Source organism: Chionomys nivalis, chromosome 1, assembly GCF_950005125.1.
Source record: "Chionomys nivalis chromosome 1, mChiNiv1.1, whole genome shotgun sequence".
Taxonomy (NCBI): Eukaryota; Metazoa; Chordata; class Mammalia; order Rodentia; family Cricetidae; genus Chionomys; species Chionomys nivalis.
In genome coordinates, this window is record NC_080086.1 from 49,861,622 (window position 1) to 49,922,569 (window position 60,948).

The 60,948-nt window shown below is 42.4% G+C and overlaps 1 protein-coding gene across 1 annotated transcript; it reads right to left on the reverse strand.

Annotated features, from left to right (window-relative positions):
• Window positions 1-18,971: 18,971 nt before the first annotated feature.
• Ppp4r2 (protein phosphatase 4 regulatory subunit 2) lies at window positions 18,972-57,272 on the reverse strand. The gene is made up of 9 exons (XM_057777114.1): window positions 57,011-57,272; window positions 56,166-56,247; window positions 36,082-36,252; window positions 26,662-26,755; window positions 24,337-24,374; window positions 22,804-22,878; window positions 22,371-22,514; window positions 21,433-21,716; window positions 18,972-21,255 (listed from the first exon to the last, which is right to left on the reverse strand). Exons 1-9 carry the CDS (start codon window positions 57,042-57,044, stop codon window positions 20,930-20,932), a joined length of 1,248 nt encoding a protein of 415 aa, XP_057633097.1. The 5' UTR covers window positions 57,045-57,272; the 3' UTR covers window positions 18,972-20,929.
• Window positions 57,273-60,948: the final 3,676 nt, after the last annotated feature.

The following is a 60,948-nucleotide window of genomic DNA, read 5'->3' on the forward strand; positions in this document are numbered from 1 at the left end:
GGCCACTTCCTCCTCCTGAGGCTGACTACCAAAGTCCAATAGCCAAAATTCCCCTTTGGCTCACCTAATTAACACACCCAATTAAAATTAAACACCTCACCCTAACACAGGGTTTCTCCCTTTACCTTTATAAACCGCCATTTTCCTATGGGCCATATCTGTCCCCGTTTATCCAGAGCTGTCCTTTGTCCCTCTGAGACAAATATCCCTGCCACCTTTCCTTTGTCCCCCTCTTCCTGGTCCCCTATCTCCTTTACTAGCGCATTCTCGCACAGACCTCCCCTTTTTCTCTTAAGAATGACACCCGAAGGTCGTTTGCTGCTGATTTTCTGCCTAAGTCAGGAAGCAGCCGCTATAACTTTTCTTCCCCTCTTCATAAAGGGTCTCTCTATGCAAACAGGGTGTGGTTTGTGCCATCTGGGATCTGGAAGGGAGCCCCAAGCTATGTCGGAGTCCACTTTGTCGGCTGCTCTTCCTGATACCTGGGTTCGGTCCCCAGCACCCACGTAACAGCTAGCTCGCAGCAGTCTATTAACTCACTCACAGAGGATACAGCACACGCTTCTGGTGTCCTTGGGCGCTGCATGTTATCATTCGCAATTCGGTGACTGGAAGCCTCCGCTGTAAGAGACAGACAGATACACTATGCCGAGACAGCTTGAGTATAAAGTTTATTTAGTGGGTAATGGAGGGAGGGGGGGAGAAGTCGGGGGAAGGGAGGAAAAGAGAGGCACCAGAGAAGGGTGGTGGTGGTGGGGAGCACAAGGGAGATCTTCTTGCCTGGGGTGAGGGGCTTGGGGGAGGCTTGGCTTGTCTCTTAAAAGGGACAGGGTACCCAGGTGACAAGCCAAGCCAGCAGATTGCAGCACTGCATTCATATGCTGTCACAGAATCCTGTAGGCAAAAACACTTGTGTGTTTTTGGTTTTGATTTTTTTGGTTTCCTAAGACAGGGTTTCTCTATGTAGCCCTGGTTTTCCTAGAACTCGCTTTGTAGACCATACTAATCTAAAACTCACAGAGATCTGCCTGTCTCTGCCTCCTGAGTGCTGGGATAAAAGGCAACACTCTTAAAACATAAAATTAAATAAATATTTAGAGGCTGGGGAAATGGCTCAGCGCTGGCAGCTCATTCTAAGGTCCTGAGTTCAATTCCCAGCACCCTCATGGTGGCTCACAACCATCTGTAATGAGATCTGGTGCCCTCTTCTGGTGTGCAGGGATACATGCAGGCAGAACACTGTATACATAATAAATAAATCTTTTAAATAAATAAAAAAAATTTAAAGAGCTGCTCAAATGTTTTTTCTTTTCTTTTTTTATTTATTTTTAATTAAAAATTTCCACCTCCTCCAATTTCCCTTCCCCTCCTCCCATCCCCCTCCCCCTCCCTCTCCAACCCAAAGAGCAGTCAGGGTTCCCTGCCCTGTGGGAAGTCCAAGGTCCTCCCACCTCCATCCAGGTCTAGGAAGGTGAGCATCCAAACAGACTAGGCTCCCACAAAGCCAGTACATGCAGTAGGATCAAAACCCAGTGCCATTGTCCTTGACTTCTCAGTCATCCCTCCTTGTCTGCCACATTCAGAGTCTGGTTTGATCCCATGCTCCATCAGTCCCAGTCCAGCTGGCCTTGGTGAGCTCCCATTAGATCAGTCCCACTGTCTCAGTGGGTGGGTGCCCCCCACGTGGTCTTGACTTCCTTGCTCATGTTCTCCCTCCTTCTGCTCCTCATTTGGACCTTGGGAGCTCAGTCCGGTGCTCCAATGTGGGTCTCTGTCTCTATCTCCATCCATCGCCAGATGAAGGTGATATGCAAGATATTCATCAGTATGGCTATAGGATCGGGCCATTTCAGGCTGCCTCTCCTCAGGTGCCCAAGGATCTAGCTGGGGACATCTCCATGGACACCTGGGGACACCTCTAGAGTCCAGTCTCTTGCCAACCCTAAATTGGGTCCCTTAATTAAGATATATACTTCCCTGCTCCCATACCCACCCATCCTCCATTCCAACCGTCCCATTCCCCCAAGCTCTCCCCATCCCCCCTTCTCAGTTTTTTCTCCCCAACTCCCCTTTCCCCCACCCCACCCCCACCCCCAAGTTTCCAATTTTTGCCTAGCAATCCTGTCTCCTTCCAATATCCAGGAGGATACCTATATGTTTTTCTTTGGGTTCGCCTTCTTATTTAGCTTCTCTAGGATCACGGGTTATAGGCTCAATGTTCTTTGTTGATGGCTAGAATCCACTTATGTGTGAGTGCATACCATATTCATCTTATGGGGTCTGGGTTACCTCACTCAGGATAGTGTTTTCTATTTCCATCCATTTGCATGCAAAATTCAAGATGTTATTGTTTTTTTACTGCTGAGTAGTACTCTAATGCGTATATATTCCACACTTTCTTTATCTATTCTTCCATTGAGGGGCATCGAGGTTGTTTCCAGGTTCTGGCTATTACAAATAATGCTGCTATGAACATAGTTGAACAAATGCTATTATAGTATGATAGAGCATCTCTTGGGTATATTCCCAGGAATGGTATTGCTGGATCCTGGGGTAGGTAGATCCTGAATTTCCTGAGAAACCACCACACTGATTTCCACAGTGGTTGCACAAGTTTGCATTCCCACCAGCAATGGATGAGGGTACTCCTTCCTCCAAATCCTCTCCAGAAAAGGCTATCATTGGTGTTTTTTATTTTAGCCATTCTGATAGGTGTAAGATGGTATCTCAAAGTTGTTTTGATTTGCATTTCCCTGATCGCTAAGGAGGTTGAGTGTCTTAACTGTCTTTTGGCCATTTGAACTTCTTCTGTTGAGAATTCTCTGTTCAGTTCAGTACCCCATTTTTAATTGGGTTGATTAGCATTTTAAGGTCTAGTTTCTTGAGTTCTTTATATATTTTGGAAATCAGACCTTTGTCTGTTGCAGGGTTGGTGAAGATCTTCTCCCAATCAGTAGGTTGCCTTTTTGTCTTAATGATAGTGTCCTTTGCTTTACAAAAGCTTCTCAGTTTTAGGAGGTCCCATTTATTCAATGTTGCCTTTATTGTCTCTGCTTCTGGGGTACATAGGAAGTGGTCTCCTGTGCCCATGTGTTGTAGCTTACTTCCCATTTTCTCTTCTATCAGGTTCAGTGTGTTCAGATTGATATTGAGGTCTTTAATCCATTTGGACTTGAGTTTTGTGCATGGTGATAGATATGGATCTGTTTTCATTCTTTTACAGGTTGACATCCAGTTATGCCAACACCATTTGTTGAAGATGCTTTCTTTCTTCCATTGTATACTTTTAGCTCCTTTGTCGAAAATCAGGTATTCATAGGTTTCTGGGTTAAAATCCGGGTCTTCTATTCGATTCCATTGGTCAACGTCTCTGTTTTTGTGAAAAAAAAAAAAAACCTGAATTTCCCCCAGAGTGAGATAGAAAACGATTTCCAAAATCAATTGCTCTATTGTGGCCCAATACAGGTTACTCACGAGCACCTCTGGGACGCTCACAGGGGAATGTCCTAATCCAGTAGTTCCTAGAGGGCCTCTCCCTTACCCACACGTGGTCCTCGCACCGTTTCTGGACCTGTCTCTGCCTGCCCACAGCGTGCACACTGCCCACCACTCCCTATCGCCTTCCATTCCCCTCTGCCACCCCCACCAGCTTCCTCAATACTCCTGTGCTGACGGCACTAACAACCCACCTGGTGTGTCATTCCACCACCGTGAGAAAGCGTTCTTCCCTGGGGAAAAAGAAGGTTGGGACAGCTTACAAGGTAACAGCAAGTGGCAGAGCCACAAGGGAACTCCCTGCCGCGAGGCACAAGTTCCCCCTCACCCCAACGACACCGGGTCTCAGAGCCCAGGACGGCCTGGAGCTCACAGTCTAATCCTCCTCAAACTCTCCATGCTCCTGCTCCAGACGGCCGCTGTATAAGAACTCCTCTGTACTGAAAGCAGCACCTGTGGGAGTAGGGCGTCAGACCCAGCTTGGGGCCCCCCCTCCCTGAGAACAGGAGCTCTTCTGCCATATCCAGTCCCTGATGGCGCAAATGCAAATGCGGGCTGTGGATGGACCCCCACACAGCACTGTGGGTTCACAATCCCCGCATGCTTCAAACTCTCGAGGGACTCATCACCCCCGCTTGGCAACGTGCAAGCGATCAGGAGCTACTGGCCCTGCCCGGGTCATGCCGAATGGAGATGTCAGTGAAGATGTTTTCCTGCTGAGGTCTCCAGGCCTTCTGAAACAAAAGCCGGGATTTCACCCCTGATGTAACTCCAGATCTGGAGTTACCCTGCTCCACATGCTAAGGGTGAAATCCCTGAAGGTTCCACTTTATTAACAAAGTCTGTTCTGCCGCTGTGGGGACAGCCATGAGCTGTATATGTGGAGCCCGTGGTCAAAGGAACCTGGGCAGGAGCTGTGTTTTCCCACCAGGCAGCCGCTCAGACTCCTGGGAAGCCGCCTCTGTGCCCAGGTGTGTTGGCTGAAGGTGTGAGAAAGCAGAAGGCAGACTGGCACAGCAGGCGGGGAAACTCATCCACAGACCTTCAGAAAGCTCCAGGCAGGCCCAGCACACGTCCGTGCTGGGATCCTTTCCCCTCACACAGAGCAGCCTGACTGAAACACACTTTCTCGTACCTGTGCACAGGATACTGAGGAAAATTCAAAGTTCATACAGATAAGGTGTTCGGTTCGGTTTTGTGTTTTGTTTGCTTGATTTTATCTTTTTTAAACAGAGTTTCTCTGTGTAACCCCCTGACCATCCTGGAACTAGCTGTGTAGACCAGGCTGGTCTCGAACTCACAGAGATCCACCTGCTTCTGCCTTCTGAGTGCTGGGATTAAAGGGGTACGCCACCACTGCCTGGTGATAAGGAGTTTTAAATACTATTTTAATTAATTCTTTGATAATTTCATACAATATATTTTTTAAATTTTTGTTTTTATTTATGCGTATGTGTTTGCATGCTTGTCTGCATGCTTGTCTGTGCACCATATGCATGCAGTGCCTGAGGAAGCCACAAGGGGGCATCAGATCCTTTGGCTCCAGACGATTGTGAGCCTCGCTGTGGGTGCTGGTAACTGAACCCAGTTTCCTTGCTCTGAGCCATCTCTCCAGCTCCTATAACAATATATTTTGATCAAATTCAGCACTCTTCTCCCAATTTCTCCAAGATCCACACTCTATCTTCACCTCCCTATAGTCAATATCTAATTTTCTTTCCTTTTTTTTTTTTTGTTTGTTTGTTTTGTTTTGTTTTTCAAGACAGGGTTTCTCTGTAGCTTTGGAGCCAGTGCTAGCCTCAACACACAGAGGTCCACCTGCCGCCTCTGCCTCCCGAGTGCTGGGATTAAAGGTGTGTGCCACCATCATCTTTAAATAGTCTGCCTTCCTTTTTTTGACTGTTGAGTCCAGTTTTCCCTGCCCAAGCACTCCTAGGAGTGAAAACTGTCCTGGTGTGTAACAACCTTCAAAGAGACTGACTCTCCCTCTCTCAGTAGCTATCAACTGACTCAGTTAATACCTCAGCTAGTGGGGGATTTCCTGTCTAGTGGATGGATTTCCTGTCTAGTGGGGGGTAATTTCCTGTCTAGTGGATGGATTTCCTGTCTAGTGGGGGGGATTTCCTGTCTAGTGGGGGGATTTCCTGTCTAGTGGGGGGGATTTCCTGTCTAGTGGATGGATTTCCTGTCTAGTGGGGGGGATTTCCTGTCTAGTGGATGGATTTCCTGTCTAGTGGGGGGGATTTCCTGTCTAGTGGGGGGATTTCCTGTCCACCTCCCTCCTCCATTGCATGCTGACTTGAGCTGGTGAAGAGCTTGTGCATGCTTTCAGCATTGCTGCAAGTTTGTGTGTTCAGCTGCCCTGCTGTGTCTGGCAAGCGCTGATTTATTGAGGCTGCCTGCCACCTCTGCTTCTTACAGTCTTTCCTTGAAGATCACTGAGCTGTGGATTTAGGGGGTGGTAGGTACATCTCATTTAGGACTAAGCACTCCGTGGTCACTTGTTCTCTGTACATGGACCAGAGTCTTAGTAGTCGCCATCTACTGCGAGAAGAAGCCTCTCTGATGAGAGCTGAGAGATGCACGGAGTCATTAGGAGATCTTCTCACACTGTGTCCGTTTAGCAGAACGCTAGTATTGGGTTCTCTCCTGGGGCCTATGACATATCCAGCCACAAATCCTTGACCCTGCTAACGGTGGTCAGCATGGTTCCCATCTCATGAAGCAGTCCCTAGATCGAAACAGAGAGTGGTTGGCCACTTCCATAACACTTATGCCACTATGGTGTATCAGTGGGTGTACCTTGTCGGGCAGTTGTAGCTTGCAGGGTTCACTGGTGGGTGATTTCCTTTTTCCTCCAGAGACATGCAGAGCACCTTCCAAGACTGTGAAGTCTACAGTCGGGATGAAGCTTCCAGGGGAGTGCCACTTTGACTTCTCCATGTTTCATAACATGGGCGATTTGTGACAGTAATTTTACATTTAAGACTTCCTGCATAACTCACTCTGCAGTGACAAGTGGCAGGTGGCTATTAATAAGGGAAGGCCTTCTCAGTTTTTCTTAAATGTGTGTGTGTGTGTGTGTTCGTTCAAGTGTGAGTGCCATCACACATATGTGGAGGTCAGAGGACAAGTTTTGGGAGTCAGTTCTTTCCTTTTACCCTGTTCCTAAAACAGAACTCAGACCCTCAGAATTCCAGGTCTTTTAGACAAGATTCTTAACAAAGCCCACAGGTGGAGGTGTTGAAACTACCTTCCCAATGCGTTTTTCTCCAGGTCCATGTCTCAGTCTCCCACTGCGATGGTGGACGTGAGGGTTAAACACATTGTATACATTGTCTCACTTAAGTCTCTTAGCAATCATCCCAGTTATCCCACTGTTCCTGTGCCACAGAAGCAACCTGAGCTCAGGGGCAAAATCTTCTCTAAACCCAAGTTCATGGTGTGTGTGTGTGTGTGTGTGTGTGTGTGTGTGTGTGTTGCCCTGGAGGCCCAAAGCAGGATTTAGCTTTGTAAAACTTTGTTTCCTCCTCAGGGACCACATCTTGGTGCCCCTAGTAGTCAAGGGTGGCATTGCAGAGTTGTGAAATAGAGGCCCAGTTGGACACATGCCTGCACTCATGGCTGGGTCCCATCTTTTCTCTGATCCTCCTTTTCCCTGTTTTCATACTGTCCAGAATCCAACACACAACAAAGCCACAAGGAGTGGGATCTTCACATCCCATCATTCTGGGACCATAGATGCAGTTACCATGGTAACAACATCCCCCACCAATGGCTCAGAGCATGAGGTCCTAGCATGTTCCTGTTATCCTCTGGTCAACGGGTTCCTTCAGTCCCCTCATTCCCCTCCTTTCTGCAAAAAGCTCCCGGCCTTCCAGGAACTTGACACACACCTTCCTTCTAGAAGGGCCCAGCCTGGTAGCAAGGGAATATAAGCTGCAGTCATTCCTGTCTTTGCCTTAGGATGTCCCTGCCCCCTACCCGAGGCAGCTGCTGTGGAGAATACACCCTAAGGATGTCAACAGGTAAGCCATGTGTCAGGGAAAGTGCTGGCTCACCCATCCTGTCAGCCACGCATTTGCAGGCTTCCCTTTCCACACCTAACCCGGCAAGGTGGCCTCACCTAACGTCCTTCACATCCCAATACTCGGTCACTCACGTCAAACAACTTAGATTCGGGGATGGCTCAGTGGTTAAGAGCACTTGCTACTCTTGCAGAGGACCTGGGCCTGGTTCCCAGCACCCACGAGACTGCACACAATTGTCTGTAGCTCTAGTTCCAGGGCATCAAATACCCCTTTCCTGACACCCCTGCATTGCTGGTGGGAGTGCGAGCTGGTACAGCCCCTTTGGATGTCAGTGTGGCGATTTCTCAGAAAGTTAGGGAACAACCTTCCTCAAGACCCAGCATTACCACTTCTCGGTATATCTCCAAAGAATGCTCAATTGTGCCACAAGGACATGTGCTCAACTATGTTCATAGCAGCTTTGTCATAGCCAGAACCTGGAAACAACCTAAATGCCCCTCGACCAAAAAATGGATAAGGAAAATGTGGTACATTTACACAATGGAGTACTACACAGCAGAAAAAATAACGACAGCTTGCAGGCAAATGGATGGAGCTAGAAAACATTATTTTGAGTGAAGTAACCCAGACCCAGAAAAACAGTTATCAAATGTACTCACTCATAAGTGGTTCTTAAACATAAAGCAAAAAAAAAGCCAGCCCACAAATCACAATCCCAGAGAACCTAGACAACAATGAGGACCCTAAGAGAGACATATATAGATCTAATCTACATGGGAAGTAGACAAGATCTCCTGAGTAAATTGGGAGCATGGGGACTTTGGGAGAGGGTTGAAGGGGAGGGGAGAGGCAGGGAGAGGAGCAGAGAAAAATGTAGAGCTCAATAAAAATCAATATAAATAAATAAATAAATAAACAAATAAATAAATGAAATAATACCCTTTTCTGACCTCCTCAGGCACCACGCACACATATATTCAGGTACACATAATTTTTTTTTCTTAATTTAATATGTCTTCATTGTGGTCACGGCTGGGAGTACGACTCTGTTGGTAGAGAGCTTGCTTGCCCAGCATGTAGGAAGCCCTGGAAGTCTTCACTGTATAAACCTTAGACATGCTGGTACATGCTTGTCACCTCAGCACTAAGAGAGAGAGGTTCAGGAGTTTGGATCCATCCTAGACTACATAGTGAATTTGAAGCCAACCAGGGCTACATGAGACCCAACATGAGACCCAAAACAACAACACCAAAATATGGGGCCACCTTGATTCATTGTTCCCTCGTGGTCCATCACCATGGGGGCTTGAACAGAGTCACCTCTTCTGTAGAGACCTCTCCTCTCCCGCTCTACCCATCAATAATTCCACCCATTGTCACAGCTTCGGTGTGCCCGATCCTCTCCACGGCATGTGTCCTCCTGAAACTGTCATTATTCTGTGTGTTTTGCCTACCCGTGTCCCTCTCCCTTTGACATCGGCTCCCTGTGGCAGCAGAGGCCCTGTGCGCTGTCTCCACCTCCCCTCTGGTGCCCTGGGTCCGGGCTCTCTCATTCTCACACCGGAGCACGGGATTTACCCAGCTTCCCTTCCCTGGCTCATTGTTGCCTTTCAAAATGTTTTGGCATCTCTCACTGTCAGGCTGGTGGAGAACGCTGAGGAATGGGTCCACATTTTATGCAGTGGTTACTTTAAATTTTGATGGATTGTGTTGTTTTGACGGCACTGACACATCTTTAAACGTGCTAACTGAAAACGTGTGCCGGTCCTCGGTTCCCTTCCTTCCTTCCCTCCTTCCTTCCCTCTCATCTCTCTCCTCTCTGTATCTCTCGCTGTCTCCCTCTCTCCCTTTCAGAAAAACCCGCCACCACCCACTTGCAAATAAACTTAGAACCACAAGGGGGCACCCCCAGGCCGTGCGTCTGCTCCATCTGAGAAATGTGGTCTGGCCAACAGGCGATTTTTAAAGTCATTTAAGTCTGAGACTCAAAGTGGGAACATCTATTTGGAGAGGCAAGCCAGGAAGTTACATTCGGGACAGTGATAATAATAACAAAGATGTATGATTTTTTTCTGGTTCTGTGACAACCATTCTTTGTCCTAAGTTTTTTAAGTCACAGTTGGATGAGCAACAGCAGTGCACAGCAATTGAAGAAACTGAACATCTTGTTACCTATGGCCTTCAGAAGGTCTTTCTTCATAACAGGGTCTTCAGGAGTCTGAAGGCGGGCTGTACTCATGTGTGCTTGAGAGTTGGTAAACACTCACGGGGAAAGCACGCACCTGAGATCAGATCCCCACCACCTCAGTAAACACAGGCCAGCACCTGTCATCCCAACTCTGGGACCAGGCAGAGAGAGGAAGATCCCTGGGTTTGCCTTCAAAGCATCGCAGCAAGCGCCAGGTACTGAGAAAGACCCTGTACATAGAAAGAGAAAGAGAGAGATGGAGACAGACAGAGGAGTGGAGAGACATCTAAACTCCACCCACTTTTACATACTGATTACTTCCAAGGCGATTTCGCTTAATGCCATTCCTAAATCAGTTGAATGAGTTTAGAAGGAAAAAAGACTGGAAAGGAATTGTAATGACCATGTCATTGTTACAAATATCCCTGTACAGGCAAGGGAAATTAGGCAAAAGGGAAAATTGAGCCTTTGACACAAAAATCCTATTAAAAATCCTATTCGGTTTCGGCCCCAAGACCTCTAATCATTCGCTTTACCGGATAAAACTGTGTTCTGCGAGAGCGCCAGCTATCCTGAGGGAAACTTCGGAGGGAACCAGCTACTAGATGGTTCGATTAGTCTTTTGCCCCTATACCCAGGTCGGACGACCGATTTGCACGTCAGGACCGCTACAGACCTCCACCAGAGTTTCCTCTGGCTTCTCCCTGCCCAGGCATAGTTCACCATCTTTCGGGTCCTGGAGAGATGGCTCAGTGGTTAAGAGCACTGTCTGCTCTTCCAGAGGTCCTGAGTTCAATTCCCAGCAACCACATGATGGCTCCAAACCATCTGTAAAGAGATCTGGCACCCTCCTTTGGCATGTGGGTATAAATGGAGGCAGAAAGTTGTATACATAATAAATAAATCTTTAAAAAAAAAATCCTATTCGGTGTTCACATAGCTATGTCATTAGGGAACAGAATCAACCTCTCTGGTTGTTTTTTTGGGGTTTTTTTTGTTTTGGTTTGGTTTTTGGTTTTGTTGTTGTTGTTTCGTTTTGTTTTGTTTTTCGAGACAGGGTTTCTCTGTAGCTTTAGAGCCTGTCCTGGAACTCACTCTGTAGACCAGGCTGGCCTCAAACTCTCAGAGATAGGTCTGCCTCAGCCTCCCAAGTCCTGGGATTAAAGGCGTTCCCCACCCCCACCTCCATCTGCTGTTGTTTTTCTTATCTCTGCAAAAGCACAGTAGAGACATCTACTTCCTGAAGCTGAGGAGGTGAGGTGTAGGAAATGGCTGCCTCACCCTGCTCGTGCAAAATAGCTGCTGTATGACCTTTCTTTCAGGCCCCGTGACTTGGTGAGTGACACCTCTTGCTGTCAGTTATAAAAGTGAGATGATTCCCTGTCCGTGGACTACAAAAGGTCCTTTCATATTCCTCAAAAGATGCCAGGAAAACTTGCAGAATTTTGTTCTGTTTGTGATGGGGGTCTCCCTACAGAGCCCAGGCTGACCTGGAACCATCAACCTTCCTGCCTCAGCCTCCCAAGATCCAGATTTCCACACCTAGCTTTAACAGAACATTTATCATTCATTATTGCTGCCATTCAGTCCAGGCCTTGTTCCCCCGGGAGGTGGATTTAAGAAACAAATCTGGCCTGGTGGTGATGGTAGACACTTTTATTCCCAGGATTTGGACGGCAGAGGCAGCTGGATCTCTTAAGTTCAAGGCCAGCCTGGTTTACAGAGCGAGTTCCTGGACAGCCAGGGCTGCTGCCACACAAAGAAACCCGAGGAGGCGGGGGGAGGGGGGATCCAGGCATACCCAGAGAAACCCTGGCTCAAAACAAACTAAACAAAACAAAAACGGGGATGAAGGAAAAGAAAAGAAGAAAATAAAAAGGAAAAGTCTTCACCTGGAAGAAAACAGACTTCACGTCCTGATTGGTGAAATGGCAGGTTATTACTTCCCACCAGAGAAAGCCCAGCTGTGCCCTGGTTGATAAGTTTTGAATCCCTCGTTATTGAATATCTACCGCAGCTGATAAAATAAGCCAATCAAACTGAATTAATAAATCCAGGGTTAATGAACAGAGCAAAGTGACCCAGGGGACCCTCAGGTGGGGCAGGAGAGGAATCACAGGGCAAATATGGCAGTCAGATCTCAAGTAGTAGTCTTGAGCAGCCCCTGGGAGAGGAGCTAACCCTTGGTGGGCTTTCTGAGGGGGTGGGGTTTGGAAAGGGAGACGTGAGACCTGATCATAGAATGGGGCCTCAAGCTGGAGATACCCAATATCCCAACTTCTTTGGGTACGTATGGACTCAGGTCGGGCTTCCACATAAACACTGGTGGTGGGAGCCCTCTCAGATCCCCACCTTCTCCTCTCGTCTTTGTCAGGTTCTGTATTTGGGGGTTCAGGGTAGACATGAGCGGCTTCACATTTCATGTGACAGAACATTTTACATTTTCTTTTCTTAAAATATCTATTATGCATACAATATTCTGTCTGTGTATATGTCTGCAGGCCAGAAGGGCATCAGACCTCATTACAGATGGTTGTGAGCCACCATGTGGTTGCTGGGAATTGAACTCAGGACCTCTGGAAGAGCAGGCAACGCTCTTAACCACTGAGCCATCTCTCCAGCCTTCTTTTTTTTTTTTTTAACTTATGTATGTAAGTACTCTAGACGGATGTACAACTTTAAGCCAGAAGAGGGCATCAGATCCCACTATAGATGGTTGTGAGCCACCATGTGGTTGCTGGGAATTGAACTCAGGACCTCTGGAAGAGCAGCCAGTGCTCTTAACCACTGAGTCATCTCTCCAGCCCCAGAACACTTCATGAACAGAAGTGTTTGTGCACTGAGACAACCACTGTTTAATGAGTATGGCTGTGTTCGAAAATTAAAAACCACTTAATGGGGCTGGTGAGATGGCTCAGCAGTTAAGAACACTGGCTGCCTTTACAGAGGACCCAGGTCCAAGTCCCACCCCCTACAACTATCTGTGACTCCAGTTTCAGGGGATCCAGTGGCCTCTTCTGGCTTCCACAAGCCAGGTAAAACACTGATACACATAAAAATAAATATCAAAAAAAAAGTTTTTAAACTTACTTTAATATAGATGCTGACTTTTGAGCATCAAATAATTTCCCACCTGTTGCAAAGTCTTTTTCTTTGGATCTTTTTTCCAATCATTAAAATGTAAAACCTTCCTTTTCCCTCGTGAATATCTGAAGAAATGATGGGTCTGTCACCTAGATGCTCTGCTGGCATCACCATGATCATCTTGATGTAGCCATGGTCCTGACTGCTTCTAGCATCCTCTGGTCCTGGTGCGAATTTGTGAGTGAGAAGGACTGGAGGAGAGCTGTGTCTGCAGAAACGGTCAGCTGGTTTGAATGCCGTTCTGTAGAGAGGTTGGGATGCTGTGGGTGCAGAACCTGATTGCCTTAGTTCAGGCTAGTTCCCCTGGAACAGCCATTTCTTACCGATCTCTGCATCAGAGCTAACGTTTCTCTGTAGCTTTGGAGCCTGTCCTGGAACTAGCTCTTGTAGACCAGGCTGGCCTCGAACTCACAGAGATCCTCCTGCCTCTGCCTCCCAAGTACTGCGATTAAAGATGTGTGCCATCACCTTCCGGTGAGGATTAACATCTTGTGACTAATGGATAAAACCTTTTTGTGGTGCACACCTTTAATTTCAACACTTGGGAGGCAGAGGATCTGAGTTCAAGGCCAGGCTGATTGCTCTACAGAGTAGACCAAGACAGCCAAGACTACATACATAGTGAAACCCTGTATTGAAAAATTAGAATTAAAAACACACACACACACAAAAAAAAAAAAACAAAACTTTTGGAATCTATTAATTGACCAAACCAGAAGCTTCCACCAACTCAAAAACTAAGAATGTCATCAGATAATATTAAGACCTGTAGAACTCCCCAATCTCATAGTGCTATGTCCGCCTCTCTGTATAACTCCCCCATCTCCTAATGCTGGGTCTGACTGATATACCCACCAACTTGCCTTGATTTATGTCTTTCTATGATCTATACGACTATAAGACCACACAAAATTGCTTCCATTTTGGAACATAGAATTTGGGGTAACCTAAAATCTCTGTTCACAGGTTATGGGCACTCAAAATGGCTCAGAATAAACTCTCTTTTGTTCCCTGTGGTTTTCACAGTTTAATCAGCCAGACCCCATCAATTACTCTGTAGCCCTGGACCTGCCTCCGTCTGCAGCTCAGTGCTCCTCGCAGCTGGCTCTCAACTGCCAGGATAGGGTCTCTCAGAAGCAGAATGTTAATAAGTAAGTATATTGGTTTATAAATAAGTGTGTTTCGCTGTGTTTTTTATTTTGTTGTTTAGAAAGCTGAGCCCCTCGGTGGAGGACGATCACACACTGTACTCTGGCACCAATTCAGAAGCAGCACATGAAAGGACACCCTCCCTACGGCTCTACCCCGCCAGTGAGGTCCAAGAACTTGTAGCCATTTCACATAGATCTGATCTCCTTCGGCTTCCAATAACTGCTGCATGTTCAGCTGGGGCATATCCTAAGTCCCTCAGGATGGAGTTAGCAACAAATGAGTGTGTTTCACATTGATCGACGGCTCTTCCAGAGAAATCTGAGTCCCACGCCTCAATTCAGAAATCCAGACACCTCTCTTGATCTTGTGGCTGCTACCATCCAGAGGAAGCCCAGTGCTCACAATGGAGCCGCTCTAGCCAAGGTGTGGTCACTCTCGCTAGTGGAGCATGTCCTGACCGCCTCTGAGACTCACCAGACCATGTCTTCAAGAAGATTCCCCACAGAAACAAGAATTAGAACAGTTTCCAAGAGCCACGAACGGCAGCAGAGAGGCACGGAGCCACAGGAAAAGCAGGTCTTGTCTTTGTGCAAATGAAGTTTTTTGTTTTTTTTTTTTGTTTTTTTTTGGTTTTTCGAGACAGGGTTTCTCTGTAGCTTTGGTGCCGTAGCTCTTGTAGACCAGGCTGGCCTCGAACTCCCAGAGATCCGCCTGCCTCTGCCTCCTGAGTGCTCGGATTAAAGGCGTGCGCCACCACCGCCCGGCAAATGAAGTTGTTTTTGTAACAAGCAGCAGGCATGGGTTTGCAGAACCCTAAGAAAACCACTCACAAACAAGCACAGCTGGTTTCCTTCACTATAGCGTCACACACACACATCCCGCCCCCCAAGAAGCCAAACCACCGCAGGAGGTGGAGAAAGGACCGGAGTCCTCAGGAGAGACTGGACTGTCAAGCTAGCGAAGACCAACGTGGTGAGCTGGGGATTGTGATGAACTGGAGGTGTTTGCAAGAGTGTCATGAAAGCAAGTGGCCATCTTCAGCAGGCAGCGACTATTCTTATTGTGATGGCTAGTCTTATCAACTTGACATCCTGGGGAAGTGATCCCTAACTGAAGAATTATCTCCATTGCACCGGCCTGCAAACAAATCTGGAGCATTTTTAGAAATTGCTAATTGATGAGGAGTGTCTGGCCCACTGTGGGCAATGCCATCCCTATGCAGTTGGGCCTAAGCTGTGTAACAAATTGGCTGAACAGGCTGGGGTAGCAGGAGCCAGTCAGCAGTGTTCCTTCCTGTTCTCTGCTTCAGTTCCTCCTTGGCTTCCCTTGATGAAGGACTGTTACCTGTAAACAGAATAAATCCTCCCCTCCCACATGCTACTTCTAGCTAGTTGGGTTTTTGTGTGTGTGTGAGCCTGTCCAGGAGCTAGTTCTTGTAGACCAGGCTGGCCTCGAACTCACAGAGATCCGCCTGCCTCTGCCTCCCAAGTGCTGGGATTAGCTAGTGTTTCATCATAGCAATAGAGAAGCAAACTAGGACAAGCTGTAGGAAATCCTACAGCCAGTAGCCTTTAAGTACCCGCCCACTTGGGCGTGGCCTCATTCTATAAATGCTGATGTAAAGGCGCATCTGGCCTCTCTGGGTTGCGGGATTCCTTTACAGTTCCCAGGTTGGGCAGAGGACTGAAATCTGTGAGTCTACCCCTAAATAAATTATATATCTATTATACTCAATTCTGAGCTAGCGTGGCATCTTTTTTTTTTTTTTTTTTTTTTTTTTTTTTTTTTTTTTTGGTTTTTTGAGACAGGGTTTCTCTGTGGTTTTGGAGCCTGTCCTGGAACTAGCTCTGTAGACCAGGCTGGTCTCGAACTCACAGAGATCCGCCTGCCTCTGCCTCCCGAGTGCTGGGATTAAAGGCGTGCGCCACCACCGCCCGGCGTGGCATTTCTTTTAAGCGTCCGTCTTCAAGGACATATACTTTACACTTAAATACAGGTGTTTATGACTTGAAATAGAACATGGGTTTACCATCCAGTCCTTCCCTCCTCCACCACAGACCCAGCGATAACTACCATGCCCTGCCTAACCATTTTTTAAGTAATTTAAGTTTACTAGCTTGTTCGGTTTTCCAGGAAATGAGAGGACTGGTTTGAACTATTAAGCTGCTTCAACTGGCAAGTTGAAATACCACAAAGCCACTTATGGACACCGTGAATATGAGGAAGCTAAAGGGCAGCTAATAAGACCGGGGAGGCAGCTTTTAAGGTATCAATTCAGAAACTTCACAAAGATCTGCTTGGTAAATAATAAGGGGGGAGGGGTCTCAATGTGTGAGCCACATTCACTATGCTGAGTGCCTTGTGTTTGCAAAGATGCAACTTTATCTGTGGACACAGGACAAAGCTGCACAGTACTGGGGCCTGACCCCGTGTGCATGTAAGCAACTAACACCTAGCAGAGCCTGTTGTGGTTCCTTGTCCTCTTGTTTTGCAACAAGTGGCAGTTAGGATTCAAACCCAAGGAATCAGATTTTCCTTTCCAATGGTGCTGCACTCCATGGGAAAGGGCACTAGCTGAAGGGGAAGGGTGTGACTGAGGGATGTGGAGACAAGAGCAGTGGGCAGAAACAGTGCTCTAATTTGTGCTTTTGCTGGGTGTAAGTGGTCTTTCCCACTTTGGGGTACTTGCTATTCAGAACTGGAGGATGAGAGAGGCACAAAGTCCACACCACACATCTGGAAACCTGGGCAGGACATGTTTGCCTGACCTCATCACCAGAAATCCAATTATTTAAATTCTGCCTTTCTTTTTATGTGCCTAGATGTTTTTGTCTGTGTGAATCTCTCTCCACCACATGCTTGCAGTACCCAAGGAGGCCAGAAGAGGAAGTCAGATACCTTGGGAATACAGTTACAGACAACTACCACATGAGTGTTGAGAATCAAACCCTGGATTAAATTGAATAATAAACACTCAAAAATATACTTTACTAATTTCTAAGTAGTGATGAACCCAAAGACCATAAACTCTAAACTTAAGCCTGTTTCACTATCTACACCTTAGCCAGAAAAATAGCCAGAGAAGCCTGGTCCTGGTAGTACACTCAACTCTATCTGTACTGGCTGCATTTAGCAGCTAAATTTTAGTGACTAGTAATCCTGAATCACTCATCCTACCTGCACGTATAAAGCCACAAAACAAAGGAACTGTAACCCCCCTCTCCAGACAATCACACTTACCATGCAGGTGCCTCAAGGTAGGGTTTCTCAAATGATATCAACATGCAGATCAATGCATGCAGACTAATGGCAAATCATGCCAACAGAATTTACAGACCTGACAAGACCCCGCTGTCCATGCAACTCTATTCTCCTGCTGGCACCCTCAAGCTCGGGTACTTAAGACATGCATTAAGCTTCTATCCTGTGGATCCTCTCAAGTGAGGAGAAATGCGGAAGAGGCAGGATTGCTAGGATAGTAAATAAAGTAATTCCACACATGAAGACATTCTTCTACTTTACATTTTATTGCATTATGAAAATAATACATTTATTTGGCAAAGTGATCTAGGCTTCAAGTTGAAATAAAGGAGAATTCTGGTGTCCGGATTTTTAAATGTGAAATATATGTATTCTAGCCAATACATACTAGCATCCTTGTTAGGCCAATAACCCAGCCAAGCTAATTTTCATAATTCCATATGAAATTACAAGGTGTTTTTGCATCCATTCATCTTATGGTTAGCATAAAACTCAAGAACTGACCTTCATTTTTGTCAAGATCAATAGATCTCCGAAACTCCTGCTCAGAAGACAATCTGAAACACTACTCAAAACAATTTGCTTTGGCTCTGCAGGTACATTTCCGTCCTCTGGTACAGTTTTCACATTCAAACACTGCAGCAGCTTCAGGCTCTGCCCAAGTACCATTAAGTAAACTAGTACATTACATACATTATTTGAAAGTTGATTTTACAAATGCATAAATACATGCCTATCTACACTGCAAAATAAAACACTGGAACCTCAATGCTCTAACAGGCAAGCCAGACTTTCTGATCCAGACTTCTGGGATAGCTTTCCCAAGCCAGGGTACAGCTCCCTGACTAATTCCACTGCCCTGGCCACATGTGGGAAAGGCTGTAGTGTGACAAGCAGTAAGTGGATTGAGTTTAATCAAAACTCAAAATGTATTTTAACTACTCACTTCTGTTTTGCCACATTCTCAGAACTGGAAAGACATTTTTCAAAAATGTTCACTTTTTAAAAGGGGAAAAAGGCAAAAACAAGTCACATGTATACTGTTTCCTCATTGGCATCACCCAATTACTGTCAAGGTTGGGAATGGAGAAATGGATTAAGAAGTCCTTCAATTATCAAAGGGCCAGCTACTTCAGTCATCAAAGCCTTGATGCTCCTGGATCTTCCCATAGGACTCTGCTGGGTACATCAAGGAAATATGCCTAAAACTTGCCTTTTGAACATACAAATGACTCAGTTCATGTTAGAACTGATGCTTTCTTTGCACCTAACACTTGTGAAAATGGGCTTCCAAGGGGCAATGCATCTGCAGCCTGCTGAATGGCTTCCCAATGTACTGAGTACTGCAGCTGCCCGAGACCCTCCACCAGTATCCTACATGAATCTGTATAAACAGCAACAACTTTCATCTATGATCAACATAGGCATCGTTAATAAATATTAAAACTACTAAACTATAGGTTAAAATGCAGACCTCTCATAGAATTGAGTGATGTGATTTTGGTACATTCACCATTATTATACTTTATTTAATAAAGAAATACATTTTCCCTTGCAAAGATAGCAATTGCAAGTTTACAAATAAAACCACAGACCTCCACTCATGATGCTAAATCTTCAACTTTTAACCAGCAGCAAACTGATTTGTTTACAAATGGTCCGTGGCACCACAAAGAAAGACTATCAAAGGTCACAGGAGCTTAGAGAACAGGTTTATTGACAACAATCTCATAAATACCCTAAGGAAAAAATCTCAAAGTTTCTAAACCTAAAATGTTTAAAATATGCTCTCACTGGCAATCCCTCAACAAAATAGAGTAACAGGTCACTACACATAAATGTCACATTCAAAATTTGCTTCATTTTAACATTTTTGCCAATTTTTTAAAAATTACACTTGACTTTTTACCCCTTTTGGGTGCAATTAAATCAACATTCAATTTTATTACAGATCCATAAATATATCGTCTAGCTGTTGTGAACCTGTAGGCTGCAGTCAGTAGTATATTACTCTATGAACAAACTGAGCCAAATATCTTTATTTTTAGGCATAGTAATGTCTAAGTAGTCAAAATGCAAACATTGTGGTTTCCCTCCAAATCCCCCAAAGCTTATGATACAGTGTGAGAAATTGTTTGCATCTACTACAAGTCCATCTGTGTACCTCAGGTGTCTGAAACTAAAAAAGGGTTCTTTAGTATTTTGATAAAAATGTACTCGAATATTTCATAACATTAATATTTATTGCTTTATATGAATACTGTATTGAAAGCCCAAGCATTCAGTTTACAACACACGAAATTATACAATTATACCGCTTCACAAAGGCAGTGAACACATTACAGTCTACAAAATCTACTTTACAGAAATTTAAAAATTCTAAATATCAAAAGGTACAGCTGAAGAAACAGGTATAAATTTGGCAGCCAGTAATTTTGACAGGGAGTTGCAGCTTGCATGACTTTAAATACGTGACTTTGAAAATAGTGAGTTTAGAGTAGTAACCATTGTGCTTTGTGTTGATCTGAAAAATAGAACACTGGCTGTCGAAGAAGCATGTTCAAAAATATTAATTCACTTCAAAATGTTATACAAATCATGGTGGTTTCTGTGTACCCCTAAAGCTCTAGTCATTTTAGCTCAGGTACATTACTGAAATAATCCAAGAATTCTTCCAGTACAGTGCTGTTTCACACCAGTGCCGTGTGCATAGAAGGTAATTTAGAAAGAAAGGTGTAATGTTCACAATGTTCAGAAAAGCAAGTGAAACGTTACCGGACCTGTGGGCTCTTTTGAGGTGGTTTCCTGTCAGGCTCCTAAGCACTCATTCTACCAAATGGGTGAGCTAATGCTCCTACACAACTCCCAAGATAAAGCACATTTTCTCATAAATAACCAAGTCTTTTTTTTTTCAGGCACCGTAGAAGTATACAAAAGAATTTTAGTTTGCACAGATCTCTTGGAATGTGTTTAACCTGGTATTTCAACAGACTTAAAGATTCCCAGGGTTTTCCAGGGGCCAGATTTTATCTCAATTACTCAGAAGAAAAGAAAATATCTTCTTAAAGAAGTGAACTCAGTCATTACCAATAAAAAAGTATCCACTGTATTCATCTCTTATAGAAACAGAAAAATATAACATCCCCCTTAGAATAATCTATATATGTATATATGACTTAAAGTCCCATTGTACAGTTGAACAATAAAATCTGAAACCACATGAAACCCTATAATTCACATGTTAACATGTTCAAACTATGACTGAAATATGGAAACCGCTAGAGACAAGACAAAATCTTCCTTGTGCATGTATAAACCAAATGTGATCATCTTTAAAAAGTTTTCCAAAATTATAATTATCTTCCAGTTTAAAAACTTTAATTCTAAATTAAAAAAAAAATCTATACACAAACCACTGATTTGAGTACACCAGGAAAAAAACAAACAAAAACCCAACAAAAACAAGAAAATCAGCAATAAGCAGGACCCAGAGGAGCCAGTATTCACAGCTCTTCCACGCACAACTGTCAGGGTTTATTCTTAAGGTTCTTTATTTTACAGCCTGTTTCTCTTGTAAAACTAAAGGTCCATTTATTACTTAAAAGTTCTCTACAGTGTAAAACCAGAACTGTATGTAAAATACTGCCTCTAAGTGTTTCTAAGTAGTTACGTCTTGTTCCATTGGCTCGTCTGTGACGCCTGTGGTTTCGTCACTCTCCATGGACGACACGGAGACACTTCCTCCCGTTTTCCTGGAAGTGGACCCTCCTGACTCTTCTGTCTCAAGGCAGTCAGAACCACTACTCACAGCCCCCGCACTGTCACTCCGTTCCGAGCGAGGATCTCTCTGAGCTGCAGACCCGTCAGAGTCCTCCATCTGAGTACCCTCCTCTGAAAGCTCTTCATTCACAGCTAAAGCGTCATCAGATTCTTTTTCTTGATTTTTTCTTTCTGGGACCATTTCTCGTGGTGTCATAAAAGATTCTAGAAATAAGCAAATGTTATAGCTAAAATTTACTTTCAAATTACACGCAGTTGTTTTATAAATCAGTTATCTACGGCTTATAACTTCTCAAACTTAGTAACACACAGGTGGTACAAGAGCCAAGTATCAGCATGGTAAGGAGAGCCGCAGTATGCTCGGGGACTCTCTCCTCTCACCTTCCTCCTCCTCTTCTTCCTCGTCCTCGTCCTCTTCTGTACAATGTTGCCTGCTGCGATTTTCTCTGTCCTTCTCCGGAGGGGAAGATGCTGTTTCAGCTTCCTCGGCTCTAACTGAGCCTTCACTGGACACCGTCTGGCTAGCTGTCTCTCGGACGTCACCTTCTTTGTCAAACCGTAGCCTTTTCACCTCATGCTCCTCGGCTTCCATAGTATCATCATCTGGATGTTTATTTTTAACAGGGCTCAGTGAAGAAACTTCTGATTCCGAAGCTGGAGAATCACTGCCGATGGTTTTTAAAGTGTTATTAATACAATTATTTTCCTTGAAATCTACATTCTCATCTGTAAATTGAAATACTTAAACTGCACTGTCAAATTAAATGGAAGTACTGGTGCTGAGAAAAAAAACAGAAGAACAACCCTAAAGCAATCTGAACCGGTTTATGGATGTTCCCACTGGGACCTACTTGACAAGTTCTACCTTTCTAGGAAATTCTAGAAAAGCTTGTCTACATTCACCATCATCTGGGCTGAAGAGAAGTCATAGCTCCTACAGCCACATTAAGGCCTGTTCTGTCCCTCAGAACAGTAAACAGTGTTCCAGGATCTGTAGGACACGAAGATCCAAAGACCTCAAGCTGCACGTATGAAAAGCACAGGATGTGCACAGAGCCTCCCACCGCTAGGTGATATAACACCCAAGGCATGTAAACACCATGGGCACAGGGGACAAAGTCCATACCTAACCAGTACAAAAGCAACCTTTTTCTCAATTACTTTTGATCTTTACTGGTTGAATCTACCAAACCCAGAGACGGAACCCAAGACATAAAAGGTCCATGTACCTTGTAAATAGTAAATAGTGCTAAAATAACAGCAACAACCGTTAAATTTCTATGCGCATCTTCCTGTCTCTTTAAATATAAAACACAAACCTGTGGGCTTTCTCTTCATTTGAATGCAGGTCTGACTCTTTGCTATCTGTACTCTCAGGCAAACCATTTGTTGTCAAGGAGGTTGACAAAGAAAGCTTTGGTCGATTAAGTGGCCTTGGTGTTCCAGGTCCATTTATATTAGACCTATAATGAGATAAACAAACATTATTTTCCACTTTTGGAAAAATTATATACCTATATACACATCACCTGTTCCAAAGTATACATCACAAGTATGTACACTAATACTGGTTTTCAGAGTCTTGTCCTAATTAGCAAATGTAGTCTGGTAGAACCTACAACATAAATCTTGTATCTTCCCCATAAAATGTTCAATTAAAAAAAATATATACTGAGCCTGCTACCTCAAGCACTACCAAGAAACTTGGAACATTCTGGATGGTTTACGAAAAACAAACCACAATATTCTCACCTGTCGGTATAGTTTGGTGAGTTTCCAGGAAACATAACACCATTCATTCGGTTTAAGCTATTAGAACTGTTCTTCCTGTAATAGAAGAGAACACTTCAGCTGGGCATGTTGATGTTGGCACATGACTTTAACCCCAACACTGGGAGGCAGAGGCAAGTAGAGATCTGTGTGTTCAAGGCCAGCACTGATAAAACAGCACGTTCTAGGTAGGCCAGCCAGGGTCACAGAGTGAGATCCTGTCTCAAAATAGAAGAAATACTTCTTGCCAGGCGGTGGTGGCACACGCCTTTAATCCCAGCACTCAGGAGGTAGAGGCAGGCGGATCTCTGTGAGTTCAAGACCAACCTGGTCAAAAGAGCTAGTTCCAGGACAGGCTCCAAAGCTACAGAAAAAAAAAAACCCTGTCTTGGGAAAAAGAAAAGGAAAGGAAAGAAAAAGAAAGGAAAAGAAAGACTTCTTTAATTTTGGGACTAATCTGAGTACAGGACTGGGGAGATGGCTTGATGGCTTAACAGTTAAGACCACAGGCTGCTCTTCCAAGACCTGGATTCTGTTCCCAGCACCTGCACATTGGCTCACAAGCATCCGCAACTCCAATTCCAAAGAACTGATGCCCCTTTCTGAGCTCCATGGCGTGTACAAGGTATACATTACATCCAGGCAATAACACAGATAGGAAGCAAAATAACACATTTAAAAGAAGAACCTGTGTTTTTTTGTCTTTGTTTTTTTAAGCCATTTTGTAACAGGGCTGTCAAATTCAAACACAGACAATGGGGAAATTAGCATACACATACACACAAGTATGGGGAAAAACTATTAGTGACACGTGCTTTCGAACATCTTGGAATGTTCTTCAAGTATTTTCATATTCATCAAAAAAGCATAACATTAAATTCAAAAGGAAATTAATTCAGCATCACATTTAAACAAGAAGCAAAGGATTATCTCACTATCTGATTTAGCAAGAAAAAGTTAAAAACTCTAAAAACAAAATTGTCTAAGAAATAAATGGCACTTAAGATTAAGTCATTGGATCCATGGGAGTACCATCCTCTTTTTCCCCACCCTTCACACACCCGAGGGTACTGTGTGTGCGCATGAGTGCATGCATGGGCTCTCGTGCAATTTCCATGACATCCACACATAACAAAGAATTATATACATGGTCTAAATGGTAATAGTGCCTGGAACCAAATCTTTAATTTAGTCTAGAAATCCTGACAACCAGCAGCAATACTTGTCCATCCTGAAGAACCACTGAAGTATCTTATTCCAAAACTAACTGGCAGCCCTGGAAAAGCATCCAGGTGGCCATAATTCAGCAGTTAACCCACCTAGTCCACATCTCTCTACTGGAAACACTTGCACAGCATTCTGGCAACTTTCCACCTCAGGGACCAAGTGGCAGATTTCATAATGTATAGAAGTATGTTTAGGTACATATAAAATAAATGTACTACTTTACCAAAATGGTGAAACAATTAGAATATAGTAATTGATATCAAAAGCAGAAAAACATTGTATACTTACTCTGAAGAAGGACAAACACAGCTAACAACCATCACATTCTGAAATAACAAAAAATGATGACTTGATGAGTGAGAGAAAGGCACAGTAACACAACTGTTAGTAACTCGTCTGAAACTCTCACAATCACCCACATGGGTTAAACGTCCATTTATTCCAACTGAAAGCAACTGGATCAAAACAAAACAAAACAACAACAACAAAAAACTAAGAGCAGTAAGACTTCAGAAGGGTCTGACTGCACGCTCACTGGCTTGCTTTAATATTTATCCTGTATGTCTGTGTGTCTGAGTTCAAGTCAGAGGAACCCTCCACCACACGGGTCTCAGGATCAGGCCTGGGAGATAGGTGATTTGATGAGCCGAGCCACCTCAAAGGGTCTGACCCCTACGTCCACTCCCCACCCCACCCTACCTCCTTCCTTTAAAGACCTGGCTGGTCTGGAATTCACTATGTAGACCAGGCTGGCCAAGAACTCAAGAGAAGAACTTGCCTCTGACTCCCAAATGCTAAGATTAATGGCCTGTACTACCGTGAGAGCCTGAAGTGTTTTCTTTTCTTAATTCCAATAGTTCTGATAATTTAAATCTGATAAATGGTATTACAATTCCTGGAAACTCACCAAGCTATACTGTGGGTGAGAATGTTGGTTCACTTTTAATTTCTTCTCACTCATTCTTTTTTTAACCATACTGGAACCCAGGCACTGGAGTATATGTAAAAGTGGGGCCTGTTTTCCATTTTCCTGTGCATGCAAGCACTTACATATGCGTGACCCAAATGCTTTTTTTAAAAAAGATTTATTTATTCATTTCTTGTGTATACAATATTCTGCCTGCATGTACATCTGCAAGACAGAAGAGGGCACCAGATCTCATTACAGATGGTTGTGAGCCACCATGGGAATTGAACTCAGGACCTCTGGAAGAACAACCATCTCTCCAGCCCTGATCTGAATCTCTTACACCTCATTCAATAAGACAGAATCAGTTAAATCCAGAGCTGGATAGCCAGCTTGCTCTGTGGATTCCCTATCTCTATCTTTCAAAGCTGAAATTCATTACATGCATGACAATGAACTGAAATGTGATGGATTGTATGTGCCAAATCCCCAGTCTCTCTTCTAAAACCATTTTGAAATTCAAATATTTAGTCCAAGTGTATCTATAAAGCAATATTCAACCCAAGGAGAGACCAAACCCATTCTTTGGAAATTATACAAGAGTACTTTTAAGGAAGGTCTCCTCACAGTCCGATCACTCCAATTCCAGAGAAAACATTTTGTTTAAATCCCTGGCTCACAGCACTGAGTTGGCAAACGCAGGCAGGAATAACCTGTCTGTCCACCAAAAACTTCCAAAACACAATTACTAAGGGTCCTTAAGTTGCAGTACTGACGAACCCTGAAGCTTCCTTCCCTTCTGAATCTCACTAAATAGACAACATAAAGGATCAACAAAATATAAGACCCAAGAACTATATCAAAATTCCAGAGTTAATGGTCTTGGACTCCTGTCCCCAGAGTAAAGGAGTGATTTTAAAACAAAAACAAAAATTGTAATATTTACTATGCTTTAGGATCAACTACCCTAAGAATTCATCATCTGTCCAAATATAGTTGATCCAATTACTTGTCTAGCGGTGATTTAACGTTTTGATCATTTAAACACTTTTGACACTTGTGTATTACTTCATTCTCCAGAATGTTCTTTCTTTAGTAGCAGTACCCCCATCAACCACAATGTGGATTAGATCTTTCTACTCAATATATCACTAACACACTTTTGCATACAAGTTTATAAGGTCGTGTGCCTCTGAACTCCAGTGACATTTACAACGTACTGCTAACATCTTTCTGGTGGGTTCTTGTTTTGTTTCTAAATGCTTAACAACAACAACAAAATGTTTGCAAATAAAAAAAAAAAAAGAAGCCAGGAAGTGGTGGCACAAGCCTTTAATTCCAACACTCATGAGGCAGAGGCAGATCTCTAGGTTTGAGGTCTGCCTGGTCTACAGAATGAGTTCCAAGCCAGCCAGGGCTGCACAGAGAAACCCTGTCTCAGGAAGAAAATTAAAAAACAAACAAAACAAAACAAACAAACAAAAATAATAAATTAGTTAATATAAATATTTTAATGGAAAAATGAAATTGGCTAAGCAGCTTCCCTGAAACTTAAAATAATGCCTGTCTGGGGCCTCTTGGGTCTTTTTTCTGGCCCTGCCTATAAATTTCTCTCTGAAACATTGAATGTAATTTAGAAAACAATTCAATAAATAGTCTATGAAACAACTCTTGTAACACTTTAATTCTTGTGATAGAATACATACCTTTTCTACTCCTCTGAGAAATTTGTCTGTTCCTGTATAATTTCTTCTTGGATCTGTTAGCAATTCACATAGTCGTTGAATAGTAAAAGGGATACTGCAAAAGAATAATTTTATAGTTGAGGTCATAAGTGTAAAAAGCTAGGAGCTGTGCTTCACAGTGAAAGCTTTATGGAGAGAGTCACCCTGTGTCAAGCCACAAAGAATAAATGCAGAAGTCACTTAAAGCAATACCAAGGAACACCGAAAACAATGTGTCAAAACTCATTCCGGAAAAAATTTAGTGCAATATTCTAAATTTGGACTGCTCAATCTGCACTTTACCAGAGGTAACACAATAATGCTTGTCCGTTTATTTACAAACAGGATGTTTCTTCAAGCATTCTAATGCACCCAAACATTTTACTAAATATCATAAACGACTTTGTTACTGAGATCAAGTATGACAAATTAGTCTAACACTAAAGTATTTTAAATATGACTCTGCTCCCTTACCACTTTAAAGAGAATCTATAAATTTAGTCAAACTTATATTATTTTGGTAAGAATATTGGGGTTAACTATACCAAACACTTTTTACCAGAATGTAGTTTTCCCTTAATCACAGCAAATACAAAAGAGTAAAAATCTTGGAACAGTAATCAAAGAGTTTTGAAGAAACCAGAAAGATGGTTCAACAGTTAAGAGCACTGGCTGCTCTTCCAGGACACAGGTGGTACATAAAGACACGAATGCAGGTAAAACAACCATACATAAAAAAAATTTCTTTAAAGAAGGGTTTTGGCTCAGAGTAGTTAGCAATCATCAGAATTACAGCTTAGTGTAATGTTGTAAGCACTAGATGTGACAAATGCTGAGAAAAAACACATGGAGTGAGTCTTTGGATATCAGTGTTTTCCATTAAAATCTACTCATGCAGCTTATGAAGAGAACTGCAAAGCCTCAGATTCACAGAGAGTATCACAGGGCCTTCATTTTCATACAATAGTCTACCCTACAGCAATGTAGCTAGTGTGTAGCACACATATCTGATGGAAATCACAGTGGTTCTTACTGGATAAACTACACTTAAAGCAGACTTTTTTTGTTTTTTTTGTTTTGGTTTTCCAAGACACTGTTTCTCTATAGCTTTGGGGCCTCTGGAACTCACTCTGTAGACTAGGCTGACGTTGAATTCAAGGAGATCCACCTGTCTCTGCCTCCCAAGCACCTGGCTTAAATCTCACTTTTAAAAAAAGAAGACAAGGTCTCATTTTTGTAGACCACACTGACCTCAAAGCTACTTCTTCCTACTTCTGCCTGTCCAGTTCTAAGATTAAAGATAAGTGAAACCACACTGAGCAAATCTCACTCTTAGCACAAACACTATCCTTGCATTCTTACGTCAGTGTAAGATGTAAAAAATGTTTAAAGGAAATGTTGTTCATAATAAAACAAATGTTTTCTGATTTAGATCCAAGGCTCTAAAAGTGAAGAGTATTCTGCTCAAGAATGTAAAATAAAAGGTGCAGCATCTGCCTGATATATTCAGGAACAAAACCCACACAGCAATGCTATGTAGAGCAAAGATACAACCTGAATAAAGCTAAGCAGACATCCTATTAGAAAACCCCAAAATAACAGTAACAGACAGGTAAATCTGTGGGACAAATCAAAAGACTAAACCATGCGCATGTAATTACAGCCATCCTATAACTGACAAAGATGCCAAAAAGAACACAATAAAAATGAAAGGTAGCATATTCAACAAATGATATTGGGAAAACTGGATGCCCCCATCTAAAAGAATGAAATTTGATTCATTATGTATTACTTACCCTGCTCAAAAATCAGTTCCAAATGGACCAATGACCTCAATGTGAAGCCTGAAATGCCAAAACAACTAGAGGTCTACAAGATATAGGTGTAAGCTAAGAACTTTCACTCAGAAATTCAGGCCACTAATTGATAAATGGGACAAAACCAAATAGCTTCTATACAGCAAAGAAGAAGCCCATAGGGTGGGAAAGAATTTTTGTCAGCTACACATCTGATGGAGAATATCCAGAATATATGGGGAAAAAAACCCAACACCAATAAAACCCCAAAGAACCAAGAAAAATGGACCACTATCCGAGTAGAGTTCTCAAAAGAAAAAATAAAAATGTTTAGAAATATCTTTAAATGTGTTCAATATCTTTAGCAATTAGGGAAATGCAAATTAAAACAATTTTGAGTTTAATCTCACCCCAGTAAAATGGCTATGGTTAAGAAAACCACTAACAAATGCTGGCATGGATGTGGAGAAAGGGGAATCCTTACTCAGTGTGGGTGGGGGATTATTAACTGGTGCAGCCTCTATGGAAATCAATATGGAGGAATCTCGTAAGCTAAAAGTAGATCTCCACATGATCCAGCTGTACTACTCCCCTTGTCCATGTTCAGAGGACGCAGCATCCTATGCCAAAGTGAAAAACACCAAATGATATTCCTCCACTGATAAATGGATTAACAAAGACATAGTTAAGCATACACAATGGTATTCTCTTGGGTTGTAAAGAAAAAAATAAAATCACAACCTTTGGAGATAAATGGAACTAGAAAATACAATAGTGCATGGGTTAATACAGAGAAAGGCAGATGTCACACGTTCTCTCTAATTTATATTTATGGATCCTAGCTCTTAACTTTAGATGTGAGTATATAAAGTGGAATAACCACAGAAACCAGGAAAGTAAAAGGGGGCTGTGGAGTGCGGTGAGAAGGAGCTCAGGGGAGCACAGTAGGACACAGGTGCTGTGAAGAAGGAAAAGGGAAGCGTGGAAGTGGCTGGGATAATGTGACTTTAAAGGGGAGGGGATGGAAAGGCTACACAGAAGGAGAGGGAATAAAGAGGGATAAGTAACACTAAGAATGCTCAAAAGAGACATGAAATCATTTTATTTACTTAAAATTACAAGTAATCAGTCATATAAATGTATCTGTACACATATACACAGTTTAAATGCAGTAAACTAGCCAAACCCCCAGTGCCAAGCACGGAAAACCCTCATTCGAGCTTTTCAGGGTATAAGCCAATGCTCTTGGTAGCTTAAGAGAATGAAGGTCAATACACGATTGCTGAAGATATTACACGCTCCAGACACAGGACTTGGAAGAATAGGATAGAGCTGACCTGGATACCGCCTTCCTGAGGACTAGTAGTATCCAAAGGTGCTATGCGAACTGCCAAGAGAGTGCAGCAATCAGTAATTCTACCCAGCTATAAACCCTACAAACCACAATGACTAGCCCAGTACAGGGTCACCACTGATTGGATCAAATGGCACTTTTACTTTGGGGTCATTTACATAGCTGTGTAGCTGGATTGACAGCTGGCTAAATAGGAGGGAATTCATGCTTGTTACTATAAACCTAAGTCTACTACCCACTGCAGTCCAAAGCTATAGACCCTTGAGAACCTTCTACCGCCATGTTCCTAAACCAGCATAATTTCTAACTGAACTCTAAGTATTTATCTTTCTACCAACAAGTTGGTGTAGTTCTCAACCCTCAAAGTTTTTTTTTTTTACAGCAAATGGAAACCATTACAGAAATCCACAAATGTTCAAAATACAAAAATCCACAACTGACACAGCTGCAATGCAACCCTTATGCCCAAGGCTCAAGGGCAAAAAGGGCATCGAGAGAAGGCCCCAAGGTTAAGAGCACTTACTACTCTTGCAGAGAACTGGGGTTTGGGCCTTAAGATACCCCCGCATGCATATGATGCACACACACATACATATAAAATAAAGTTACATCAGTAAATGGATGAAGAAAGAAAAAAATCAGTCTCCTTCAGGGATAACCCCCTGAAAAATTATCCAATTCCAAGTGACTAGATCTAGACACATATACACAGAACAACATTAAATCAACCCACTATGCTGCACACACATACATATAGGAGCAACACTTCATCAACCCAATGTTGTATATACTTACACACATAATTTAAGAGGTCATGAATTTGAAAGTGAAGGGTCACAGGACAAGGGGGAAAGGTGGAAATTATGTACTTGCAGTACTTATATATGAAATTCTTACATTAAAAAAACCCAAAGAGCCATTCACTTTTATGTGCAGCATGTACGTAGTCTTTAGTATACCTTTCTTTTCTACTCAGTCTGACAAATTAATGGAAACTAACTTGAAGCACTATGTTCTTTTTATACCAAGTCTTAGCAGTAAAACAAATGAGTATTGGCAAAAGCAAAGTTTACAAGTGCATTAATATTTGTATCAGTCCACATCCCAAAATCAATCTACAGTATGTTAAAGCCTTTGACCAAGTTAATCACCTGAGTGCCCATAGTAACCTAAATTGTTATTTTATCATGCCAATTCCTATCATCACAAAGTAAGGTAAGGAAATAGTGCAAGGAAGAATAAGTACCAGATGATACCAAGTCTCAACTAATTATACTCTGGAAAGGGGGAGAGAAGAATATAAGCACATTTTAACAAATAAATTCAATGGGCTAAAGATGGCTCAGCAGTTAACAGCACTTGCTGCTCTTGCAAAGGACTTGGGTTTGGTCCAGCACCCACATGATGGTTCAAAACCATCTGTTAACTCCAATTCCAGGGAATCAGACCCTCTTCAAATCTCCATAGGCACCAGGTGAAGATACATACGTGCAGAAAAACACTTTTTATATAATCTAATCTTTAGAACAAAAACAAAGAGAACCCATTCTCTCAGTCACATGAAAACAACCAGAATTAATGATAAAGCAAACAACAAGCCTATTTTAAAGCTATATGTAATCCACAAAGGATAAAAACCAAATAAATGCTCTTTTACAAAAGTACAAACTAGTGCCTCAAATACAGACAGAAGTGATGCACATGTGCAGCACACACACAAAAACCACCACCCAGGTTCTCAGTGCACATCTGAAAACCTATCCAAATAGATGTCTTCCTCAGTCTTTTATAGCATCGTTTAAGAAAGTCAGTTATCCCTAGAACCTAACTGTTCAGGTACTCAAAAAACCAAAACACAAATCACACACACACACACAAATGAAATCAAAACACACCCCAAAACAAATAAAAAATATTATTTTAATTTAAAGAAAATGAAAAAGTGAGTGGACACCTTGCAATTCAAAGAGCAAAAAAGACCCAAAATGAAACAAACAAGAAGGGAAGAGAGGAAGGGTAAGAAAGGAAAATATGGAAAGAGATAAAAACTTAGCCATTTGAGAACGCCTTTAAACCCAGCACTCGGGAGGCAGAGGCAGGTGGATCTCTGGGAATTCGAGGCCAGCCTGGTCTACAAGAGCTAGTTCCAGGATAGGCACCAAAGCTACAGAGAGACCCTGTCTCGAAAAACCAAACAAACAAAAAAGCCATTTGAGGGGTTCTATGAAAACCATTAAATAGAAGCTTAAAATATACGCATATATGTAACTCCAAATGAAATCACAAAACAATGGGGGAGAAAAAAGTCCCAATCAGACATCTCTCGGCACCAAATGAAGCCTCCAGTTCTAGGGATAGGTTACATCTAATCAAGTTGTTGGCCAAAGAAGCCCCATGGACAACCCCAAACAGCCAGGCCATTGGTTGCTCTCCACAAAACAATGCTAAGACTCTATTACTGAAAACAACATATATACTAATCACTGAACAGAGAAGTTGAACTGACACTGTCCAGACCCTTCACCCTTCAAAGAGCAAAAACATACTAAAAACTTATTAAAATAATTTAGAAAATAATGTGTTAAGATACTACAAAGCATTCAACTTACTGCCTTTAAAAAGCACAAAGCTGGGTGGTGGTGGTGTACACCTTTAATCCCAGCACTTGGGAGGAGGGGCAAGAAAATCTCAGTGAGTTCGAGGCCAGTCCGGTCTACAAAGGACAGCCAGGACTGTAACAGAGAAACCCTGTCTCAAAAAACCAAAAAATAAATAAAAACTAAACTAAAAGCACAGAAAAGCAATAAAACAAACAGAACAAGGATGGAGAAATGGTTCAGCAGTTAAGAACACTGGCTGCTACTCTTGCAGGTGACCTGAGTCTAATTTCAAGCACATACATGGCAGCACATAAACACCCATTAACTCCAGTCCTAGAGGATCTGATGCCTTACCCTGGCTTTTAAGGACAGACACTATGCATGCACGTAGTGTACAGACACACATGCAGACAAAATACCCATACACAAAAGAAAAAAAAGTTGGCAAAAAACACAAGAAAAGCAAAAAGCAATTTAAAAAGGGGGCTACTGACATATAAAAAAAATGCCATTTTCTTTTACAAAAGTACAAGCTGGAACCTCAAATGTAGACAAAAGAGATGTATACAAAACCCTGAAAACCATACACAGTAATACAAAACTACAGTAGCTATAGTTATTACAGAGGGTTTTGTAATAGGGCTAGGATGTAGCTGCGTGGTAAAGTGTAGACTTAGAATTTGCAAGCCTTCAATTCAATCTCCAGCAACACACACACACACACACACACACGGAAAGAAATGGTTAATAACCTGTTTAAGTATGATATGCTCTTATCAACAAAAGATGGTTTGTACAATTCACACTACAAACAAGCATGGCTCAATGCACCGTTGTACAACTTCATTTAAAAACAACAAAAAAAATCTATGCAGGGTGGCAGTGGCACACACATTTAATCCCAGCACTCAGGAAACAGAAAAAAGCAGATCTTTGTGAGTTCAAGGGCAGCCTGGTCTACAGAGGGAATTTTAGGACAGGCTCCAAAGCTACAGAGAAACCCTGTCTCAGGAAAACAATAAATGAATGAATGAATGAATGAATGAATGAATGAATGAATGAAGGAATGAATGAATGAATGAATTGAGATGAGTATACTAATGAGAAGACCCTCAACTGGTCAACAGAGCTGGGGAGATAACTCATAAAGCGTTTGCTGTACCCCAGCACACAGACCTGACTCTAAATGCCTAGCATCCTTATAAAAGCTTGGATAAAACAACACACATATGTATCCCAAATGCTGGGAGGCAGAGACAAGTGTATCCCTGGACTCTAACACTGGCTAGCCAATCTAGTCAATTAATGAACTCCAGGGCCAGGAAGCAATGGAAGAAGACAGTATGACAGAACATATGGTTACCACAGGCAATGCACAGATGAGCATGTGGCACATACTACACACAAAATGTAATTAAAAAAAAAACTGAATGGAAAGGAAAAAGTATGATTTTAAAAAAAGTATGATAAAAAAAACCAACAAAATCTTTATTCAGAACTTGAAAACAAAGACTGTCATGTTTCAAATCAGCATATATAATAATAGACCAAAAAGGAAGATATAAAATGAGAATACATAATGTATCACTAATTAAATTTCAATTCTGCCTAATTAGAGTAAATAATCCAAACAGCCATTCTGAACTGGAATTGAAATACTTATGGCTCAAAGATGAAAAACACCTTAAGAGCAATTATCGTTAAGTGTGCTTAGGCATTTAATGACTGTTCAAATCATTTAAAGGAGATGAACACACGTTTTAGGAGGTTAAAAAATTATAAATACTAACTTTATCTAATAACCTACTTATCTGATATCTAGTCTAGTAGAATTAATTATGAATATTTGTTCTTACTAATTTATAAATTAGCTCAATATTCAATATGCAGTGGTATAAATCATTTTAACTTCTATACATTTGGAATATCTACTCCATGTGTGTGTACACTATATACAAGTATTCTACAAAGGAAATCTGTTTATGCTGCATACATCCAGTTCATAAATAAATTTTATACAACATATAACACGTGGCTTCTTTCCCATATGTGTTTTTAAAGAGCCCTTGCTGGGTGGTGGTGGCATACACCTTTAATCCCAGCACTTGGGAGGCAGACACAGGTGAATCTCTGTGAATTTGAGGCCAACCTGGTCTACAGAGTGAGTTCCAGGAAAGACTCCAAAGGTACAAAGAGAAATCCTGTCTCAAAAAACAAAACAAAACAAAAAAGAAGCCTCAACTAAACTCATAATGAACAAGCATATGGTTAAATAACTAACAGGACAACGAAGTATCTTCCCAGACAAAAGTTTCAGTAATAGACCTAATGCCAGAGCATAAACTTCTGATTATTGTAGGCAAATTCCTAAGCTTAAAACGAGAATAATATGTTGAGAATGGTGGTGCACACATTTAACACCAACAGGAACCAAGAGGCAGGGGATCTCTGTGCATTCAAGGCCAGCCAGGGCTACATAGTAAGACCCTGTCTCAAACTGCAGCCCCCCACCCCAAAGAATATGGTTTATGGCATAAAAGCATACAATTAGGGCTAGAGGGATGGCTCAGCAGTTAAGAGCACTGACTGCCCTTCCAGAGGACCAAGGTCCAATGGCAGCTCACAACTGCCTGTAATTCCAAGATCCAACACCCTCACAGACATACATGCAGGCAAAACGCTAATACACATTAAAAAAACAAAACAACAAAAAAAACCATACAATTAAAACCTCTTCACTCGGCTCGATGGTGTTGGCACAAGCCTTTAATCTAATCCTAGTACTCGTAGGCAGAGGCAGGTGGATCTCTGTGAGTTCAAGGCCAGAGTGGTCTACAAAAGCTAGTTCCAGGACAGGACAGACTCCAAAGCAGAAAAACCCTGTCTCGAAAAACCAAAACACCCTCTTCATTTAACACCTACCATTAAACAGGAATCTTATTACTAGGAAACCCAATTCACTGTATTTCATAATGCTGTCTCATTCCTAGTGCCAAATGCAATATTCAACAAGTCAATTTCACAAACGCATCACTCCAGTAAATATAATTAGAACTTAATGACTAATAGGAAGCACAGCAACATTTTTAAAGTAGCACATTTATTTAATATTCCTGGTGTTTTCAATGTTTTACAAAAGATTAAGAATGTTTAGTTATGGGGGAAAGGCAGGTTCAAACTCTAAAATATATAAAACCTCTCAATTAAGTCTTCAACAAATATCAAAAACAAAAAAAAATTTCTGATAAATGAATGTTGCTGCTACCTTAATAAATGCATTATAAAGTATGAATACCCCTGAAACTCATAAAACCAATTCAACTTTTTTTAACGAAGACTGTAAACATTTAAAAGTAACTACAAGCCAAAATTTGGCAAGTATAGCAAGGCGGGCGATGGTAGCTCATGCCTTTAATCCCAGAACTCAGAAAGCAGAGGCAGGTGAATCTCTGTGAGTTCAAGATCAGCCTGGTCTACAAATGGAGTTCCAAGACAGCCAGATCTGTTACACTGAGAAACCTTGGGGGGGAAGGGGGCAGGCAGGCAAGCACTAGAGATACAGGAGTTAGTTATCAACCAGACATAGCAAAACTTAAAGAAATAACATCTATGATTTTAAAATTAAACCTTTAAAATATTATTAAGTGCATACCCATTAAATCCAGTGACAATTTTCAGTATTCTTTCCTTCATTTCATCAAAGGGAATATATTCAACATTAGGATTGGGAGGACCTCTTGGTTCAGGAGCCGAAGTTCTGAAATCATCCATCACTTTCTCCAGTTTGAAAATAAAATAACCTTTAAATTGGGACCACTGAATCCTATAAAAGAAAAAAGTCAGAAAACATTAATATTTACCCTTACAATTACTTTAAACACAGACATTATAAAAATGCCTCATAATCTCCACATTATAATGCTTATATGGACTAGGAAAGTCTTTTACCATTAAAAATACAGAATAAGACAGGCAGTGGTAGTGCACACCTTTAATCCCAGCAGAGGCAGGAGGATCTCTGTGAGTTCGAGGCCAGTCTGGTCTACAAGAGCTAGTTCCAGGACAGGCTCCAAAGCTACAGAGAAACCCTTTTTTGAAAAACCAAAAAAAAAAAAAAAAAAAAAGAAGAAGAAGAAGGAAGAGGGAAGAGGAAGGAGGAGGATAATAAAGACAGAAAAAAAAGGTACAGAATAAGTCACATTTGGTGACATATATCTTTTAATTCCAGCCCTTGGAGGACTGTGTCTTAAGGTTTCTATTGCTGTGAACAAACACCATGACCACAGCAACTCTTATAAAGACAAACATTCAATTGTAGTGGCTCACTTACAGTTCAGAGGTTTAGTCTGTAAAGGAAACAAGGCAGTTGATGCAGGCAGACACGGTGCTGGAGAGGGAGCTGAAAGTACTACAGCTTTTGTGGACAACAGAAGTGGTCTGAGTAAAGCTTGCACATCTGAGACCTCAAAGCCTATATCCATAGTGATACACTTCCTTCAACAAGGCCTCATCTCCTAATGATGCCACCCCCTACAATCTAATGGGGGGGGGGTTACATTCAAACTACCAAACTGAGGCTAGTCCTGTCTACAAAGTTCTAGGCCAATCAGGGACCACACAGTGAGATCTTGTTCCCCAAAACAAAACAAACAAACAAAAAAACAAACAACAAACCCAAAATAACTAGCTCTTTTCCTCCCTCCCTTTTCAGTCATTGTCATTTGAGGTATTCAGAGTACTGCTACCAGTCTATCACTCAAGAAGTAAGGTAGAGAAAGAAATCATAAATTCCAACATAATCCTTTGAATAAAAAAAAAGCTACACATACACACAGGCATACAAACATGCACACACACGAGAAAAAATAACAAAGTACCCCATTTTTTATCTCTATTCAGTGCTGGGTAGCAATTTTCTCCGAGATAAACCGCTAACACTGACGAGTTCACTGCAACCCATCTTACCCAAGTAAGAACTGCTGATCTTTTTTTTTTTTCAGTGTGTGGGTGTTTTGCCTGAATACTTGTGGCCAAAGAGGCCACAAGAGTGTGGCGTTTCAGACAGTTGTGAGTTGTAATATGGCTGTGGGAATCAAAACCCAAGTCCTGTGGAAGAACAAGTGCTCTTAACCACTGAGCCATCACTCCAACTCCCTCCCACTCACAGATACTTTAAAAATTACAGAAAACAGAGTATTAATTTGCTGTATAGCAGCCCTATAAACCAAGAGAGTAGTTCCCAATTGCGATTCAAGAGATCAGGTTTGAATCAGGAATCTTCACTGTGATGGCAGCTGTGCTAGCAGCACTGAAAGCAATGGTAGATGGAAATGATGATAACCTACCAGCAATCCAGAAGCAGCACCAAATCACACTAACATTACTATCAGAACTTCAGTTTGTTTTGCTCTGTGTTTTAAATCTGGAGCTAGAGATGTAACCCAGTTGGTAGAATGCTCACCTAGCATAGATAGTGTGCCTTGGAGCTTGATCCTTAGCACCACATAAATTGGGCACGGTGATTTTATGACTGTAATCTGAGCAGTTGTGAGATGGGACCGACCAAAATTCAACAAGGTCAGCATGGGCTAACATGAGATAAGCCCCTCCACCCTTTTTCATTTTAACAACCCACAACATCAAGGTCAAGAGCAATTAAAAGGTTCTGAGGAAGAATAAGTGATTGATTCCTGCTACTCAGAGGCTGACAAACTGGAGGACAACTTGGTCAAACTGTCTCAACATAAAATTTCCTGAAGAAACAGGAAGATCCATGATCAACAAAATTAGTTTCAAAAGACTTTGGATAGTAAATAGAAAATTCATGACCGAGATTTTTGTGTTTATATACAGAACCTTCAGGAGGATCAATGTAGGTTCAGAACTGTTGACAGGAGGAGTCCAGGACAAAGTTGGCAAAGTTGAAATAAACTAGACCTGAAAAGGATAAAGCCAGCAGTACAAGAATAAAAATGTCAACCAAGAAAATTTCTCATACTCAGCAATGCCGGCATCATGGGTCACAGAATCATGTCTTGTGGCAAGCTGCTCTATGTGGCTGCAGCATGGCCAACCACTATCCATGTGTGCCAGGAGCACCAGCCACACTTCTCAGAAGGAAAAATCAACAGTACCTCCAGACATTACCAAATGAACTGCCACTAGGTAAGAACCACAACTCTTTAATCCCTTTTGCTGAGGACTACAATAAAAAATGAAACTAGGAAACCCAGAACCTCAAACCCGATTCTCACAATGAGACATAAGGTTTACTTAAAAACAGTCTAGCATTGTGACCGTGGAGGGTAAACATCCAGGTTAGTCTTATTAGCAGCTGTGCCCTTGGCAACACCACAAGCAATGTCACTATGAAACTGTAACCTAAAATAAATCCCTTTTCCTTCCAGTTGCCTGTGTCAGGACATTTTATCACAGTAATAAGGAGTCACCAAGACAAGCAGCACACAGGAAGATGTCTACAGGTTAAACATAATAAATATTAAGGAACTTAAGCATGATTTGGTATCAGTAGGGCTTCTATATCCATACCCTGAAGGCAACAAGGGATGACTATCACTTTGCAAATTTAAAGAGCTCACAAGGGTAACTGAAAGCAGCCATCCTAAGAATTGACAAGACAGACCTGTATCAAGGCACAATATAGAGAAAGTGCATTAACTGAGCAGTGGTAGCGCAAGCCTTTAATCCCAGCACTCAGGGAGGCAGACATAGGTGGATCTCTGCGAGTTCGGGGCCAGTCTGGTCTACACGGTGAACTCTAGGACAACCAGAGATACAGAGAAACCAAACCCTACCTCAAAAGACAAAATAAAATAAATAAATAAATAAATGGAGAAAGCACATAATCTCAGAACCAAAGAGAAGCACATCAGACTTATTAAAGTCGGTGTCATAAGAGCAATAGGAAAACATCTTTAAAATCTGAAGGATGAGAATTTTTTTAACTATATGCCCAAACTATTCATCAAGTAGGACAGCGACAGTAACACATTTTCAAACAATAAAGGCAAAATTAACCAGTTTGCTGCCAGGCCGTCCCTCACCCCATGAAATCAAGCAAACCAAGAAAGGATGGCACAGTGTCTACAAAATGAAGATCACAAATAAATCAGAATTAGAAAGAGGAAGATCCCTCATTAAAAGAACTATGATCTTGGTGGTAAGATGTGAAGACTCCTATCTTTATAATTTATAACATGGTAAAATTTAAAATCTATGGGCAATCAATTTAGAATAAACAATCAAGAATGGCTCTCTGGGCTAGCAGGACGACTCAACAGGAGGAGCTTATTGCTAAACCTGATGACCTGAGTTCAATCCATGGAACCCACACTGTAGGAGAAACAAACCAAGTTGTCCTCTGACCTCCATGGGCACTGTTACACATATGTCCATCACCCCCACACAATTTAAATTTTAAATGTTTCTTCATCACTAGAGGGCCCCGCCTGTAAATCTAGCAGAGGAAGTCTTGTCTCAAACATCTACAAGGGAGCTGCTTGGGCCAGCCCCCTTCCAAAGATCACACAAGTCAAGGGATGACACAGAAGCATCCTGTCCACCTAACACTGACTAAAAGATATCTAACCATGGCTCCCACTTGCATTCTGTTTATACGTGTATCAACAGCGGCATGTTTCACCTCAAGATTGAGGTATTAAAACAAAGAGTGAGAGGAGACATACTTGGCCTATCTGGCAGGAATGAATATACTTACTCTAAGGCAGTACCTCAAGTCAGTGGTTTTAACCTATGAGTCACAATCACTTTGGGTATCCGATAGCCCTTACACAGAGGTCACCTTAGACCATAGGAAAACACAGATATTTATTACCTTATGATTCATAACAGTAGCAAAATTACAGTTATAAAGCAGCAACAAAAGTACTTTTATGGTTGGGGTCACCACAACATAAGAAATTCTATCAAAGGGTTACAGTATTAGGAAAGTTGAGGATCACTGCACTGCTCTAAGGAGTCAGACTTAGCTGTCAGACTATTTGACACTTGCTGTTCTTGCACTCCCATTTCTGCTCACAACCACATGTAAATCCAGTTCTAGGAGATTTGATATGCCCTTCTGACCTCCAAGGGCCTCTTCTGACTTCAGAAGTACCAGGAATGCATGTAGTGTACATATATATACATACAGGCAACTTCCTGTATATATATATAAGTTACTTCCCAACTTATTTCTATTTATTTGAAAATAAAGAAAATATGACAGGGGCTGGAGAGATGGCTCAGAGTTTAAGAGCATTGCCTGCTCTTCCAAAGGTCCTGAGTTCAATTCCCAGCAACCACATGGTGGCTCACAACCATACGTTGTGGGGTCTGGTGCCCTCTTCTGGTCTGCAGGCATACACACAGACAGAATATTGTATGCATAATAAATATTTAAAAAAAAGAAAATATGACAATCAGTATAGAAAATAAGGGGGGAAATGATCACTCAGCTTTGTCAAACTCCAGTGCGAGTTATTATTACAGTACTTGATGAGGGAAACACATTTATGTATCTCACATTCCCAAAAGTATGACTCCCCCAGGATTTCCACTGAACTCACCCTTATTCTTCACTCTCTTCAATACAACTCAATGTAACATCCAATGACCTCACTTCCTATTTCTTTTCTAAAACTGAAGCATAGGGAGAATGCCCAGCTACTTTCTCATATTTGCCTCCTGATGAACAATCTATATGCTCATGCTCACCTACACACAATAATGAACAATCTACACACACATCTTCCTGGTACATTATCCCACCTCTTATTTTTCCCATCTTCATTTTTCTTTATTCCTCCTTTTCTAGATCTAACCTCATTTCTTCATTGTTCTAAACAGTAAAAGTCCTAGTGATAGCTCCCAATCAGACTTTTAGTTCTATCACTAAATATAACTGTCCCTATCAAGATCATCTGTGACCTCCATGCTGCTGCATCCAGTGGTCAACTCTTCTCACACCTTAACTTCCCCCAGGAGCATTCTGAAATGTTACCATTCTTCATTTTCAACTGCTCAATTCAGCAACTCAGAAGTTCAACCTACCTCTTCTCTATGTACAGCCAGTGGTTTCACCCAGTGTCATTTTTACACCTCTGTATGTCAGTTAGATCTTAGACTCATTTATTCAACCATGTACTTCATGTTTACACTTTGCTAACAATATCCAATACTGAACTAATTTTTCCCAACAATAGTTCCTGCCAGATTTTTCCTGGCCCCTGCCAAAATATCTGTGATGTGATGAAATTCCTCCCCAACATCTTCCCATCAATAAAGAATTCTGTTGTATCTTTAATATATATAAAGAACAGCTAGGAGCCAGGCATGATAGTGCAGACCTTTAATCCCAGCCCTAAGAAGGCTGGGAGGAGTTCTGTGAGTTCAAGGCCAGCCTAGGTGTGGCAGTACATACCTTTAAGCCCAGCACGGACAGACGAGACAGACGAGGCCTCCAAGAGTTTTTTTGTTTGTTTGTTTGTTTGTTTTTTTGAGACAGGGGTTTCTCTGAGGTTTTGGAGCCTGTCCTGGAAACCTCCAAGAGTTTGAGGACTGAACTACACAGTGAGTTCCAAGGCATACAGTAAAATCCTATCCCAAAATAAATTACTAGTTATTCCAAAGCCTGAATATTTTAATTACCACTATTCCTTAGCCTGAACTAAAGCTACGCCTGCATGGGGCTTAATGTGTAAGCGTGGGTTAATGGTGGAGCTGTACTTGAGTGCTGGGCTGAATTATCCATTCCAATGAAGAAAAAAATAAGAAAAAACTGCACCCAACTCTTCCTTACAATGCCCAAAAGATTTCATCACAGTCACCCATAGAACAAGTCCACTGGCAATCTATTGTTATCTCTGCTTCAGACCTGGGTTTCACTAAGAGTAAAGACCAAAGTTTTCAAAAGGGTCAAAATGACTCACAGGGGAGATGCATCTGGTTCCACTGTCACCTTTTCCAGTCCTTTGTCATCTGTCACCCCACTCCAGCCCTTCCCTAGTGTGAAAATGCTACACACCCCACTACTGTTTAAGTACGAGGAGAACGTCAAAACAAAACATCAACTAAAGGATGCACTACATTACCATGTGACGACAGAAAGGTTAAAAGGATCCATCTAACTCCATGGAACTCCAAGTTACACAATACTAAGGAAGTCATTAAGTGTCATAAGCACATCTAACATAGGAATGAAGATTTTTCCAGAGGGGTCTTAGAAAGCCTTTAGAGGAACATAAAGTCACCATGACAAGGGAACATTATCTACCAGAGAACTAATGAATGAAGTGAGCAGAAAAAGAGGGCCACAACTTAATCAGACATATATGTTCACAGACGCTGAAACTTCACTGGGCCTTACATTCTAAATTCAACAGTAGAAGCACATGAGAATTTTCAGTATGTCTAAAGAGAGCAAATAAAACTGTAATTCATAAAAAGACTACAACGAAATCAAAAAACAATGAGAATAGTATGTAGATAATGAACCCAGATAGAAAACTCAAAATTGTCTGAGAATCTTATAACCCCTATTCCAAGTTTCATTTTCTCAAACTTACACACACCACAGTAGTTTCCTGAGGAATTTTCCTAGCACTCCTGAAGTTTCCTGGATTTTGCAAGGGCAAAGCTATGATTTATCCCTCTGGTACAAAATCCTTAAGTAACCACTTCCCATCTTTCTACATTGAAACATTCCACATCTTGCCAGGGTGGCCCTCACGTCTTTAATCCCAGCACTGGGCACTCAGGAGGTAGGTGGCTCTCTGTAAGTTCAAGACCAGCATGGTCTACAAGAGCTAGTTCCAAGACAGGCTCCAAAGCTACATCAAAACCCTGTCTCAAAAAAAAAAACCCAAAAATTCCACATCTTAAGTAGTTTCTGACTCCCATAGCAACCAGTAGTCTTGACTTCCTTTGATCACTGTAGTGCCCTCCCCACTCCTTGTACAACTAATAAAAACTGCTAATCCCTTCCTAAGCACTTGACCTAATTTACTTATTAAAACATACTTTGTAACTCTGTTAAAGCATCAGATACCTTGATGCTAAAACGTATAAATGAGAAATTGACTTTCTTAGTTATTCCCAGTGCTGGGAAGGCAGAAAGAGAGGCTGGCAGAGCTCTGATTTCAGGCTAGCATAGTCTACATACTGAGTTAAAGAACAGCCAGAGCTATATAGTGAAATCCTGTCTACAAGGGGGATGAGGGGGGAAATACCTTTCTTTTTAGGGGGTAACATCCTTGTCATGCAAACAAGTACACAACTCTAAAAGATTTCTGCAGACTGAGGTACTGAATGTATCTGGATGAAAGGTAGAAGCTGTCCTCCACCCCAGCAGAGTTGTAATTGCAACCTACTATTGGAGTTTACTTAGTAACCAACTGAGCAGACTGGACGGTGTGCTCGCTACAGTGTATATATAAAGAAACTGGTTCCCTAAGTCTTTTGTTCTCACCACTTTTCTAGAAAGACTTCAATACAGGGATAGGCCTCTCCAGCCGTTTCTATTTTCTTTTGGTAGGATGGTGCCCACCAGGACCCCTCAATAAAGTAGATTAATCCAAGTGGATCAGCAATACACTCTCCCTCCCTCAAAAACATAGAACAGAGAGGAAAGCGATGAAGCCCACATAACTAATGAGCCTTTCCGCAACAGCCCAAGGAGCAGCGTCACCAATTTCGGCAGTTTAGTCTTCCACAGGTGCCTTATCCTCCCACCCAAAGACCAACATCTTTCCCAAAAATGGATCTTTTTCTTTTCTTGTTTCTTGGATTTAAAGCAACATCAGTTACACAAAAGACCTTAAACATATACTTTCTAAAACCCAAACACCCTTTTAGAATGAAATCTAGAATTCATGTTTCAAACAGAAATGAGAGATAAAGGGGTCTCTTCCTAATTTCCCATTATAATTTAAATTTTTCATCATATAACTTAAATGTTATGGGACTAGTACATTAACTCAGGTCTTTGAGAACACTCCCAAAAAACTATTTAAATATCCATCCTAGCAGATTAGCCAATACTTAAAGGTTTGCTTCAGCATTTAGAGAAATCTGGGCTTTAATGTAGTACTCTATACATTCCTCTTAAACAAGTCACAAATTAAGATGATTTTCCCATAAGCCCTATTAATGCAAAACAGTACACATATTTTGAACACCCCTAAACAAATAAAAATGCCCTAAAATCTGAAAAATTTGACTATCTTGTCAGCTTCATATCTTAAGAGTATTTTGGGATTTGGAGTTTCACATTAAGGAAATTTAATTGGCAAAGTGCAGAAAACAACTTTTTGGACAAGGAATGTTGGATTATAACAACTATCCATTAAAATGTGAAACTATTTCATACCTTTTTTGTTGATTTGTTTTTCAAGACTGTGTAGCAGTTCTGGCTGTCCTGGAACTCACTCTGTAGACCAGGCTGGCCTCAAACTCACTAAGATCCGCCTGCCTCTGCCTCTGCCATGCCGGGATTACACCACCACAGACACTTTTTCCGTACTTAAAATAAGCTAAGAGCAGGGAGATGGCTCAGCAGCAAAGGCACTCACCCTATTAAGCTAACAACCAAGTTCAATCCCCCCAAGACCTACATGGTGGAACCCTCCTGCAAGCTGCCTTCTGTGAGGTACAGATAGAGGCCTGAGAGTATGTATGTATTGTTGACATAAGCATGGTCAGGCTCACAAAAATATCAAAGTCTTTGGTCTTTGGCTAAAAGCAGTGTGTCCAGACCTCCTGCTGAGATTGGCCTAAGCTGCCCAGCCGGCTGGGACTGTGGTAGCGTGCCCATCAGAGGCTTGTAGGTATGCTTGTCTGTGGGGCTGTCCTTTCTTCATTTCTAGTCATCCCAGTCAGGTTTCCAGGACCCAGCTCATTACACACACAATAAATATCCTTTAAGAGCGAATGCTCTTTTAAGCTCTAGAGCTATCAACAATGCAACTAAATACAGCTTCTCCTAAACTTCAAACAGACTATTAAATTTAAGTATAGAATAAGACTCCATTATATTAAGAAAAAAAGTTGAACCTAAAATAGCTTGGTAGGAGAGTACTATGTCTAACTTTAAGATTCTATCCTCAATCTATCTATAATTAGATCTGGAACCCTCTTCTGGTTTGCAGGCATAGATACAGGCAGAAAACTAAATAATTAAAAAAAAAATGTGGTGAATAAAGAACATACTGAAAAAAATCATTTATTTAGTTTTTTTTAATTTCTAGTTTGCAAAAGATTCCAAAATTAAGCTATTAGTCAGGTTAAGTTTATAATTACGTTAAAATCTTAAAAAGAATTCACATAAATGTTCATAAACACAGGAAAATTTTTCATAAAGGTAAATAAAGCTGATTTCGATTTTACATTTTCTGTTATATATCACACGTTAGAAAAGCTAGGCTAGTACAGACTTGACACTGAAACTTCCTTTACTCAGTGAGCATCTCCCCAGTTCCCTAAGGTACCTGGTTGGGTATCTGCAACACAAGCTTGAGGGTCAACCTACCTGGTACTCACAGACACAAAGAGACCCTGCTTCAAGGCAAAGGGAAAAGAAGAAACATTATATGAGCCTGCATGGGCACGCATATATGCACGCGCACACACACACCCTTCCCTACATGAAAAGAACTACATTCTTTTAAGTAGAAATGCAAAACAAAAAGCTACATCCACTTAAGTAGAAAGGCATAGTCATTTGTCAACCTAATACTGGACCCAACTGATCTTGGACTCATTTAAAAGACTGACTACTTGAAACATTTCTCTTAAAAAACTACACTTTTAGTCAGGCCCATCCACTATTCCAGTTGCTTGAGAGGCTTAGGTAGGAAAATAAAGGTGTACAAAGCATCTCACATGAACAAAAAAAAAAAATTTATAAAAGCTTCCTCTAGACCTAATTTTCAAAATGCAGTATATATCTGGAACAGTATAATACTGATAAAGGTTGTGACCAAAACACTAAAGTGAAATTTAATACTTTACTATAAAAATACTACAAATGACTGTGTATAGGTTGTCTAAAGACATAACTAGCCACACAGGATGTACTAAATAAATCCAAGGTCCTTCTCACATCTTTAAATGCAGCTAAAGAAACAGGAATAATGTTTTCACTACTCAACGTACACTTACAAGAATCCCATCTTCAACAATGCACAATGTGGTAGTTTGAATGTAATTGGCTCCCGTAAGCTCATAAAAAGTGGCACTATTAGGGAAGTGTGGCTTTGTTGGAGGAAGTGTGTCACTGTGGGGGTGGTGGGCTTTGAGGTCTCCTTTGCTCAAGCTTGACTCAGACAGACCATTCCCTGTTGACTGTAAGATGTAGCCAGCACCATGTCTGCCTGCATGATGCCATACTCCCCACCATAATGGCCCCATGATAATAAATTGAACCTCTGAACTGTAAAAGCCACCACCTCAGTTAAATGTTTTCTTTTATAAGAATTGCCATGGTCTGACAACTTATGCTGGAGAGGTTGTGGGGAAAAGGGAACACTTCTGCATTGCTGGTGGGAGTGCAACCTGGTACAACCCCTTTGGATGTCAGTGTGGCGATTTCTCAGAAAATTAGGAAAACAACCTTTCTCAAGACCCAGTAATACCACTTTTGGGTATATATCCAAAGGATGCTCAATCATGCCACAAGGACATGTGCTCAACTATATTCATAGCAGCTTTGTTTGTTATATCCAGAACCTGGAAACAACCTAAATGCCCCTCGACTGAAGAATGGATAAGGAAAACGTGGTAATTTACACAATGGAGTACTGCATAGCAGGAAAAAATGACATCATGAATTTTGCAGGAAAATGAATGGAGCTAGAAAACATTATTTTGAGTGAGGTAACCTAGACACAGAAAGACAATTATCACATGTACTCACTCCTAGGTGGTTTTTAAACAAAGCAAAGAAAGTCAGTCTACAAACCACAATCCCAGAGAACTTAGACAACAATACAGACAGTAAGAGAGACTTACATAGATACAATCTACATGGGAAGTAGAAAGTAGAAAAAGACAGGATCTCCTGAATAAACTGGGAACATGGGGGACGGGGGGGATTGAAGGAGGAAGGCGAGAGGAAGGGAGGGAAGCAGAGAAAAATGTAGAGCTCAATAAATATCAAAAAGGAAAAGAAAAAAGCTGGTCTAGATTGGAGTATATGGAACCCTGTCCAAAAAAAGAGGAAAAAAAAAAACCAAAAAAAGAAAGGGAGAGAGAAAGAGAGGAGAGGAAAGGACAGGAAGGAAGGAAGGGAGAAAGAGAGGGAAGAGACAGTGTTGGAGATTTCTGAGTGCTTGTGAGAAAACTCCAAGAAATCAAAAGAAAAAAAAAGAGTTGCTGTGGTCATGGTGTCTTTTCAGTGATAGAAACCCTAAGACACACCCATACTTCAATTTAAGGAGTAAACCTAAGATTCATTTACTGCACAAATCTGTGACAAGTATCAACTCAACTTGATCTTACAATATTCATAATTTGCAACCCTCAACTTCAATGCAATGACTAGTGGAGATGGTGCCTTTCAAAGGTAATTATGGCTACATGAGGTCATTTACATGGAACCTTCATGAATAGGTTAGTGCCTAGAGACAAGAGAAGCTGACATTCTCTCAAGTGTGATGAAATATTAATAAGGCAGACAACAAAGTTTCACCATCGCAGGGCCTTAATGATACCTGCCGTAGGAGTTTAGCAGTCACTGTATTTGGGGTAAACATGAAAGTAAATAGTTGTTTTCTACAAGCACTCTGACCTTGAAGAATCATTATCGAAAACAGTGATTGCCTGTTTTCTGTAATGTGAAGAATTGTTTTTCTGAGAGTGCTTTACAGTCGTAGCATGCCTTTGGTCACAATATGATTCCGGCACACCTGAGGCGCTTGGATTATTGTGAACTATGCACAGTACACAATAAAGGAATAAAGTCATGTTGGCAGTTGATCCTTTCCTTTAGAGAGACATATAAATTAGATTACAGATCTTGGTATAAGGAAATACTGTACAAAAAAACCCAACTTTGTATAACAATCAATAAATAAACCTTTGTACATATGTTTGAGGTTCGGTTCAGTTCAGTTCATCAAAGGCTAGACTTTCCTGCTGCCACCTAAGCCTTAAAATTCCATCCTGGAGTAACCTGCTTCTTTTACCAACCCAACAACATAATACAGAACACCCCAACAGATAGCCTCACTTTAAGACTTCCCAGTCTGAAAAATGGGGAGAAAAGACCTGCTCAGTAAGTCACATAGTCTCTATATTATAACAGCAGCCCAAGCAAAAATAGTTAAGTCTACTATTTTGAAGAACCAATGATACAAAATGCATGATCCCAGGTTGGTGTGACAGTGCATGCCTATAATTCCAGCATTTGAGAGACAGCAACAAAAGCATCATACGTTCCAGGCCAGCCTGGCAGAAACATAACAGGTGCCAGGACTGCTGGGACTACAAAACGAGTCCTTGTCCTAAATACACATGTAAATAAAGTGGGGCTGGAGAGATGGTTCAGAGGTTAAGCATGCTGCCTGCTCTTCCAGAGGTTCTAAGTTCAATTTCCAGCAACCACAGGTGGCTCACAACCATTTATAATGAGATCTGGTTCCCTCTTCTGCCATGCAGGCAGAACACTGTACACAGGATGGATGGATGGATGGATGGATGGATGGATGGATGGATGGATGGATGGATGGATGGATGGAGCGAATATGGTTGCATGAGCCTATAGTATTTGGAAGCTGAAGACAGACTACAGGTGCAAATAAGGACAAAAAGTTCAAGCTCTTCCTGGGCTAGGGACCTGTGTCCAATTAAAAATTTTAAAAAACTGAGCAAGGCAGTGTATGTCTTTAATCCCAGCAGCACTTGTTAAGCAGAGGTAAGATCTCTGTGAGTTCCAGGCTAGTCAGAACTAGATACTCCAAAATAATAAAACCAAACACACACACACACACACACACACACACACACACAGAAGAGAGAGACAGATGATATGTTCAGATAACCAAAAGGGCCTGGCTTGGCATGACACCTGTTTTTAACAAAATATTCATAATGCAGAATAAAAAATAATAGTAAAGTAAGATTTTAAAAGTCAAGATCACTGTTTTGACAATCTAAGGTCTAAATGGCAGCTATTCTGACAAATAATAGACAGATTCTGGACATACAGAAATTAAAAAGTAAACAAGACGAACTTATCTCCAAATAATTACACACACACAATCAAGGTTCACATATTTTCTAAAGTTAAGGGTATTGTCAAAACAGGGCGGTGGTGGTACTCGGGAGGCAGAGGCAGGTAGATCTCTGTGAGTTCAAGGCTAGCCTGGTCTACAGAGTGAGTTCCAGGACAGGCTCCACAGCTACTAGGAAATCCTATTTGGGGGAGGGGGATTGGAGAGCGGGGAGTTGTCTCGGGTCTGGAGAAAAATCTAGGCACGGTGATGTGTACCTGTAATCCCAGTGTTGAACAGGTGAAGACAGGATTCCTAAGATTTGTGGTCAATAACCTAACTTAATTGGTGAGTCCAGGGTCCCAGTAAGAACTTGTCTCAAAAATCAAGGTAGCCAAGTGTAATGGCACAGACTTTTAATACCATCACTTAGAGAACCAGATAACGCTTTTTGAATTAGGTCAGCTTGGTCAACATACTGAGTTCCAGTCCAGGTTGAAGAAGAGAACCTCACTATACCTATATCTATCTACCTCTTTCCCTACCTACCTGCCATCCATGAATAGCTACTGAAGACCAACACCTGCCCCAACCCCTCCCCCTACCTATCTGCACTAGCATGCATATAAAATGAGTTTTTGTTGTAAATAAAAGCTTTTCCTTTTGTCTTTCAACCTAGTTCTCTGTGTGCCACAGTGGGGAGAAAGTCTAGTTCTGCCCACTCAGCTACAAAACTGAGTAAAAACAAAGCATACATAAAACATCAAAGTTTCTATGGAGAAAGACATGAAATCATGAAAATTTTGTATATAAAATATTCATTCCACAGTACATAACTATATTTTGGCCAGCAACAGAACACTAAGAGAATACAATGGGAATGAAAAACTCCTATTGCCTAGTTTGATGGCACAGCCACACCATCAAAATAACGTGCTGCAACAAACACTATGGTATGGACCTTGTGAGTGTCCCAACAACCCACTACACTGTGTATTTTAGAAGAGCAAAGCATATGCAGTTCACAACACTTGGTATGAACATGTGACTCACTGATCTACATACATTTTACTGATGGAAAACATCTAGCTAAGCAAAGTTGATTGTGTAACAGCAAAGTGCATGGCGCCAGTTGCAGCCTCAGACAACAAGAGGACCCACTGACTGCAATCACCAATGTTTGCAAATATCTTCTTCCAACAATGTTCTCCAAAATATCCCTAGCGAGTGATATAGAAAACCCTTTGAACAGTCTTAAATGTCAAAAACTGAAGTTACCCTATGAAGAAAAACGTAAAATATTATCAGCATACATTTTTAATTTTTTAAAAAAGTTTTATCAGTATAAATGGTTTTTGTTTGGTTAGTTTTGTTTTGGTTTTTCCACATAGGGTTTGTCTGTGTGTAGACTTGGCTGTCTTCTATGGAACTCACTCTACAAACCAGGTAGGCCTCAAACTCAGAGATTCAACTGCTTCTTGCCTCCTGAATTCTGGGGTTAAGGGTATACACCACCACTGCCTGACAGTATGAGTATTTTATCTGCATTATGTAAGTGCACCGTGAGCATGCAGTGCCCACGGAGGTCAGAAGAGAGTGTCAGTTCCTCTGGAACTGGAGTTACACAGATGGTTTAAGCCACCATGTGGGCACTGAGAAGCAAACACAAGTCCTCTTAACCACTGAAACATCTATCCAACCCCATCAACCATGTTTTTAAAGTTGTCACACTTGGGCTGGGCCAGTGATTTCCTACAGTGAATATGACAGCAAGACCATAGTCCACAGGTAAAAACAAGAAAGGCAAGCAACAAGGTAGTTATGAACCTACTAAAATAAACAGGGGCAAAGACTAAAAAAGAAAAAAAAGAAGAAAAAAATCAAAATCTTTGAATGAAGACAGGAAAGACAACAGTCCTGTACCTACAACAGTCTCGGTATTGTCATCAGTACCTACTCACTGACTCAGTAAATACCTCCAAATGTAGGGCTGGGTGTGCTGGCACAAACCTTTAATCCTAACACTAACTACACTGCTGAAAGCAGGAGGACCAATCAGTAGTTGAATGCCATCCTCAGCTACATAGAGAGTTCAAGGCCAATCTGAGCTACAAGATACTGTCCATCTCTTAAAAAAAAAAAAAAGTGTTCACATTCTACCCATTCAATATTGCTCCATGAAGAAGCACTGTATATAAAATCCCTAAACAATGAGGCCAGTCTCCATGACAATAACCAGTGAGGTAAAGAATGCAGTAAATTCAGGGAAAAAAAAACAAAACTCTGCAAATCACTATGGAAAGAGCCCTACAACAGAACCAGAATAAAACAATCTAGAAAAACAAATTTCATTTAGCATGAAAAATTTTAGAGACAACTTGATAATGGATAAGACACCTTATCTTTCCAACTCAGACACTAGAATAGTGTAAAACCCAAGTATCAATAAAACCTCTAATATCCCTTAAATTTCAAATACTTCTACAATATATGCCTTTTTCATATAATAAAGAAAAGGCCAGGTTTATGTACTACAAACTAAAATTGAAGCTCTAGCACATTCCAGAATGGTAAACATGGCTCTGGCCAGTCTTGCCCTTCCCAATCCCCTCTTCCTAAAATCATTACATTACATTCTTAAAGCCAGCTATCAAGATCCATTCCCTTTGGAATCCATTCCATTTGGCCATTTCCTCCTCCACAGACTGACTACCAAGGTCCAGCTAACAAAAAGTACAGCAACCAAAATCCCCCTTTAACACGTCCAATCAAAATACACTACCGCATCCTAGCCCATTCTAACACAGACCTCCTCCTTTTTCTCTTCTTAAAAATTACACCTGCACAGTCATTTGCTGTTTTTCAGTCTAGGTCAGAAATCAGTCATTGGTCTTCCCTGTTTAATAAAGGATCTCTCTGAAAAAAAGGTCCTTGGGTGTGGTTTATGCCTAACTTAGGGTCCGGGAGGGAACACTCTGAGGTGTGCAGGTCCCTTCAAAAATAACATGTACTGACCATGCCCAAGTATAACTGCATCATTTACCATCTGTACACTCCTAAGCTTTCTAAGTCTTGCCCCACTTTAAACAGAATATATACTTTACATAGAACAGTAACAAGGATTAAAGCAGGGTATGAATAGGAAATATTTGACGTCTTATACAAAATATGCTCTGTCTCTCCTGGGGTTTGGTGGGAGACAGTCAACAATCCAAAGCAAAAGTTCCCATGTGAGCCAGCCATATGCACATCTGCAATTTCAGTACTAAGAAGACTAAAGAAGACTAAGGGCAGGCAGCCTGAGCTACAGAGCAAGAATTTATCTAAAAAAATTTTGCTAGGCAGAGGTGATGGCACATGCCTTTAATCTCACCACTTAGGAGGCAGAGGTAGGCAGATATCTGAGTTCAAAGCCAGTCTGATATACATAATTAATTCCAGGTCAGCAGACCTACATAGTGAGATCCTGCACACATAAACCTCATATTGAAGCCAAGGTGGTAGAGCACACCTTTAATCCCAGCACTCCAGAGGTAGAGGCAGGTGAACCTGAGTTCGAGGCTAGCCTGGTCTACATATAAAGTTCCAGGACAGTCAAGGCTACACAAAGAAATCCTACCTTTAAAAAAAAAAAGTAATGAAATCCATCATGTATAAAGTAATATATGCTAATAAGAAAACCTTGGGGGGAGAGGGAGAGTCTAGGGAGATATGAAGGTAAGAGTGCTTAAGGGACCTAAATTTGAATTCTCAGCATCCACATAAAAAGCAGGGTGTGGCTTTTCATTCCTGTAACCCTAGCAATACAGGGTGGAGATGGGGGATCCTGAGAGCTCCAATCAATCCCGCTTAGCCAAAAAGGTGAGCTTCCAATTCTGGCACAGGCATGCTCCCAAAGTTCATACACACAAACAGTAACACAAAAACAGTATTACTTTAGGGGTTATAGGTACAGACAGTGAAATTAACTAACAAAACTAAAGCTCATACAACAGACCAAGTTTCAGATGCTACACCCTTAAAATTAAAGGAGAAATCAGCAGTAGTTAGACCTGAGGAAGGGGGAAAAAGTCTTTAATCTGTACCTTCCACCATTAAAAAGAAAACAAAACAAAAAAACCCAAAACACCTGGGGCTAGTAAGATGGCACACAACCTGACCTGAGTTTGAATCTGAGGCCAATGGTGGAAGGAGATAACTCTTGCCAGGTGTCCTGACCTCCACACCTGTACCCAGACACACAAAAGTAAGAAATAAACATGTGCTCCGGGCTTCCTGGATTTTGTGAACTGACACCCATGCGGAGGTGGGCTTTGGTGATGCAACTGTCTTTGAGTCATCTCCGCTCCTATAAACAACTCCTCACTCATATCCCTATAAGTATCCCCAATAAAACTCATTAGCTCACCAAGTTCCGTACTTTGGTCTGTCGTGGGTTCCCTATCTGGGGTGAGTAGATGAGTGGAAAAAGACTACACAGCACTGGTCTAGCAAGGATTAAAGGCGTGCACCAGCACCACTACCACCCCCACCACCAGACAGGGGTTCTCCTGCAGCTTTGGAAGTGTCCTGGAACTAGCTCTTGTAAATCAGGCTGGCCTCGAACTCACAGAGATCCACCTGCCTCTGCCTCCTGGAGTGCTGGGATTAAAGACATGCACTACCACCGCCACCTGACTTTTTTTTTTTTTTTTAAGACAGACTATCCAAAAACTCACACTGGATCAGGCTGGCCTTGAACACGGAGATCCACCAACCTCCCAAATCCTGGGATTAAAGGTGTGTACCACTTACCTCCTGGCCATGATGGATGTATTTTAATAGACCACTGAAGAGGTTCTGCTTGTATAACAACTAAATTATGCACTACACCAGGTATTTTTTCTTCCTGAAATCCAGCTACTTATTAGAAAGTTAAACTACAGTCATAAGCAAATCTTGTAAGAAATGAATACTTGTTAACCAAGACAAAGCTGAGCATGTTGGGGCCTGCATGTAATCCCAGCACTACAGAGATGAAAGCAGAAAGAACCTAAATTCAGAGTCAGTGTAGGTACCTTAAAGAGACATTAGCGCAAAATTTTTAAGGGAGCTGAGAATGTGGCTCAGTGGAAGAGCTCTTATCTAGCACATGAGATACTAGGTTCCAGCTCCAGTGCCAATAGTACTAACAACAACAACAACAATATGACGTCGTCAACAACAACGAGGAAAGCTGAGGGTAGCAGCTCCCATCTGTAACTCCAGTACTTGGTGGCTGGGAATAGGGTTGTCTAGAGTTTGAGGTCAGTCTAGGCTACCTAATAATTCAGAGCTATCTGAGCTGGAGCTTGAACCTGCCTTAAAAAATAAAAATAAAAACTGCCTGGCTCAGCTGCCCAAAACTTTAATCCTGAAAGGCAGGGACAGTAAGAATTATTGAGCCGGGCAGTGGTGGCGCACGCCTTTAATCCCAGCACTCGGGAGGCAGAGGCAGGCGGATCTCTGGGAGTTCGAGACCAGCCTGGTCTACAAGAGCTAGTTCCAGGATAGGCTCCAAAACCACAGAGAAACCCTGTCTCGAAAAACCAAAAAAAAAAAAAAAAAAAAAAAAGAATTATTGAGTTCAAATTCAACCAGGGCTACAGAATGAGGCCATGTCTGAAAAATGATAATGGCAGAGAAAATACATAATTACTTGCTGAATGTTATACTAAAACTAAGCAGAGCTCACTAACACTGAACCCAAAATACCCTTTCCTCTTGCCTGCTCCTCACCCAACCGTCCTCAGTTTACAAAGACAGGCTGTCTTACACAACGTACCTGAGCCAGAGAGTGAAAGCAACTTCTATTACACCAACTACAGAACAATAAACCACATTTTTCCTTTAGTTAGCTAACTTAGATTCTGTCAGGACAGAGACAGCTTCATCTGGAATGTGTCATATAACCATCCTCATAAATACAAGTTAAACGTCAAACAACCACAAGGGTAAGTATGACAACAAAAGACTGGATACAAGACAGCACAAAAAAAAAAAATGCCAACAACGCTTTAATAGTATCAAAGCCACAAAACTGTGGGAATAAACCTGTTTTCAATCAAGAACACCATATTGAAACATTCTTTTCTATGGTTCTTTCAAGCTAGCAGGTTCTCCCTGTGCCAAAGCAGATATCCAGAAAACTGATAGATTCTTAACAATTGTTAGGCTACACACCAGGAGTCTTGCCTTCACTGTGATCTTTAACTAAGGCATCTCCAATTTTTTTACTATACTTATTGATTTATTCTTATGTATGAGTTCAAAGACAACTCCTCGGAGTCAGTTCTCGCCTTCCATTAAGTGAGACTCCCTAAGTGGAATTTCCAGACAAAACACGTCTTCAGACCTGGTAGCAAACACCTTAATCAGTTGGACTGTCTCACCTACCCCCAGAGTCGCCTATTATGTGAGCGTTCTGAAATCCTCTTTTCCCACCTTCTTAAACAACTCTAAACATGAACCCATCCATGCTTCTACTTACATGGTTTCTCCAGTCTTGGCTACGTGAAGGAGAAACTGATCCAGGACAGGACAAACTTCCTTTTTCCCCCTCTTCTCAAAATCTATGTAAGGGAAGAAGAGAAAGGTTATCAGCATGTCCTCTCCAAGAAAACTTTATTCACAAAGTCTTTCTCTATATTAGAAAACAATTAAGAAAATTGGTCTCAGCTGGGTGTGGAGGTGCACGCCTTTAATCCTAGAGGCAGAGGCAGGCGGATCTGAGTTCGAGCCCAACCCGGTCTATAGAGTGAGCTTCAGCACAGCCAAGTGTACAGAGAGAAACCTTGTCTCGAAAAACAAAAACAAAACAAAAACGAAAGAAAATCTGCCTCTCATCCGAATACCTCCGTGTCACCCTTTTCCACCGACAGCGCGAATTCTCCTAAAGGGGGCACTCCACCATACCAAACCATCCTTCAGTGTTTCCCCAACAGCGGTGCAGGGAAGCCCCAGCATCCGATCCCAGCCCCGATCCCCGCAGCGTACGTCTGAATGCAGCTACTCCCAGGTCACCCCACTAAAGCCACCATCCCCCAAATGCTCCTGGATGTCAAAAGGGGGTTCTCAGGACGCCAGGACCCCGCAGTTCCAAGTTTGGGAAGCAGTGTTCTCGAGCCTGTTGCTCGCCAAGTCTCGGTCCCGGCGTGGTGAGGGCGAGCGGGGCTCCCCAGGCCCAGAGGCCGCCGCCGCACGACGAGGCCGCGCCGGTGCCAGGTGCTCCCCTCCCCCCACCCCCGCGGCCCACACAAAGCCCGGCGCGGGGGCCGCGGGGAGACGCGGGCGGCCTCCGCCCGAGCGCGCGGCCGGCAGCGCGGCGACCCCCACCTTTCAGTGCCTCCTGCAGCCTCTCGACGTCCATGGCGCCGCGCAGTCCCTCGCCGCCGGCGCCTCCCTCGGTCGCCGTCCCGGGGGCCGCGGCGCCCGCCCCCGCCCCCCCGACGCCCGCCCCCGCCCTCGCACACACTCCGCCACACGCCGGCGACCGGGCAGGGGGGGTCCCGGAGGGAGCCGGGGGGGAAGCGAGAGACGGAGCGAGACCGACAGAGCGAGAACCTCCCCGAGCCGCTACCACCAGCCCTCCAACATGGCGCCCGGCACGTCAGCGCGCGCACGCTCCCCCGCTCCCCCAGCTGTCGTCCTCGCTCCCGCCACGCCCGCGCGCGCACTCGCACACACCCGTGTGTGCGCGCGCGCGCTCTGCCCGGCCCAGTGCACGTGCGCTGCGGGAGGCGCGAGTTCGGAGCCCGCGGCTGCCAGGGCGCTTTGACGAAGTCGCTGAAGCGATAGAGTGCCTGTGATGTGTCACTTTGCCTCTCTGAACCTCGGTTTCCCCATCCGTACACTGACGGCACTGGTGCCGATCACTGTGTACTGCTACAATGATCGCTGGAGCTCAGAGAATACATTTTTCCAGTTTTGGGTTGTTTTTTTTGTTGGTGGTGGTGGTGGGAGAGGTGGTTTTTCAAGACGGGGTTTTTCTGTGCCGCCCTGGCTGTCCTGGAACTCGCTCTGTAGACCAGGCTGGCCACGAACTCAGAGATCCTCCTACCTCTGCCTTCCAAGTGCTGGGATTAAAGACATGGGCCATCACTGCCAGCCTTCATTGTGTTTTGTTTTTATTTCCAAGGATCTTATGTTTCCCAAACTAGAAGATGACCTTATGCTATTCATTCTTTTGACTTCCTCCCAAGTGTTAGCGGAATAGAGGTGTGCCACCATTCCTGGTTTTATGGGTGCTAGGATACAAACCCAGGATTAGCAAGCATTTTACCAACCGAGTCCAGTATGCCTTTTCTTTTTTAAATGTACAGTCTACTGACTTCTGTACTGGGGAAGGGGTGTGTCACAGCATGCATGGAGAGGTCAGAGGACAACTTTTTTCTCTTTATCCCTTCCATGGATGAAACACAGACCCCTGAGTCTTCCTGGTAAATGCCTTTACCTGCTGGGACCTCTCCCTGCCCCCTATGCATTTTCAAAACAAAACAGACTTACTATTGCCTGCCTGAACCCAACTTTGATATTTGGTGAGAAGTGATGGCTACAACTGTGTGACCAAAAGCCTGGGAATCTAGAAACTGGATTTTTATCTCATCTCTTCTCCCTGTGTGAGCTTGGGCTAGTAACCTAAACTCAAGAAATTCCCAAGCGGGCTGGAGAGATGGCTCAGTGGTTAAGAGCATTGCCTGTTCTTCCAAAGGTTCTGAGTTCAGTTCCCAGCAACCACATGGTGGCTCACAACCATCTGTAATGAGGTCTGGTGCCCTCTTCTGGCCTACAGGAATACACGCAGACAGAATATTGTATACATAATAAATAAATATTAAAAAAAAGAAAGAAAGAAATTCCCAAGCCTCAGTGTATATGTAAGCACCCCAGAGCCCTGCACATGGTGGGTAAGGCTCTACCACGGAGCTCAACCCTTGAAGCCTCGCTTTTCTCATTGTAAGTAAGGTCAAGAAGATGGTTCATAGATAAAGGCACTTCCTGCCAAGCTAGGACCTAAGTTGATTTTCTGGGGCCTCGCATGGAAGGCGATAACTGACTCCCACAAGTTGTCCAAGTTGTCCCCTGATACTTAGACGTGCCCACTGCTCCAACACACAATGGGAAGGGAGGGAGGGAGGGAGGGAGGGAGGGAGGGAGGGAGGGAGGAAGGAAGGAGAAGGGAAGGAAGGAAGGAAGGAAGGAAGGAAGGAAGGAAGGAAGAAGAAGAAAGAAAGAAAGAAAGAAAGAAAGAAAGAAAGAAAGAAAGAAAGAAAGAAAGAAAGGAAGGAGGCTATGAGGCAATCAACACATTGGCTACGATTCAATTTTTTTTTTTTTTTTTTTTGGTTTTTCGAGACAGGGTTTCTCTGTGGCTTTGGAGCCTGTCCTGGAACTAGCTCTTGTAGACCAGGCTGGTCTCGAACTCCCAGAGATCCACCTGCCTCTGCCTCCCGAGTGCTGGGATTAAAGGCGTGCGCCACCATCGCCCGGCTTGGCTACGATTCTAAAGTGTTCAGGCAGCTGCTGTTTTATTATCGTGGGCATCAGTTCTTACAGGACAAGGAAGGAGAGGGCAGGAATCTGGGAGGGGCTTTTCAGCCCTGACCAAAGGAGACAAAGTATGTCAAAACAGTTTCTTGAACTCAGAACCTAACACATCTGGCTCTTACCAGCATGCGCTGTTTTATACTTTTACTTTTAGCTTTTTTATAATGTAGGACCAGCAAGCTGATGCTTGGAGCCAGAGTTTGATCCATGGTACCCATGTGGCAGAAAGAGAAAAGCTGACTCCCTCTGGTTTTCCTCTGACTTCCACGACGCACACGCACATGCACATACACATACAATAAAATAAAAAATGATTGCTTATTCAACCTTCTTTTCCCAAGGCCCACCAACTACGTTGTCAACAAAGAAGGGAAGAAGCCTGTTGCTTGACTTGTCTGAGACAAGAGACAGAATCTGGACACAGCCATTACAAAGTTGATCTTAAACAAGCATGGGCTCGAACACTTAACCCTAGGCTGTAGACACAAGCAAAATACTCCCATACCCAGAATACCCCTGTCAATTTTGCTGACAAGTTGTCTGCATCTTTAGGCCACCACCGATCAGAATATGTGTCCAATCTCAAGAAGGTTTTGGGGGAGGACGATGTTGAAACCATTGGCCATCCCTGCCATATGCCGTGTGTCCCTGCAGCCCCAAATGGACCGCTAACTCCACAATGAAATTTAACTTCTCCTTTCTGCCACCCTAACTACCGTAGAGCTGAGTCTCTGACATCAAAGCATTCTGCGCTGTACAATACAGCTGCCATGAGACACGCGCAGATACTTAAATCTACGGAGTCAAACTCAATGAAACTTAAAATTCAGTTCCTGGATCCTTCAATAGAAACTAGTTCCTCAGGAGCCACCCACATTTCAAGCGCACAGAACCAAACGTGGCCAGTGGCTCCTGTATTCCACTGTTACAAGGTTACAGGGAGTTCTACTGGAACCTTCCTCTGGAGAACAAGCCAAATCCATTCCTGTCACGCTGCTTTGTCCCTTGCGTCACTCTCGGCTTGGGTCAAATGGAACATATTTTTGTGGCTCTTCGGAATTCATGTAGCTCTTTCTTTTCTGTGTGCTGGGGATGGAACCCAAGGCCTGCTGCATGCTGAGCAAGCACTCTCCTGCTGAACCCCACCTCTCTATTTATTAACCTGCTGCCCCATTCCTTCCTCCTCCTCTCTCCTCTTCCCTCCTTTCTCTCTCTCTCCCTTTATTCCCCTTTTCTCCTTCCCTCTCCTGTCCTCATCTTCTCTCTCCAGTCTTCCTCTAGCTCCTTTTTCTCTCCCCTTCTTTTCTTTCCTCTCTCTCCACTTCTTCCTCCCTTTCCTCTTGTCTTTCTCTCCCTTCCCGTCTCTTGTCTGCCTTTTCTCTCCCTTTCTTCCTCCTTCCTCTCTCCACTTGTCTCTTCTCCCCTTCTCATTTTTCTCTTCCTCCCTCTTTTTCTCTTCCTTCTGCCCTCCCTCACCTGTCCTATTCTCTCTCCTCCTTCTCCCTTTTCTCCCCCAACACCTCGAATTTTTATGGACAAAATTTCACTCTGTAGACCAGGCTGGCCTGGACCTGGCTATGTAGCCCATATTGATTGCCAGCTCACTACCCCCTTGCCTTCTTAGCCTACTGAGTGTTTAGGCCTTGATCACCATGCCCAGCCACCAGGGGCCATTTCTCCAGCTTTCTCCTTTAGGGTTTTCTGTTTAAAGTTAAAGCTCTTCCCCT

What these genes read in the sequence shown, in the direction of transcription:
- Ppp4r2 (XM_057777114.1), bottom strand. Translation starts at nt 57,044, where the DNA reads ATGGACGTCGAGAGGCTGCAGGAGGCACTGAAAG. An exon ending in TTCTCAGAGGAGTAGAAAAG is followed by an intron (nt 24,375 to 26,661) that starts GTATGTATTCTA and finishes TTGTTATTTCAG; the next exon opens with AATGTGATGGTTGTTAGCTG. An exon ending in TCACCAAACTATACCGACAG is followed by an intron (nt 22,515 to 22,803) that starts GTGAGAATATTG and finishes ATCTCATTATAG; the next exon opens with GTCTAATATAAATGGACCTG.